This window comes from Thamnophis elegans, chromosome 6 (genome assembly GCF_009769535.1).
Source record: "Thamnophis elegans isolate rThaEle1 chromosome 6, rThaEle1.pri, whole genome shotgun sequence".
NCBI lineage: Eukaryota > Metazoa > Chordata > Lepidosauria > Squamata > Colubridae > Thamnophis > Thamnophis elegans.
Genome location: NC_045546.1, coordinates 2,629,304 through 2,700,516, shown reverse-complemented (window position 1 = coordinate 2,700,516; position 71,213 = coordinate 2,629,304). Strand labels below are relative to the sequence as shown.

The 71,213-nt window shown below is 45.5% G+C and overlaps 2 protein-coding genes across 3 annotated transcripts; both read left to right on the top strand.

Annotated features, from left to right (window-relative positions):
- Positions 1-882: 882 nt before the first annotated feature.
- TSKU (tsukushi, small leucine rich proteoglycan) lies at positions 883-2,243 on the top strand. The gene has a single exon (XM_032219863.1). The coding sequence runs from the start codon at positions 923-925 to the stop codon at positions 2,099-2,101; it is 1,179 nt and encodes a 392-aa protein (XP_032075754.1). The 5' UTR covers positions 883-922; the 3' UTR covers positions 2,102-2,243.
- An 11,641-nt stretch (positions 2,244-13,884) lies between these two features.
- On the top strand, positions 13,885-54,779 carry ACER3 (alkaline ceramidase 3). 2 transcript variants are annotated; one of them, XM_032220347.1, is made up of 11 exons: positions 13,885-14,117; positions 27,044-27,154; positions 28,089-28,141; positions 30,486-30,538; positions 32,649-32,730; positions 34,928-34,963; positions 39,938-39,996; positions 41,753-41,854; positions 44,713-44,817; positions 46,602-46,647; positions 46,775-46,965. In XM_032220347.1, the coding sequence occupies exons 1-11, from the start codon at positions 14,015-14,017 to the stop codon at positions 46,820-46,822; spliced, it is 798 nt and encodes a 265-aa protein (XP_032076238.1). In that variant the 5' UTR covers positions 13,885-14,014; the 3' UTR covers positions 46,823-46,965. The 2 variants fall into 2 exon arrangements, with proteins under 2 accessions (XP_032076238.1, XP_032076237.1); XM_032220346.1 differs by lacking the exon at positions 46,775-46,965 and adding an exon at positions 54,082-54,779 and having other exon boundaries at positions 13,887-14,117.
- Positions 54,780-71,213: the final 16,434 nt, after the last annotated feature.

Genomic DNA, 71,213 nt, shown 5'->3' with positions numbered 1-71,213 from the left:
AGTTTACTAGTTTTAGTTTATTAGTTTACTTATTAGTTTATTAGTTTAGTTTATTGTTTATTTGTTCATTAGTTTAGTTCATTAGTTTAGATTATTAATTTAGTTTATTAGTATTAGTTTATTAGTTTATTAATTTAGTTTATTAGTTTAATTTATTAGTTTATTAGTTTTAGTTTATCAGTTATTAGTTTAGTTTATTATTTGTTTATTAATTTAGTTTGTTAGTTATTAGTTTACTAGTTATTGTTTGTTCATTAGTTTACTTTATTAGTTTAGTTTAGATTATTAATTTAGTTTATTAGTTTAGTTTATTAGTTTAGTTTATTAGTTATTAGTTTAGTTTATTAGTTATTAGTTTATTAATTTAGTTTATTAGTTATTAGTTTACTAGTTTTAGTTTATTATTTTTAGTTATTAGTTTATTAGTTTAGTTTATTGTTTATTTGTTCATTAGTTTAGTTCATTAGTTTATTAGTATTAGTTTATTAGTTTAGTTTATTAGTTTAGTAATTTACTTTATTTTAGGAAATGTATATTGCTGCCTATTCTCACATGGTGATTCAAGGCAGCTCACAAGAATATAAAAACCCCATATAAAAAACAATAAAACAATAAAACTAAAACTATTACAATAAGATAATCAAATAATACATTAATAAAATAATATAATAGCCCCCTGCCCTGGCAAAAACACATCATATGAGCCATTTAATGGACTCCACCCTGCTCTGCGTTCCCCAGGCCCTCTGGCAGAATCAGGTCTTCAGCCCCTTCCTGAAGAGTGTTAGAGTGGGGAGTCTAATCTCCGGGGGGGGGTGATGTTCCAGAGGGAGGGAGCCACCACAGAGAAGGCCCTTCTTCTGGGTCCCACCAGGTGTATCTCCCTAGGGCAGGGGTGTCAAACTCCAGGCCTGCGGGCTGGATGTGGTCAGAGACGTTCTGGATCGACATTGTTCAGAGATCCCAGAATCTGTGTAGAATTTTGGGGACCTATCTTCACCACCTGCGTCTTCCATTCTTGTTTCCGTTCTGCAGGTGTGTTTCTGAGATGTCTTCCTTGGTTTGGTTCCACCTGCTGCTAGTTTTGCCCTGTTTCGGCACCTCCTCAAGGACTTGCTTCCCGAGATGCCACTGCGAAGTGGAGACCTTCGGCCTCTTCGACAGCTTCAGCCTGACCAAAGTGGACTGCAGCGGGATCGGGCCCCACCTCGTGCCTGTCCCCATTCCCTTGGACACCACCTACCTGGACTTATCTTCCAACCGCCTGGAAGCCGTCAACCAGTCCATGTTAACTGGGCCTGGTTACACCACTCTCGTAGGCCTCGACTTGAGCGACAATAAAATCTCCACGGTGGACCCCACCACTTTCTCGAGACTCCGGTATCTGGAGTCTTTGGACCTGAGCCATAACTCTTTGGGGGACATCCCCGAGGATTGTTTCTCCCAGTCCCCTCTGGGAGAAGTGGACCTCAGCAACAACGTTCTCTTGGAGGTCACCTTGAACGTCTTCGCCTTCAAAGGTCACGGGAAACCCATCAACGTTGACCTTTCCAACAACTTGATCGGCCGGGTGTCTAGAGTCTCGGATAAACCCGTCCCTAACATTCAAAGCTTAAATCTTTCGGGGAACCGATTAACCAGCATTCCGGATCTTCAAGGAATCCCCCTTCGTTACTTGAACCTGGACGGAAACCCGGTGTCCACCGTTGAGAAGGACGCCTTCCTGGGCCTGAAAGGGTTAACCCACTTGTCCTTGAGCGGGATTCAACATCTCTTGGACATTTCGCCTTTTGGCTTCAAGGACTTGTCTGCTCTCCAAGTGCTGGACCTATCCAACAATCCCAATATGAAGTTCTTGAACCCCAAGGTGTTCTACAGCCTGAGCTCTTTGCAAGAACTCAACCTGACGGGGACGGGGACCACGTTCTCCAAACCCATGTTGAGATACTTGCCTTCCATCAAGAGTGTGGCCTTGGCCAAGGACATCCAGTGTCTCAAGACGGTCCAGGAAGGCCACTATCACCGAGAAGCCGGACCAAGCAAGAAAGAGGTCTTACGATGTCACAGTGGCCACGGATCCGTGGCACCGTACGTGTTGTGACCAAGGACCGAGCCTCCGCACGATGAGACTTTCTTTTTAAAAACAAAAACAGCCACGAATGTGCCTTCCGTACAAACATTTAATTTATACCTCCTATTTTTTGTATATCTCAACTCTGCGTTACAATAATGGATGGGTCAGAGCGCTTGTGAGTCTCGTTTATTTCAGCGGTCCCCCAATTTTCCAGTTCTGTGGACTGCTGGCTGCACACGGCGGTGAGGGAGAGGAGGAAAGGGATGGTTTCACGTGCAGGCCTGCCACTTGTGCAAGTAGTTTCGTGTGCTTGCACGCTCGCCCGCAGTGTGCACAGCCAGGTTTCCAATGAGCCATGGACCACTACTGGTCCGCAGAACAAGGGTTTGGGGGGGGGGCTTGGTTTATTTACAGTAGCAGAGTTGGAAGGGACCTTGGAGGTCTTCTAGTCCAACCCCCTGCCTAGGCAGGAAACCATATACCGTTCCAGACAAATGGCTATCCAACATCTTCTTAGAGACTTCCAGTGTTGGGGCATTCACATTTCTGGAGGCAATTTCTGTCCCACTGATTCATTGTTCTCACTGTCAGGAAATTTCTCCTCAGTTCTAAGTTGCTTCTCTCCTTGATTAGTTTCCACCCATTGCTTCTTGTTCTGCCGTCAGGTGCTTTGGAGAATAGTTTGACTCCCTCTTCTTTGTGGCAACCCCTGAGATATTGGAAGGCTGCTATCATGTCTCCCCTGGTCCTTCTTTTCATTAAACTAGACATACCTAGTTCCTGGAACCGTTCTTCATATGTTTTAGCCTCCAGTCCCCTAATCCTCTTTGTTGCTCTTCTCTGCACTCTTTCCAGAGTCTCAACAAACTTTTCTACATCATAGGGACCAAAACAGAATGGCTGGCAGGGGAATTCTGGTCGTTGAAGTCCACGCCTCTGAAAGTTGCTAAGGTGTAACACTGTTGTAACACACACATCCACAATCCATTTATCCCATGAGCTGGTAATAATAGGCCAGAGTATATACCTTGTTTGGCCACAAGAGGAAAGCAGTTTGCCACAACCTTCCGGTGAAATTGTCCTTGTTTCTCCATAAATTTCTTCAGTTTTTCTCCAGTTCTGTGATTTCCTGGTGGTCTTCCATCTCACACTGAGTCTCTTCCTATATTACTCAGAAAACTCATGGGCTGTCTATAAGATGGATTTCTGTTCCTCAACTGAAGGTTTTACACAAAGGCCTGAGGTGAGAGGCAGAGTACCCATACCTTAAATGTGCAAATCTCCTCTTCCTCTTCTTTAAAAGCAGCTCTGTGTGCGTGTTCCAGCGTAACTCTGGAACGCCTCAAGCAATTTCAACCAAACTTGGTACACAGATGACTTACCCTCTGGAAACAAATATTGTGGAGGCAAGACACCCCTAACACCCTTCGGGGGGTGGTGGTGTTCTGTTAAGATAAAGCCTGTTGTGCCTTAAAATGTTTTCTACTGTACTACTGTAAAATGGCTTCTAGTGTACAGCGCTGTGGAATTGCCATGGTAACAGCTTCACAGTACTCCACAAGGGGGCTCCCTCTAGCAAGGGAGAAAATCCAACATTAGAAATTGCGGAAATTGTTCACGGAAGGAGGGTTGGGTTGGGTCAGGGGTCAGCAAGCTTAAAAGAGCCACAAAGGTCCTAATCGGAAGAAACCCCCCCCCCCCATTTAATTCTGGAGCCGACCGGAAGTCTGGTTCCCCCACCATAGAGTCTTCTCCTAGCATAGCGCCCTCTACCTGTCCTAATTGAAATCAATTGTGAAGCCGGCCGACAAAAGGGAGCCACAGCAGGCGGATGAAAGAGCCACATGCGGCTCCCAGAGCTACAGATTGCTGACCTCTGGGTTGGGCTAAATAAATAAACTGGGCAGCGCGGGGTTATCAGCTAGTTCATTTATAAATGCAAAGTAAAAAGCTTCCGTTGCGTTGAGTTTGATCCTTGGAGATCTCCCAGGAAGCGTTTTTGTAAAGGATAGGGAGGAATTCCCACTGCTTTTTTTCTAGGTTTTTTTAAACATTTCCTGGTGGTCTCTTTTCCAGTAGTACCAACTGATCTTCTTAGCGTCTGAACCAAGACCCGTTAGCCAGGTGCCGTCACCGGATACTAATGCAAAAAGATGGCATTTGAATGTTACGTTTCCAAGTACGGTAGTCCTCGACTTACGAGCACAACTGAGCCCAGCGTTGGCATGGCTAAACCAGGTAGTTACGAAGTGAGTTTTGCTCCATTTTTACGACCGTTCTTGCCATAGTTGTGAAGCGAATCCTGCAGTCATTTAAGTTAGCAACACAACTATTAGGTGATTCTGGCTTCCCCGGTCGCAAAAGGGGATCACGAGACACTGCGAATATGAAGCAGTTGCCAAGTATGCGAATTTTGATCGTGTGATCATGGGGATGCTGCAACGGTCATACGTGTGAAAAAACGGTCATAAGTTTTTCCCCCATGTCATAACTTTGAACCATCACTAAACAAGCGGTTGTAAACCAAGGACTACCCACATTTCCTTATAAATACCTCTGGCTTTTAAAGTTTTTAATCCTCAAATCTATTCCGACCCTCTTCCCGCCAATTGTGCAAGCAAAGCTTTTCGCTCACACGCAAACATGCAATTTTTGGCAACGTGAAACTTGGAATCCTGGTGATTACTCGAACCCTAGCGAGTCCACGACTTACAACGGTTCATTTAGCAGCTGTCTGAAGTTACGACGGCACTGAAAAAACATAACGCGCGGCCTTTTTTCACAGTTGTAACCTTTGCCGCATTCCCCACAATCGTGCGATCACAATTCAGAGGCTTGGCAACTGGCATGTACTTGTGCCTGTCGCAGTCTTCCGGGGGTGATCATTTGACACCCCCCCCGTTTCCCGCGAGCAAAGTCAAGGGGGAAGCCCGATTCACTTAACTAATTTTGATCAAACACAGTGATTCACTTAACAACGGTAGCAAGGAAGGTCGTTTAAATGGGGCAAAACTCACTGAACAGGTCAGGGGTGAAATGATACCGGTTCGCCCGACCCAGTAGTAAAAATGCTTACCCGTTCGTCCGACCGGTAGTAAAAGAAATGTTTTTCCAACGATCCGCTGTGACGCGCGGTTTATATTCGATAGAAAGCGAGGTTTCCTGCTTTCTAGCTAATCTAAATTGCGTGGCACAGCGGATTCCCCCCCCCCACTTCGCTGTTAGTTTACCTTCGCAGGCGCTCCCTGTGCATGAGCAGAAGGTCATGTGAATGCACGGAAGTGGCGTGCGCGAATGCACGCGCCCCGCTCACATTGCTACCGAACCGGTTGCAAAGGTAAGTGGATTTAGCAATAGCAATAGCAGTTAGACTTATATACTGCTTCATAGGGCTTTCAGCCCTCTCTAAGCGGTTTACAGAGTCAACATATCGCCCCCAATAACAATCCGGGTCCTCATTTTACCCACCTCGGAAGGATGGAAGGCTGAGACAACCTTGAGCCGGTGAGATTTGAACCGCAGAACTGCAGAACTGCAGTCAGCTGAAGTAGCCTGCAGTGCTGCACTCTAACCACTGCGCCACCTCGGCTCTTAGATAGATAGATAGATAGATGATAGATAGATAGATAGATAGATAGATAGATAGATAGATAGATAGATAGATAATAGATAGATAAATAGATAGATAGATAGATAATAGATAGATAGATAGATAATAGATAGATAGATAGATAGCAATAGCAGTTAGACTTATACCACTTCATAGGGCTTTCAGCCCTCTCTAAGCGGTTTACAGAGTCAGCATATCGCCCCCAACAACAATCCGGGTCCTCATTTCACCCACCTCGGAAGGATGGAAGGCTGAGTCAACCTTGAGCCGGTGAGATTTGAATCGCTGAACTGCAGATAACAGTCAGCTGAAGTGGCCTGCAGTACTGCACTCTAACCACTGCACCACCTCGGCTCTCTATTTCACCCCTGGAGCAGATGTTTCACTTTTAACTGCAGAAATTCGGGTCTCCATTGTGGTCGAGGACTTGCCTGTATTGTATTTTACTACCAAGTGGGAAAGGAAACCCACTTTCTCTAAAACATCTTTAACCTTTCTTCTCTCTCGCCTGCGTCACGGTTAAAGCCGAGTTAAGTTTTAGACAAACATTACACAGGTTGGCCCTCAGTGCTTCCCCCAAGACTTCACAAAGGCCTCTTCATTTTTCCAACTTGACTTTTTGGCTGAAACAACTTTTTTTTCTTCTTTTTTTTCTTTTTTCCTCTTGGCAAGAAGGGCCGTCTTGATCATGGAAGGCAGATTAAGACTGTAGTTCTCCGGATCCAGCTGGATAGGATGGGGAACTTCCCTGCCAGGTTAGATGTCAAAATTTGCAAGCTACATAGGGGGGAGAAGCAAAATAATATTATTATTTTTTAAAGTGATCTAAGCAAAATAAAAGCCTCCAAATTAGGAGCCTGCAATTTAATAGATGATAGATAGATAGATAGATGATAGATAGATAGATAGATAGATGATAGATAGATAGATGATAGATAGATAGATAGATAGATAGATAGATAGATAGATAGATAGATGATAGATAGATAGATGATAGATGGATGGATGGATGGATAGATGATAGATAGATAGATAGATAGATAGATAGATGATAGATAGATAGATAGAAATACCATAGATGATACATGATAGACAGATAGCTATAAATACCATAGATAAATGATAGATAGCTATAAATACCATAGATAGATGATAGATAGCTATAAATACCATAGATAGATAAATGATAGATAGCTATAAATACCATAGATAGATAGATAGATAGATAGATAGCTATAAATACCATAGATAGATAGATGATTGATAGATAGCTATAAATAGCATAGATAGATAGATGATAGATAGATAGATAGATAGATAGATAGCTATAAATACCATAGATAGATAAATGATAGATAGCTATAAATACCATAGATAGATAGATGATAGATAGATGATAGATAGATCTATAGATAGGTAACAAAACGGGACAAGAAGAGTCATAAAATTGGGACAAAGCTCTCTTCACAAATGTCTCCATTAGCAATGTATGTAAATGTCCGTAAGTCGAGGACTGCCTGTTTTCTGCCCTGATTCGATTGGATCCTGCCGGTTGGATTCGCTCTAGGTTCCTTCGATTAAACCACGGGGGTTGCTTTTGTGACCTCACAAAAAGATCCCCCCCCCCTCTTTTTTTTGGACCAATTAGGTCTCTGCGTCCTACACAGTCTCCCCATTCTTCCCGTTTTCTCTAATGAGGAACAAGGAAAACGCAATTAAAAAGAAAAAAAGCCCCCAAATCCTTCTGCAGAAGAAAAAAACCCTTCCAGGGAAACTCCCTACGGCGTGACCCTTGTTGACCTCGTTCGACTTTTGAGCTGGACAAAAATGCAATTGAAGAGCTCGACAAAAAAATGCAAAAATGGAGCCTTGTGCAACAGAGCTAAATCGCACGCACACAAACACACACATCCGAAAGAAAGCATTTAAACTAAGCTTGGCGTGATATTTAAAATATTGTCTCTACTTTTTTCCAACCAAGTTGAGTGAACTCTCTGCTTCGGGGAAGCAACTTTGCAAAGTTTGTTTATTATTTATCCTCTTCGTTTTTCCCTTAAAAGAAAGAAAAAATGTTGTCACTGGTGCTTTTAGCCCACTTTCCAGGGAAGGGAAAAATGCCAAAGATTGCCTAACCCTGGACAGGAAATAGGAAGAATTGGGACAATCCTGGGCTTTCTTCCCAGCTCTTCTCTTTCTTGTAACATCCTGGCTTATTCAGAGCCGATGTGGCGCAGTGGTTAGAGTGCAACACTGCAGGCTACTTCAGCTGACTGCAGTTCTGCAGTTCGGCTGTTCAAATCTCACCGGCTCAAGGTTGACTCAGCCTTCCATCCTTCCGAGGTGGGTGAAATGAGGACCCAGACTGTGGGGGCAAGTTGCTGACTCTGTAAAGCGCTTAGAGAGGGCTGAAAGCCCTATGAAGCGGTATATAAGTCTAACTGCTATTGCTATTAGGGTGGGGGTAAATAATCCATAATGAACTTCCATAATGAAAAGAAAGACATGATAGCAGTTTTCCAATATTTGAAGGGTTGCCACAGAGAAGACGGCGGGTCAAATTATTTTCCAAAACACCTGGAGGCAGGACAAGAAGCAATGGATGGAAACTCATCAAGGAGAGAAGCAACTTGGGATTAAGGAGAAATTTCCTGACAGAATAATCAGTGGAACTACTTGCCACCAGAAATTGTGGGTGTTCCATCACTGGGGGCGGGGGGAGGTGTTAAGAAAAGACTGGACAACCATTGGTCTGAAGTGGTATAGGGCAGTGTTTCTCAACCTTGGCAACTTGAAGATGTCTGGACTTCAACTCCCAGAATTCTCCAGCCAGCATTTGCTGGCTGGGGAATTCTGGGAGTTGAAGTCCAGACATCTTCAAGTTGCCAAGGTTGAGAAACACTGGTATAGCGTCTCCTGCTTGAGCAGGGGGTTGGACTAGAAGACCTCTTAAGATCCTTTCCACATCTTGTTCTTCTAATAATTCTGAAATCCTCGACTTAACGATGACAATTAGGACCAGAATTTCTGTTTCTAAGTGACGTGATGCTAAAGCATGACCCCATCGCTTAGCGATGGTAACCCCTGTTGCCATCATTAAAGAAATACCATGGTTGATAGGTGAGGCAACTTCCTGCTGGCTTTCCCAAGCAGTCAATGGGGAAGCCGGCAGGAAGTTGAAAATCCCAGATTGGCAGGCAGGTAAGTATTGCTGGGTGGGAAGCAGTGGTGGGTTTCAGCCGGTACAGCCTGGTATGGGTGTACCAGTAGTAGCTGGGCGCAGCTGACAGCGTACCAGTACGGTGGCTCGTTTGCCCCCCCCCCCCGGCGCTCCTCCCGTGTTCTATACTGGTTTTTAAAGCAACTGGCCAATTGCGCACATGTTCACAGCATGCGGCGCCTGCGCGAGCTCAGACAAGCAGCCGAATGTCACAGGGGCGGTGGAGTGCGCATGGGTGCACAGCGTGTGTGCACGAAAGGACGTGCGGCCCTGTGACTACAGTACCGGTTGCGACGGGGAGAGGAACCCACCACTGGTGGGAAGGACATGAAATGGTACGCAGAGGTGCAGGGCTCAGGGAAGGTGCATGAGGGGGTGGGCGAGAGTACAGGAGGGTGCAAAGAAATGTGGGAAGGGATGGGGACCGCGTGCCACTATGTGCAAGGGTGCTAAGGAGCAGGGACGTGCAGGCAGGGGAGGCAGGGGAGGCAGAGCCTCACCACTGTCATCATGAAAAGAAAAAAAATGTAAAAGGAAAAAGGCAAGAGCTGAGGTCAGGCTGAGCTAGTTGCTCCCAGAGTCACCGTGGATGACTCTGCTTAGTGCTTAACTGTTTAAAAAAGCCTCTTAAAAAGCGCCCTCTACAGGAGGAGGCAGGAGAACCACGTGCCTCATCTAGTCTGACTTTTTATGATCACTTGAGCGGAGTTAAGCAAGGGTTAAAAGCCGAAAAATTCCTGACGTAGGTGAGGCACGCCGTTCTCCTGCCTCCTCCTGTAGAGGGCACTTTTTTAGAGGCTTTTTTAAACAGTTAAGCAGAGTCATCCACGGTGACTCTGGCAGCAACTAGCTCAGCCTGACCTCAGCTCTTGCCTTTTTCCTTTTACATTTTTTTTTTTTTCTTTTCATGATGACAAGCAAGAGCAGAGTTGAAATCCTCTCTGAAACAGCTGGAAAAGGTACGTGTGGGTCGGAGGGAGGGGGAGGAATTCAAACTTCATCCTCTTGGTGCAACTTTGTGTGTGTGTGTGTGTGTGTGTGTGTGTGTGTGTGTTTGAGAGAGGGGGGAGGGAGGGAGAGAGGGAGGAAGGAGTGGAAGGGAGAAGAAAAAGAAAGAAGGAAACTTATTTAGCAAAGGAGAAAAACAAATGCTGTCGCTTTAAATCGGAACTGAGCATGCCTGGCTGTGGAATTCTGGGAGCTGAAGTCCACAAGTCTAAAAAAATTGCTGCCTCACCAGCCATAAACCTCACTGCACGTCACTGCTAAGGAGATACGACGAGGGTAGGGAAGGGCGCAAAGGTGGGTGCGAAGGAGGTGCAACAAGGAAAGTGGGGGTTCAATTTTTCAACTCCTCCAGGAAAACCACGTGTACGATTCTACAAAAATCAGCAGGAGTTCAGCTCGACTGAAAGAATTCCCATATTATGGGCAATCCAGGAAATATAAAACTTATATATTAAAATATAAATTCTAAAATATAGAAATAATGCAGTTTCCTTAACGCCACTGTAAAATCACTGCAGATCGCTGATAAAACAAAATATTTTGTAGCTCAGGATCTAACTACAGAATCCTCAGCTCTCTCTGAGCTTGATTGTTTTCTTGGAGACGTTTCATTACCAAACTAGATAACAGTTTCAGCAGTGCCCGAGGGAAGTGGGCGATGCTTCCAATTTATAGACGTAATATGCTAAGATTGCCAACCTTAACTGAACCAGAAAAGGTTTGAGAGGAATAATGTTTGGATTGGAGACCACCCAAAGTTCCAAGACGCATAAGCACCCGCGTGACAGCCAGGTAGTCCTTGACATACAACCACAATTGAGTGCAACATTTCTGTTATTAAGCAAGACAGTGGTTGCATCAGTTTGGCCTCCATTTAAACAACCTTTCTTGCCCCGATTGTTAAGTGAATTATTACTGCAGGTGTTCAGTTAGTAAATCTGGTTTCCCCATTTGGTCAGAAGGTCACAAAAAGGGATCCCATGACGTCAGGACACAGCAACGGTCGTAAGTATGAACCAGTTGCAAAGCATCTGAATTTTTGGTCATAAGTCTCTTTTTAAAGTGCTGTTGTGGGTCACTAAATTTTATGGCCATTTGCTGATCTTCAAGACTTCAAGAAAGGAAAGTATTCTGAATTTCTCAGCGGGAATTTGTTTTTCTTGGGGCTTCTGCAAAACATTTGAATTCAATAATTGTTTGGTGGCTCCATTTATTTCTTTTCTGCCTAAAATGATGCTTTTTCTGTCCCGGAGGAATCTTGGCAGTCCCTCATTGGAAGACAAATAGGATTTCCTGATCCTGAAAAAAAATTGTGTAGATCCACTGCCCTCTTCTGGATTGGTCTTGAACGTTCAGCCTTGCATTTTCCACATCTGAAAAAAAAGGTGCATAATTAATCAAACACCATGATTTAAATCAGTGTTTCTCAACCTTGGCAACTTGAAGATGTCCGGACTTCAACTCCCAGAATTCCCCAGCCAGCATTCGCTAATGCTGGCTGGGGAATTCTGGGAGTTGAAGTCCGGACATCTTCAAGTTGCCAAGGTTGAGAAACACTGATTTAAAGTATTTCTCAGCCTGGGGCACATTAAGAAGTGTGGACTTCAACTCCCAGAATTCCCTGGGGCCAACATGACTGACTGTGGGATTCTGGGAGTTGAAGTCCAGATACCAGAAAAGTTGTTGGAAGATGAGAAACGCTACTCTGGAGCATTTCTAAGTAGTCCTCTACTTACAACAGTTCATTTAGTGAACCGTTCACAGTTACAGCGGCACTGAGGAAGTGACTTAACGACCGTTTTTCACACTTTACGACCGTTGCAGCATCCCCAATTATCACGTGATTCAAAATTCAGATGCTTGGCAACTGACTCATATTTATGACGGTTGCAATGTTCCCGGGGTGACGTGATCCCCTTTTTGTGATCTACTGACAAGCAAAGTGGAGGGAAAAGGCCCTCTTCACTTCACAATCATGACACTCCCTGAACGACTGCAGTGATTCACTTAACAATGGTGGCAAGAAAGGTCATAAAATGGGGCAAAATTCACTTAACCAATGTCTCACTTAGCAACAGAAATTTTGGGTTCCATTGAATCGCTTCCCATGCGTCTGAATTTGATGGTGACTATGGGGATGCGGCAACAGTCATAAGTATGGGGGGGGGGAATGGTCCTGTCACTTTTTCAAAGCCGTCGTAACTTCAAATGGTCACTAAATGAATGGTTGTAAATTGAGGACTACCTGCATGCATTTGTCCTTAAGGCTTAATCTCGTCCAGCCAGAATCAGCCCCTCTATCCTTCTGCAACTTTTCTATTCGTTTCCTGCTTTGCTTGTTACATTTTCATGTAATGACATATATTTTAGCTTTGTCCAAATAACCAAACTTTATATCCCTTCTTTTTGCTTTGAACAATTTTGTCTATGGAGTTTAAACAAGTTTGTTCATTAATCCCTTTAAACAGTGTCTCGGAACTTGATACAATTTCATTTTCTGTCTTCTATTCCTCCCCTTTATAAATCCCAAAGAATACCATTATCCAAGTTGCTATTCTGGTTTCTCGTTTTTAATTATGAAGGCATGACTTGGTTTCCTTTGAGTATCCATCTCCTCCCCCCCCATGTCATTCATCATTTTTAAATCCACTTTCAAATCCACACGTGTTTCAGCCTTCTCCAGTAAAATTTGTTCCTCTTCCATAACACCATTTAAATCCAGTTTTATGACAGCAGATCATCTTAAAAGTAGCTTCTCAGCGCATTGTTCCCAACGATCCTTGAATTCTATCGCATTTTGCTCCGTTCTGTATTTGTTGAGTTTCTTCTTTAAGCCTCATCTTTCATTCTTTCTGGTTCCCTCTAGTGTGCAAACTTTCCAAATCTCATCATGGGTTTTTTCCCCTAATCAACATCATTTTTTTTCCTCACAGGAAGCTTTCCAACATTGTACTAGAATAAGGTCAGTCCTCATCTTATGACCACAATGGAGTCCAAAATTTTTGTGGTTAGGCGAGACATTCGTTAAGCGGGCTTTTGTTCCATTTTTACGACCTTTCTTGCCACCGCTGTTAAAAGAATCCCTGCAGCTGATCAGTTAGCAGTTGTTAAGTGAATCTGGCTTCCCCATTGATTTCGTTCCATCGGCAAAGTCGCGAAAGGGGATTATTACACGACGCCAGGACACTGCAACCGTCGTAAATGTGAGCCAAGCATCTGAATTTGGATCGCGTGGCCGTGGGGATGCTGCAAAGATTGTAACTGTGAAAAACGGTCGCAAGTCACTTGTTTTCAGTGCCGTTGTAAGTTCGAAAAAATCCCTAGATGAACGTTGTAAATCGAGGACTACCTATATATATATATTCATTTATGGCTACTTCAGATGTGAGGTTTATCCTTCCATATTTCCACAACTGCTCCTGAATCTTCAAAATTTATCACCAATTTCTTTATTTTTCCTTAAAAAAAAATGATCCTAAAATTAAATTTTATTCACCTGTGCATCTTATTGGTACTCTAGATTAGTGTTTGGCAGCCTAGCTAACTTTAAGTTAGCTTGACTTTCAGCTAATATTCGGGACCCTTTCCCTGGCCTCCATGAGGACTAGCATCTTGGGATGCCTGTGAGGCCCAACAGTTGGTCGAAAGAGACCGGCCCCCTTACGGACCCAGGGGGATGGAGGTCGCTATAGCAACGCCGAGACCCGGCCCTTGGAACCTCGCGAGCGGTTCCCTCCCCCACACGGGTCGTCGCCGTGGCAACATAGAACCCTCGGCCCGGCGAGCCTTGATTCGTCGCCCGGTCGCCATGGCAACGTAGAACCCTCCAGCCCGGCAAGCCTCGGAGACGATTCGTCGCCGGTCGCTATGGCAACGTAGAGCCCCCCCCCTCACACCGTCCCGGCAAACCTTGCGAGCCGTTCGCCTTGGTCGCCATAGCGACGTAGAGGCCTTGCCCGCCAGGCCCTAGCAGGCGGGCTTCCCGCCGCCGCTGCCCCGCCTCAAGCCGCCGGGAAGGCGGGGTCAGCTCGCCCGAGGGCCCCGAAAAAGAGCGGATGCGGCGGCAGGCGCTTCCTTTCCTCCGCGCTCGGCCCTCCGACCGGCCATGGCTCCCGCCGGCGACCGCGCCGGCTACTGGGGCCCGCCGACGTCCACCTTGGACTGGTGTGAGGAGAACTACGTCGTGTCCTCCTACATCGCCGAGTTCTGTGAGTATGACGGCGGGAGGGATGCGGGGGGCAGGTGCGCCTCCCTTGGACCCCCCTCCTCCTCCTCAAGGCTGTGAGGGGATGGAGAGGGGTCATTAAATTATTGGGGGGGGAGAGCAGCCTTGTCCCCCTCAGCCTTGAAGCGTTGCGACTTTGCAAAGGGGTGGGTGGGTCATCAATGGCAGAAGCCCCCCCTGTTATTTCTGGGGGGGGGGGTATATGTTCCCCATAGGAATTGCTTAAGGGGGTCTTTTCCCCCCATTCCAGATCTTTCCTTCCTTCCCACAACCCACCCCATTGTGGAAGAATGGAATTTGGGAGGGGGGGGGAGATACTTGGAAGAGGCTGGGGCAATAATTTAAATTTTTTATTTTATTTATTTTGTCAAGCATGTATTAGATAACATATGTGAGTATATTGATGATATAATAATGAGAAGGAGCAATCTTTGGTGGTCAGAATAACAAGAGTTGGGATAGGATAGGAGAGGATAGGATAGGATAGAAATAAGAGTAGAGTAGAATTAGGAGTATAATAGAATGGAAATTAGAATACAATACAATACAATAGCAGAGTTGGAAGGGACCTTGGAGGTCTTCTAGTCCAACCCCCTGCCTAGGCAGGAAACCCAATACCATTTCATACAAATAATTGTCCAATATCTTCTTTAAAACTTCCAGTGTTGGGGCATCTACAACTTCTGGAGGCAACTTCTGTTCCACTGATACAATACAATACAACACAATAGCAGAGTTGGAAGGGACCTTGGAGGTCTTCTAGTCCAACCCTCTGCCTAGGCAGGAAACCCTATCCCGTTCCAGACAAATGGCTCTCCAACATCTTCTTAAAGACTTCCAGTGTTGGGGCATTCACAACTTCTGGAGGCAAGTTGTTCCATTGATTGATTGTTCTAACTGTCAGGAAATTTCTCCTCAGTTCTAAGTTGCTTCTCTCCTTGATTAGTTTTGGAAGGGACCTTAGAGGTCATCTAGTCCAACCCCTCCCCCTGCTCAAGCAGGGGACCCTACATCATTTCAGACAACAAAATGGTTGTCCAATCTCTTCTTAAAAACCTCCAGTGTTGGAGCACCCACAACTTCTGGTGGCAAGCTGTTCCACTGGTTAATTGTTCTCTCTTTCAGGGGGGAAATTCCTCCTTAGTTTTAGATTGCTTCTCTCCTTGATTAGTTTCCACCTGTTGCTTCTCGTCCAGCCTTCAGGGGTTTTGTAAAATAGGTTGAGCCTCTTTTGCTAGGGGATTATCTGGGGGGGGAGGGTGTAGCTTCCCCTCCCCCTAATAATCATAGAAAGGATTTCCAGAAAGGAAGGGTTTGTCTGGGTTTCCTTTTCCCTGATTTTGTGACTTTGGAGGGCCATCCTCTAGAGGGCCATCCTCTAGAAAGGTTGACCCTAGACCCATTTGGGGGAAGAGGCTTGGGGACTGAAAGCTGACATAGGTACCCAAAACCTCTACAGACTGAAAGAACCCATTGCCCTGTTTATTTAAAAAAAAAAAACCCACCAATGAGGACTTCCTCCGGTTGAATTTAGCTCCTGGCATGTCTGCATCTATGCCGTTTTCCTGGCATCTGGGCTGCTTTCTTCCCAGATCCTTGCCCTCCCAGTGTTTCCTGGTGGTCTCCCATCCATTGTTTTGGCATCAGTCAAGTTGCGATAGTGCTGCTCCTTAAAGTCTTTCGATGCTCCGAAAAATGAATAAAAAAAGTTGAAAACTTTTAATCCTTTCACTCTACGGGCTGGGCGGGGGTGGGTGGGTTATGGATTTCGTACAGTTACAGCGTTAAAAAAAATAGTGATGCCATTATTACATGTCTTTCCTGCAATCGGACTATTAACTTATATACAGAGAATTAATTTTTTAATTAAAATTTATATATGGGGAAGATGACGCCTGCAGTCAAAAGCTGAAGTTTTGTCTCCATCAATGCATGCAGACTTTCATAGCGACTTCTGGAATTATAGAATGCTTTTTTTCTATAGGTCAGACGTGGGTAGAAGAAAGACTTTCTAATTTCTAATGCAATTTGGGAGCTGAGATTTTTGCAAAAGAATACTTGATTAAGCAAAGCTTGGGCAAATCCTGCCATTAAAACTAAGCTCGGCATGATATGTAAATGTTGCCCCTGCTTTTTCCCAACCAGGTTTTATGAATTCCAGATCTACAGTTGTGCATTAAGAAATTCTGCTGATGTGTCTTTACTTTTAAACCTTGCTGATCTGTCTCGGTGGTTTTTAAAAACAAATGAGCAAACTCGTCAAACATATTAAAAGCAACTCACCCTTATAAATATCAGAAGGAGCCTGATAGCATCTTTTCTGACGGGCGTGAATTTTACTAACCGGAGTAAGGTTTCATGAGGGCATACTTCACGGAAACATGGCTTTTAATACATTACCAGTAGTACTCTTTTCTGACGGGTGTGAATTTTATTAACCGGAGTAAGGTTTCGTGAGGGCATACTTCACGGAAACATGGCTTTTAATACAATACCAGTAGTACTCTTTTCTGACGGGCGTGAATTTTACTAACCGGAGTAAGGTTTCGTGAGGGCATACTTCACGGAAACATGGCTTTTAATACAATATCAGTAGTCCTCGACTTATGACCACAATGGAGCCCAAAATTTCTGTTCCAAGTGAAACAGTTGTCAAGTGACTTTTGTCCCATTTTACGACCATTTTACGACCTGGCCAGAGATGTGAATCTGAATCACTGCAGTTGTTAAATTAGTTGAATGAATTGAATCTGGCTTCCCTATTAACTGGGCTTGTCAAAAACTCGTAACATGATCCCGGGACACTGCACCCTTCATAAATATGAACCAGGCATCTGAATTTTGTTTATGTGCCCATGGGGATGCTGCAGTGGTCATAAGTGTGAAAAATATTCCTAATCACTGTTTTTATTGCTGTTGCTACTTCGAATGGTCATAAGTTGAGGACTACCTGTATGTTCATTGGAAAAGATGTTACCAGAATCCTGTTTATTACTACCATGCCAGGCCATACAGTAAACAGTAACAGAGTGGGAAGGGACCTCGGAGGTCATCTAGTCCAACCCCCCAAGTCACCTATTTCTGCATTGGCTGCCCTTATCATGTGAGATGTTTATCACAGCCATTCTTTTAGCCCCCTACCCCTTAAGAAGAAGAAGATGGTGATGGACAAGGAAAAGGTGAAGCCAGCTACTCCAAACATTATTTCATTTTCCCTCCCCAAAAATTCTATCTTGACAAAGGATCAAACATTTATACAGATTCCGATGTCAGTATGAGATACCCCAGGGGCGGGTTTCAAATTTTTTTACTACTGGTTTGGTGGGCGTGGCTACGTGGGGGGGGATGTGACTGAGTGGTTGACATCACTCACACACACTCAGTCACATGACATCCTCACCAAGCCATGCCCACTGAAACGGTGGTGAAAGGTTTTGATGGGGGGGGGGGAGGCTCTAGCTTTGCTGGAAATAAGGGAGCACCTATAAAACTACTCAGTAAGGAAAAAAAAGTTTTTGTCCATCCCGGCCCCCAGAAACACTCTGCAGGCTTCAGCAGGGCTGGGGGAAGGGAAAAACGCCCCCGTTTTTGTGAAAAACGGGCTGTTTTTCACAAAAACGGAGGTATTTTTCTCTTCCCCCCCCAGTCCTGTTGAAGCCTGCAGAGGGCTTTTGGGGGCTGGGAGAAGGCCAAAACGCCTCCGTTTTTCAAAAAAACTGCCCATCTCTGGGACTGGCATGCACACACCATTAAAAAAAAGGGGGGGGAATACATTTTTTCAATGGAGATTGTTCTGCCCATGGGCAGAACAGAAAATAAAGATGGCGGCGCCCAGGATAGAATCGGTACGATCATGTGTCCGGCCGAGTTTCTACCTATTCGTCCGAACCGGTCCGAACCGGTAGAAGCCCACCTCTGAGATGCCCCAAGTAAGCTAGGAAACTATCTTGTGGGATAACACAAGCTGTGTATCTTAAAATTTGTTGAAGATAATGTTTGATAGTTTACAGTGAGCGAATCACATTCCAGATAGCCGTATCTTATTGCTTACAAAAAAAACCCATGTTATTATGGTTATATCTTTTTCTATTATTGTCCTTGTTCTATTGCTGCCCTTAATATCACAAAGAAAATTCTGGGGTAAGATCCAGCTTGTTTGGAGAATGCCACCTTTTACGGACATCATGAGAGGGAAATTTCATATACTTTATGGACACATATACCAAGCTCCAGTTTCACATCTCTAGTCTTCCAACTGATGGACAGGTTGCGTGTCACGTCCTTAGCACAGAGGCTACAGAAGCGAGGTGTTCAAATTGTTTTTCATAGACGGCCCTTCAGATTTTTGCAGTCCTTACGTCTCTTCCTCCCATTTCTGCTCTGTGCAGATTACAACTTTGTTGTTGTGCTCAGATGAGGCCAGCGTTGGTGGAGCACCAATTTTAGGCATTCCCCTCCAGGCGCAGAGGCAAAACGTGGGATGGCTGAGACGATTTTTCTAGCGATCGCTGATTGCTTTGCAGTTAAAAAAAAAAAAAGCACAAATTCTACCTACTGGTCTTTTTTCTGTAATCTCGATGAAGATCTCAAGTATTTATTGGGCAACCAGCATTGTACACATGCGACCTTGTGCTGTCCCAAAGTCAGGTCACCAAACGAATATGCGCACGGTTGAGGCAAGGAACAATTTGTGAGAATCCCGAGTCAGCAAGGAGAAACCACGCAACCTCCCTATTTTAATAAAGATGCATAATTGTCAGTACTATTCTTAATACCGGGAGAGCCAGTTTGGTCCGGGGGGTTAATGTGCTGAATTAGATTAAACCTGGGAGATTTAATCCTGCTTTAGGCATGTGGGAAGCCAGCTGGATGACTTTTTAGGCTGGCCCTTTTCTCTTAAGTCTAAGGAAGAAACCAGCGGCAACCTCCGTCTGGAAAAAAAAAATGTTGCCAAGAAAACCGCATGGGCTTGTCAGCGCTGCCTGGGTTTTTGCACCTGTGCAAAAGTTGCTTCAGGCCCTGCGATTTTTGGACTGCCTTGCAGAAGTAAGAAATTAGATGAGCAGTGAATATATGGAGAAGGAGACCTAATCGATAGCGGAGGACGGAGGAAGTTTGGAATGCAGTGTCTCAGACGCTTTTTTCCAGCACTTTCTTGCTTGTGGTTATTACTGTTTTTAAGGCCAGGTAAAGTGGGAGTGGGCAGGCTCCCTCAAAAACGTGGCACGTGCCAGACAAGTACGGAGTACCGTCTGGAATTTGATTATCTCACTTTATTGCTAGGTTAGGCTCTTGACAGAGCTAGACTCACTCTGGAATTGCAGGCAGAGACAAGGGCTTATGTGCCAGCCTTCCTCACTTTGGAGACAGAAAAGGACTTCTGGTATTTTTTTTGCCACAGAGGGAGCTGAGGTCAAATGCCAGGAAGCCATGAGTTCTACTCCCACCTTAGGCCTGGAAAACTGCCAGGTTGACTTTGGCCCAACCACCAGGAGACTGTGGGTTCTAGTGCCCCCTTAGGTATAAAACACAGCTGGGTGACTTTGGCCCAACCACCAGGAGACTGTGAGTTCTAGTGCCCCCTTAGGTATAAAAGACAGCTGGGTGACTTTGGCCCAACCACCAGGAGACTGTGAGTTCTAGTTCCACCTCAAGCATGAAAGCAGCTGGGTGGCTTTGGGCCAATTACCAGGAGATGATGAGTTCAAATCCCATTTTAGACAATAGCCTGCTGGGTGCTTTTAGGCTAATCACCTGGAGCTGGAGAGTTCTAGTCCTACCTTAGCCATGAAAGCCTGCTGGGTGATTTTGTGCCAGTCACTTTTTCTCAGTCCAACTCACCGTACAGGGTAGTAGTTGGTGAGCATTTCTCCATGGAGGAAGGAGTATTGCCTACGTCCACTGTCGATGGTTACTTATAAAGGAGTAAAGGCAGGAGATAAATACAATATAAAGAAATAAATAGCTTTAATACTTGTGGTTCAGCTACACTAGATTGTACTTTAGCGAGTAGCCACAACTGTAGTACAACAGTTGGGCATGTCCTGGTGTGACCTTGAGTTGAAAAACCAGAATATGAGCAATGTTGATGCTTCTACTTTTGTTTTAACTCCTTTTTTTTAAGTCTACACCCACTTGCCTGAGAGTGATATCACTGGCCTTAACCACACGTCCTATGTATCTTCTGCTCCACAACCGGCAGTAACCCTTGGAAAGGGAAGTTCCCATATAGCTGGTGGTTCATGAATCATAAAATATTTTGCATCTCTGGAAGTAAAGACATGAAGTCTTCACGTACTCTTAATCTGCATATGAACAGCCAGCACAGTTCATGCATAAGAAATCCAGGTTTGAGAAGATGGAATTAGCAACCAGCTTTTGAGAAAAGCCAAGACATTTTTCGCCTTTGTTTATTCCCCCCCCCCCCCCAAAGAAATGGTTTTGTTTTGTTGTGGTCCACCAGCAGAGCTGGCAGCGGATTCAGACAGTGAGGAGGTTGGGGAGGAAGATGGGCCAGTCCTGGAGTCTGGGGAAGGCTCTGATGAGGGCTCTGTGTCGGAGGCAGAGAGGGGCCCAGAGCCGTCCAACAGTTATCAGCTGCCTTCGGAGTCAGACATCAATGAGGCAGAAGAACAGCTGGAGCCTGTTTCCAGTGTGCGCATGTGCAGAGTTGCCAGACGAAGGGAACAGCTAAAGAACAGGGGTCGACTTGGGAGTTAAGGCCACAGGTGGACGATGAAAGGCCCCTTCCAGAGGAAATAAAAGAGGAGCGAAAGGGGAGTGGAGCTTGCAGGAGACAATCAGTTTGCTTCATTGGTTCGTGACTCTCCAAGACTCCTTGCCAAGGTCTGCAGAGATCGGCCTGGCAGCTCTCCAAGCCAGAGAAGGTCTGTGACTGTAAATCCTCCCTCGAAAGACTTTGCTGGATGTGAATGAGGAGAATTCACAGCAAATTAATAAAAGGGTTTTTTGTTGGGACAAGGAGTTTGCTTCAGGCTCTCGGGAAGCCTCGGTCAGAAACAGGTTTGCAGTTTTGCTACTCTCACGATTCAGTTCCTTTTTATGTGTGACCTCTACCGAATATCTAGACTGAGCATTCTGAGAAAGGATTGCAGCCTTGAGTTTTCACTCTTTCGTAATCCCACCTTCAGTTTTCTTTTTCTCGCCTTGAATTCATTTAAGATCATTAAGGATGTTAAGGTCAGCTAGAATGAGCGCAATACATTTGAATGCTAAATCTATGGTTGAACAATCTCCTTAAGAACTTCCAGTGTTGGAGTACCCACAGCTTCCGGAGGCAAATAGTTCCACTGGTTAATTGTCCTCACGGTCAGGAAATTTCTTACTTCCAGGTTCGTTCTCTCCTTCGTTAGTTTCTCATCCTGCCTTCGGGTGCTTTGGGTAATAGGGAGACACCCCCCCCTCTTCTTGGTGGCAGCCCCTCGAATATTGCAACACTGCTATGTCACCCCTAATTCTTTTCACTAAACTAGACCTACCCAATTCCAGCAACCCTTCTTTGTAGGTTTCAGCCTCTACTCCCCTAATCGTCTTTGTTGCTCTTCTCTTTGGTAATACCTTCGTTGCTGTTGTGTTATCATCACATTTCCTTCCTCTGATCCTCTCTCCTTATCTCAGGCAGCCATGAGTTGTCCCTCCCTCCCCCCCCCCCCTGTTCACTTCTGACCGATTCTGGGAAGCTGCCTGGAAAAGCTTCTGCAGTTTTCTTGGCCAGGGTTTCCCAATGGTTTGACATTGCCTGCTTCCTAGGGCTGAGAGAAAGCCCCAAGCCATCCAGTTGGCTTCTTGCCCAAAGTGGGGCTAGAACTCCCAGTCACCCGGTTCCTGGTCTGATACCTTAACAACCCCATCAAATGGATTCTATTTCCCCTCTGTGCGAGGGGAACCTTTACCTTTAAGAGCCTGCGCAGCTGCTCGCCCACCCTTTCCATCTGGTTGCTTGCGGTGCCATGACCGCGAGGAGGGGTAGTGGTGGAGCTGCCCCATGGGCCCCGCAACAGCTTACCTCAAGGCTCCCGCAACCAGGCCATCCATGCCCCGGCAACCGCCTTGTGGCAGCAGCACCCGTAACCGTGTGCAGCAGGAGCCCACGTGGCCGCCAGCCCACTTCTGCTTGCTCGTGGCCGCAACGGAGCAGGAGGCCGAGCGGCGTGCCGATGCCACAACCATGAGGCAAGTCAGGTGTCCGGGGGCGCGGGTGGCCCGGCTGCAGGGACTTTGAGGTAAGCCGGTGCAGGGTGCGTATGGGGCAGCTTCATTGCTCCCCACCTCACGGCAGTGGTGGCACTAGCATGGCGTGCGGCTTCCTGCCCCACCGCAAACAAGTGGGCCTCCCGTACATGGGGGGGGGGGAATAAGACACCGCCAGTGCTCATTTTGATGCCCAAAAGAAAACAAGACCCAGACTTAGGTGGAGAAGGTTCCTGAGACCAGGAAGTTAATGCAGAATGTGAATTGCTGGTTGGGGGCAAGCTCACTTAACAACTGTCTGGCTTAGCAACAGAAATGGCTGGCCTCGATGGTTTCATTTCTCCAGGGAGATCAGCAAACTCACTCGAGTGCGCCCTTCAGGTGCCACAGGGGGAAATCCCTGCCAGCATATTTGAAGGAGCCGATGGGTATCTCTGGAATGGAGCCCTTCCCTCACCTCTCTTCATTCCTCCCTCTCATTGCTCTGGTGAAGAGGCATAACTTTACCAATATATGGGGTGATCCATCAAAGCAGCAAAAGTACAACAACAACAACAAATCTCAGGATTAATTTGTGAAGAACAGTAACACCATTTTCTGGGATTACTTTGCAATTTTCGTGTGAAGTGTGGCAACACGCCGTTCTCATGAGTTGTAAATACCGTTTGGGTGTTTGAAGGCACAAAACCCAAAGCTAATAATTATCTGTTTCAGTGCTTCCTCCATTTATTTCTCCCTCTTTGAACCCGTCTCCCTTTCATCCCAAATCCCAAATATATTGATTTGGTGCATTTGTGTGGGTTGTGCATGGATACAGGTCATCCTTGTTTAGTGACCGATTGCTCAGCAATCGCACTTAGACTTATATACACCTTCATAGTGCTTTACTGCCCACTTTAAGCAGAATAACAGAGTTGGAAGGGGCCTTCTAGTCCAGCTCCCTGCTCAGGAAACTTGCTGTCTCACTGCTCAAGAGACCCTATCCCATTGCAGACAAATGGTTGCCCAATCTCTTCTTAAAAACTTCCAGTGTTGGAGCAACCACAACTTCTGGAGGCCAGTTGTTCCACTGGTTAATTGTTCTCACTCTCGGGAAATTTCTCCTCTTAAGTTCTAGGTTGCTTCTCTGCTTGATTCGTTTCCATCCGTTGCGTCTTCTCCTGCCTTCGGGTGCTTTGGAGAATAGCTTGAAACCCCCCTCCCCTTTCTTTGGGGCAACCCCTGAGATTCTGTAGAGATTCTCCATCATCCAGGTCATGGTTGTCCCAAAGGTGCTTTTTCAAGAGATAACTGGACGCTTCTTTCTTTCTTATCTAGCTGCACTAGATAACTCCACTTACAAGAAGCCAGCCTGTGTGCTTTCTCGGTTTTATGAATATTTATGACTTTTGAGATAAGACCCCAAAACTGGATTTCACCTTGCAGTATAGTTGAAAGCCCATGTATTTTGAAATAAGAGCACTATATTGCAGCCAGACGGATTATGATTACTATATTTTGCTCAAGCTGTAGGTTGTGAATTCGTGAGCAATTCCATGCAGAACACTCGGTGATGATACTATTTATACATGAATGTGAATTTTGTTTCGTTTTGTTTTGTTCTGATGCTAGATCGCCTGTTTATCTTGTGTAGTTATACACAATATTTGTTTAATTTTATGTGGGGAATCATTAGTTGGTTCATTGTTTTGCTTTTTGGCTGCAGGCTGCCCAGAGTCACAATGCATGAGCCGGGCAGCCTTATAAGCCTTAAAACCATTTTTTCTTTTCTAAATTTAATTTTAAACCGCTTCAAAAGATGAGTAACCAGTTCTGTCAGCCAAACAGAAAAAGATCTACGCATTCACTTCCTAAAAGCATAATTGTTCAATCCTTATCTCTCAATGGGCTGGACAGCTCACCGTGGTCTTGTGCCCTTTTTCGATTGCACTTGTGGCTTTTTTTGCGTTGTTGCGGTTGTGTCCTCTGAGCTTGGCTGTTTTCCCGCAGAGTTGCATTTTCTCTCTTATCACCCCGTGACACCTTTTCTGTTTGAACAAGCTAGCATAGAAGTGGGTGCCGCCGAGCTGGAAAACGAAAAGTTTGTTGGCAGAGCAACCCAGTACAGGTAGTCCTTGTCTTGTGACCACCATCGAGGCCAACCATTTCTCTTGCTAAGCCAGACAGTTGTTAAGTGAGCTTGCCCCCAATTTTTACAACTTTCCTTGCCACAGCTGTTCAGCGACTTCGTTCAGTTAGTAGCAACAGGTATAGCAGTCAGGACTTGTATACCGCTTCATGGTGCTTTCCAGCCCCTCTCTAAGCGGTTTTGCAGAGTCAGCCTCTTGCCCTCAACAATCCAGGTCCTCGTTTTACTGACCTCGGAAGGATGGGAGGCTGAGTCAACATTGAGCCTGGTGAGATTCAAGCCACTGCAGTGAGTAGTGAAATTAGCCTGCAATACTGAATTCTAACCACTGTGCCAACATGGAAGGAAGGAAGGAAAGAGAGAGAGAGAGAGATAACACTTAGACTTATATACCACTTCACAGTGCTTTCCAGCTCTTTCTAAACAGTTTACAGAGTCAGCCCCTTGCCCCCAACAATCCAGGTCCTCGTTTTACTGACCGCAGAAGGATGGGAGGCTGAATCAACATTGAGCCTGGTGAGATTCAAACTACTGGCACTTGGCAGAATTAGTCTGCAGTACTGCAATCTCACCACTGTGCCTCCACGGTTCTTAGTAACATGGTCGTTAAGTGAACCTGTCTTCCCCATTGACTTTGCTTGTCGGACCCTAAAAACAGACCCCAGGACACTGCAACCGTCATAACTATGAATGAATTGCCGGGCGTTTCGATTTTGATCACATGACCACAGTGGGATAGTGTAACGGTGGCAAGTGTGAAAAAAACGGCGAGGCAAACTTTTTTCCAGTGCCGTGTCTGAACGGTCATTAAGCGAACTCCCGCCAGAAGGACAACCTGCTAATCGTTCAGTCAGTCCCGAGCTCCAACTATTCTCTCCCGTCGCCCATTTGAGAAGGAAGGAAGGAAACTTGCATCAGTGGGAGTTTGAAAGACAATGGAGTTTCTTGCTCAACCCAGTAAATAATTTGTTCCTGTGGCATTTTCCTCCCGGGGTTTTTATCCGTGTAGAGCTTGTTGATCAGGTCAACAGGGCTAATTCACATTGGAATTAATTACACCATCCCAGGTAGCTTTCTCCATCACCGACCACAAATATAATATCACAAGGAGTTGGGATTGCAGTAGCAAAGAGTTGAGTAGCTACTTGAAAAGTGTTTTGTCATCAAAACGCAACAAGGGGGGGGGGGAGAGAAGCACCGAGGGCTACATTGGAAGTGCATGATCTTTTGATACCTAGGATTGGATAGCATTGTGGTTAAATAGGGTAGGATAGGTGATAAATATGGACACAAATATGATTGGATGGACGAACGGACAGACAGAAAACATGGACACAAACGTGGACGTGGAAAGAGATACTATGAATGTATTAGAAAGTAGGTATTAAAATGATAGGTTGACATTCTCTAGAATATGATTGTTGTGGCCCACCAGCAGAGCTGGCGGCAGATTCGGACAGCGAGGAGGTTGGGGAAGAAGATGGCCCAATCCTGGAGTCTGGGGAAGGCTCAGATGAGGGCTCTGTGTCGGAGGCAGAGAGGAAGCCAGGGCCGTCTGACAGTTATCAGCTGCCTTCAGAGTCAGACATCAGTGAGGCAGAAGAACAGCTGGAGCCTGTTCCCAGTGTGCGCATGCGCAAAGGGAACAGCTAAAGAACAGGGCTGGACTTGGGAGTAAGGCCACAGGTGGACGATGAACGGCCCCTCCCAGAGGGAATAAAAGAGGAGCGAAAGGGGAGTGGAGTTTGCAAGAGACGATCAGTTCACTTCATTAGTTCGTGACTCTCCGAGACTCCTTGCCAAGTTTTGCAGATCTCGGCCTGGCAGCTCTCCAAGCCAGATAAGGTCTGTGACTGTAAATCCTCCCAAGCCAGATGAGGTCTGTGACTGTAAATCCTCCCTCGAAAGACTTCACTGGATGTGAAGGAGCAGAATTCACAGTCAATTAATAAAAGGGGTTTTTGTTGGGACAAGGAGTTTGCTTCAGGCTCTTGTGAACCCTCCGCCAGAACAATTGTGGTCGAAAACAACTGTATAACAATAGCACTGTTTAAAATAGTGTATCTATTTGTTTTCACTTTTGTTTTTATGGCGCGTGAAATGCCAGGACAATTAACACTGCATTCAATATATTTATAGGTAAACGATAAAAACGATAAAAATATATTTTTAAAAAAATGACTGCACCAGTTTCTGTTAATACTGGGAATGGGGAAGAAGAACCATTCATTTCCCTTTCTGTAAAGGAAATGGTTTTGTTGTCAAAGATAACTGACAACAATATATATATTATATATATATATATATATATATAACTGACAATATATATATTGTCTACCGCTGTGCCTGCTGAGTTCATTCCAAGCTGCTCTGCTCTCCCTGTCATTCATTTATGTATTTATAACCGAGAATACATAGTCTTAATTGTAGGGGAAGAGAGTTGAGCGCCTTGGAATATCCACCCTCATTTTCCTCTCAGAAAGGTCCTTATTCTTTTTCAATGAATAATAGGTTGCAAAATCATCAGAAATTTTGCTTATGCCTTGTTCCTTTTGGTTTCGTTTCTGCAGGGAACACCGTCAGCAACTTGATTTTCATTCTCCCTCCCATCTACGGCGCAATTCAGAGTTACAAAGATGGCCTTGAGAAACGCTACATAATAGCTTACTTGTGTGTCACAGGTTCGTGAGCGCCTCCTCCATTCTATGACGGGGTCCAATCGAATGTTTTTTTTTTTCTCTGACTTCAGTGCGATCTCTAGTTTGAATGTCCAGCCTGGAGGCCCACACGAATATCGCTGGAATAGTGTGGCATTGTTAAAACTTTTAGCCTGGAGAAATAATGTGAGCTCTCCTAAGAATTTTTTTTTATCCGACAGCTTTTTTCCCCAAATCTGCTTTAGAATTTCATGACATTTTTATCTATCTGTCTGTCATCCGTCTGTCTGTCTGTCTAACATCTATATCTCTACCTACATCTGTCCATCCATCTATCTCCATCCATCAATTTATCTATTGTCTGTCTGTCTGTCTGTCTGTCTGTCTGTCTGTCTATCTATCTATCTATCTATCTATCTATCTATCTATCTATCTATGTCCACCCACTCATCCATTCATCTATTGTCTGTCCGTCCATCCATCTCCATCCACCCATCCGTCCATTCATCTATTGTCTGTCCATCCATCTATCTATCTCTGTCCACCCATCCATCCATCCATATATTGTCTATCCTTCCATCCATCTATTTATCTCCGTCCACCCATCCATCCATTCATCTATTGTCTGTCCATCCACCCACCCACCCACCCACCCACCCACCCACCTACCTACCTACCAAATGTATTGGCCATAAAAAAAAACATTTTAAAACGTTTTTACCTGTACCGTAAAACAGTACAGGTAGTCCTCGACTTAACAACAGTTTGTTTAGTGACTATTCTACGCGCCTTTGGACATCCCAAGACGCCTTATTGGTGAGCGTGGCGACATATAAATTTCATGATACATAAATTAAGAAAGAAAAAGGGATGGGGAAATGTGTCAACGTATCAAAAGCATTAAATCTGTCTCCTAGTTGGAATTCCACCTCATCATCCTTTCTCATTTGGATTTCAGCTGTGGGCCTGGGATCCTGGTGTTTCCACATGACTCTGAAGTATGAAATGCAGGTTAGTAGCCGTTGGAAAAAGTGTGCACATTTTGTGTCCATGGCCAAGTGACATTCCTGGATCTGTTTTGCTTTCTTGGTTGACTGGTAGGGGTGCATTCATAGTGTGTTTTGCTGGGGATTATGTGCTCTCATTTTCAACTCCTAGCGACCAAATACGCCAGTAACAACCGTGCTATGGATGGTTAAAATACTTTATCCAAGAGTCCAGAAAACGATACAGAAGGATTGACTAATCTAGAATAAAATACATGTTTGGAGTCTAGTGGACATTCACTTAAATAGGAGCCAGCCGTGTGTTGCAGCCGTCAAAAAATGCCAACACAGTTCTAGGCTACATTAACAGAGGGACAGACTCAAGATCATGCGAAGTGTTAATACCACTTTACAATGCCTTGGTAAGATCACACCTGGAGTACTGCCTCCAGTTTTGGTCACCACGATGTAAAAAAGATGTTGAGACCCTGGAAACCGTGTAGAGAAGAGCAACAAAGATGAATAGGGGAGTGGAGGTTAAAACATGAAGAACGGTTGCTGGAACTGGGTATGTCTTTTAATGAAAAGAAGGACTAGAGGAGACATGATGGGAACCTTCCAATATCTCAGGGGATGCCACAAAGAAGAGGGGGTCAGACTATTCTCCAAAGCACTGAAATGCAGGACAAGAAGCAATGGGTGGAAACTAATCAAGGAGAGAAGCAACCTGGAATTAAGGAGAGATTTCCTGATATTTAGAACAATTAACCAGTGGCACAGCTTGCCTCCAGAAGTTGTAGGTGCTTCATCACTGGAGGTTTTCAAGAAGAGATTGGAGAGTCACCTGGCTGAAATTGGATAGGGTCTCCTGTTTGAGCAGGGGGTTGGACTAGAAGACCTCCAAGGTCCCTTCCAACTCTCTTATTCTGTTGTTCTAATTGTGCAAAACAGCAGTTTTATTGAAAGCTAGGATTAGCCACAAATAGGTCTCCCTTGAAGAACCTGAAGGAGATGAGCTGTGAGAAAATTTCCAGTTTGATTCACTGCTTTGCCAAAAACCTATGCGGTCACTGTTTCAACCTCTGTGTGAATACCTGCAGTTATTAAGTGAATCATGTGGTCGTTAAGTAAATCCTCCTTGCCCTCTTGACTCTGCTGTCAGAAGCCGACTGGGAAAGTCACAAATGGCAATCACATGACCTTGGCATGCCGCAACCCTCATCATTACATGCCAAGGGCCTAAATTTTGATCGCATGACCATGGAGATGGTGCGGAACGGTCATAAGTGTGAGGAACGGTCATTAAGTCACTTTTTTTCAGGGTCATAACTTCGAATGGTTGCAAGTTGAAGCTGCACCAGAGAAGGGCAAGAGTATATATCCCAATTGGTTGTGATGTTGTTGCCCCTACAGTGGTTACACACCATTGTCCCAACACTGCAGAGGTGGGTTCCTACCAGTTCGCACCAATTCGGTAGAACCGGTTCGTCAAATCTCCCGAACCGGTTAGAAGAGGTTCCACCAGTGGACCCAGAAAGCAGGCCACACCTACAGAAGAGGTTCCAAAAATTTTGAAACCCACCACTGGAGGAGAGAGATACACAGAGAGAGACAGACAGACAGACAGACAGACAGACACAGAGAGAGAATCACATAGAGAGACACAGAGGGAGGCAGGGGGAGAGAGGCAAAGAGACACACACACAAACACGCACACACACAGACTCACACAGAGAAAGAGAAAGAAAGGAAGAAAGAAAGAAAGAAAAAGAGATGAAAGAAAAAAAAGAAAAAAGGGACAGAGAGACAAAAGGAAGGAAAGAGAGAGAGAGAAAACACATGGCCAGCAAGCCACTCCCACCAGGTCACATGGCAGGCAAGCCACTCCCACAAAGGAGGCCACACCCACAGAGTAGGTTCGAAAAATTTTTGAAACCCACCACTGCAACACTGCATGCAATCCGAACTGTTTACACAAATACACACACACACACACACATACAGCCAAGTGCTAAATCTTAGTGACACAATTGCCAAAACCCAGTCGCAGAGCTGCTCGCAATTCTAAGGGAGGACACACAACAGTTGCGGTAAAACAGCTTAACTGAATTTAAAAAACAACAACATTAATGCTCTTTCACAACCACCTGCCAATTTAAAGTATGAAAACGTTGGGTCCAACTGCTTCGCGTTTTCTTCTCCGTTGAGTTCTTAGCTCCCCTCCTCAAAAAGAAAAAAAAATGCTGACCCTTTTCACTGAAAGTTGCCCTACCAAATAGTTTGTGCAGTTTTGCCATCTTTGGGAGCCGTTATCTTCCTTCGAGTCTTTTCTGTAAGTGTCGATAATCTTTTTGTTCTGCTTTTTGCAGCTATTGGACGAGTTGCCCATGATCTACAGTTGTTGCGTTTTTGTCTACTGCTTGTAAGTATCTGTCATCAGTTTCTCTTTCATAAATGAGTAAGGCTTAACGTTTCTCTCACTCACATAGACATGGGTGCTGAAATAGCTGTTGGAGATACAGTACCGAATCTTCAGGGAGGGACTAGAATTCTCCCATCTCCTGGTACTCGGCCCAGTCACCCAACTGACTTTCATGGCTAAGGCAAAACTAGAACTCGCCATCTCACCATCTCCTGGTGGTTGGCTCAAAATCAGTCAGCCGGCTTTCATGGCAGGATTTTCACTGAACTACAACTCACCATCTCCTAGTGATTGACTCAAAGTCATTCAACCGGCTTTTATAGCTATGGTAGGACTAGAAATCACTATCTCCTGGTGATTGATTCAAAGACATCCAGCTTGTTTTCCTGCCTAAATTGGCACTAGAACATGCCAACTCCTGGGCCTTGGCCCAAAGTCACCCAGCCATCTTTCATGCCTATGGTGGCACTAGAATTCACCCTCTCCTGGTTTCTAGCCTGGGACCTAGTTCTAGGCAAGGCGGTGGGGATTCTTGGAAACTACCGAAAATGTCGGTAACTTGTATGTCAATAAAGGAATTGACAATATTTTTCACTTTGTTATTTTTTTATAATTTTTAGCCTTTACATTTTTAAAGATTGAATTTTCCTGCAAATGGAAGTGGCTAGAGCGGATTGAATGCTGATGCGAGACAGTAGTGGGACATGGTGGCTCAGTGGCTAACACGCTGAGCTTGTCGATCAGAAAGGTTGGCAGTTCGGCGGTTCGAATCCCTAGCGCTGCGTAACGGAGTGAGCTCCCGTTACTTGTCCCAGCTTCTGCCAACCTAGCAGTTCAAAAGCATGCAGAAATGCAAGTAGAAAAATAGAAACCCCCTTTGGTGGGAAGGGAATGGTGTTCCGTGCACCTTTGGCATTGAGTCATGCCAGCCACATGACCACGGAGACGTCTTTGGACAGCGTTGGCTCTTCGGCTTTGAAACAGAGATGAGCACCACCCCCTAGAGTCGGGAATGACTAGCACAGATGTGCAAGGGGAACTTAGACAGTAGTAATTCTGAGAGAAAAATAAGCATCCATGTTTGACATCATATATTTTTTCCCCAGTACCTCTCAAACAAATTCAATCCTTTTTCTTTAAATCTGTTGAAATAACTTTTCCCCCAAATAAGTTTCTTTGGTACTAAATTTATCAAAACATTATTAACATCTGTGCTTTTGTGACAATTGGATGGAGCTGCAAAATCCATAATGTGCTTTGAACATTTGATTTTTCTGTTTTTTTCCTCTAATCTTAGCTGTACTAAAACGTATAGCAACTATCATGGTCTCCTTTTATAATACTGATTAACACGCAGGAGAGAGAATTTCCTCATAAGGTAGCACTTTTGCTAATGTGAAACAGTTTTGTTCTTGGTATATTCCACGCCTCTTGCTTTATTATACGTGGATCTAATTTTAGAGAAGGGGGAAAAACACACACACAAAACATTCTTTTGTGATGAGTAGAAAGCGTATTCTTTGAAGAATGACTAAAATAGGGTATGCCTCCGATCGAAACAAGTTTGACAAGTTTGCAATTCAGGTTTGCTAAAGCTGAAAAACAAAACAGAAACACGGGAATAAATTCAGATCCCCTTCGTTTGGAAGAGGAATAACCTGGTGGGTTTTTTCCCCCCTCCCCTCCCATGTTACCCTGGCTTTTCAAGTTATCAGCTTTTCTGCAGAACCATAGAATGAAGTGGGATCTCGGCTTCTTCCCACAAGCTTGAGTCTCCCTTTTCATCTTTCGTAATTTTAAATCGGTTTTTATATACCTATGTTTTATGATAATAGAAGCCTCCCACAGCCACTTCACACCACTGGATGGGCGGCCTATAAATTTAATGAATAATAATAATTCCGCATTGGCAGGAACTTGCAAATGAGATCCCTTTAATCATTCGGATTTTGCACTCCAAGGGGAATTTAAAACTGCGCAAACGGGTTTCGTTGCTCTTGGTTCCCCCCAAAAAAACTCCTGTTCGAAAACCCGAGGACAAATAGTGCGCTAAGGATTTATTTGGCCTTCCTTTTGCATCCTTAAACCTTCTCGTTGGTGTTTGTTTCAGGTATGAATGCTTCAAGTACAAGAAAACAATCAACTACCCTCTTCTCTTTCTACTACTAGCCTACAGCATTGGCGTCAGCATAGTAAGCAAGATTTGTCTTATCAAAACTTTTTATAAGGAGGGGTGGGGCGCTTGCAAACCGAGGACCCACCCACTGCGTTCCTTTCCCACCTGCATTTCAGACAGTCCTCGGCTTCACGACCACCACTGAGCCCAAAATACCCGGTGCTAAGTTAGTTGAGTTGTTAAGTGAGTCAGGCCCCGTTTCGCGAGCTCTCTTCCCGCGGTTCTTAAGCGAATCACTGCAGCCGTTAAGTTAGGAACGCGGCTGTTAAGTGAATTTGGCTCCCCCGTTGACTTTGCTTGTCAGAAACTCACAAAAAGTGAGATCACATAACTGCAGACCCGCAGGGACACTGCAGCCATCATAAATATGAACGTTTTGCCAAGCTGTCAGAGTTTGTTGCATAACTTCAAACCCAGAAGCACAAACAGATAACTGATGCAGCAGGATTCATTAACTTCCTTATCTACATAAGAATAGATGAATAAATGTACAATACCAACAGGTGGTTCTTCCAAGTAAACACAAGGCAGGAGAGATACAGGCAGACACAAGCAGTTTGTTTCATTTTCTGCAGACAAGCCCAGACAGACTGATAGTTTACTTCTCAGAGCAGCAGACTGCTTAAGTTTCTGTTTCAATTCTTTGCACTGACTCAGATCTCTTTAAGCTCCCATTGGCTGACTTAGTTAATATTGCCTATTCATTGGCAATTCATTGTTCCCTTGTCTCTCCCAGGCATGAATATTTCATATTCATGCCTGGGAGAGACATGGGAGAGATATATATAGCAGTAGACTTATATACCGCTTCATAGGCCTTTCAGGCCTCTCTAAGCGGTTTACAGAGAGTCAGCATATTGCCCCCAACAATCTGGGTCCTCATTTTACCCACCTCGGAAGGATGGAAGGCTGAGTCAACCCTGAGCCGGTGAGATTTGAACCGCTGACCTGCTGATCTAGCAGTAGCCTGCAGTGCTGCATTTAACCACTGCGCCACCTTGGCATTTAACCACTGCGCCACCTTGTGTTGATATTTCAACACAATTGTCCAAATTTTGATCAGGTGACCATGGGGATTCTGCAGTGGCCATGTGAAAAATGGTCATAGCTCCCTTTTTTCAGTGCTGTCGTAACTTCAAATGGTCACTTAAACGAATGATTGTTCCACGCCACTGTACTGTAGCATGGAAAAGCATTTTTTTGTGTGTGGCAGCAATGGTGAATTTTCCCAAACAAGAAGCATCAGTAGCTTTGTTTCTTGACCTCTTCCAACTTTTAAGCTGGGTGGACTTCAACTCCCAGAATTCCCTAGCCAGCCACAGCTGGATGTAGAATTCTGGGAGTTGAAGTCCACCCAGCTTAAAAGTGGAAGAGGTTGAAAAATAAATGATCTGTAGTCTGGTGGAAGGGAATCATAACTCACAAAGGCTGGGCTTGCCGATCGCTTCCATCCCATTTCTGATAAGCACTATTAACTAAATTGAAGATTTAACCGCTGCTTTCACCGAGCTTGTTTAATTTGAACGGTGATTAATTTGGTGTGTCTGTCTGTCTGTCTGTCTGGACATGTCAGGCTAACTCAAGCCTGTTTAGTTAATGACTAATTTGTTCAACTTTTGGTTCAGGCCAGAAAATGAATGACTCAGTAAAATAGTGTAAGGCGTCAACCTGGCCAGTGAATTTCTAGGTATCATCCTAGCAAATTGGGGAGGGGAAGGAAGGAAGGAGAAGAAGAAAGAAGAAGCAAGGAAGGCGGAAGAAGAAGGGAGTAAAATGTGGCCTAGGCAATGCAGAAGGACACAGTTGAACTTCCCTGTAGCTTGGTGCCCTCCGAAGCAACATTTCTCGACCTTGAAGAGCCGAGGTGGCACAGTGGTTAGAGTGCAGCACTGCAGGCTACTTCAGCTGACTGCAGTTCCGCAGTTCAGCTGTTCAAATCTCACCGGCTCAAGGTTGACTCAGCCTTCCATCCTTCCGAGGTGGGTAAAATGAGGACCTGGATTGTTGTTGGGGGCGATATGCTGACTCTGTAAACCGCTTAGAGAGGGCTGAAAGCCCTATGAAGCGGTATATAAGTCTAACTGCTATTGCTATTGTGCGCAAAATAATATTGCTGCAGTTTGTCATATATGAAAACCATCCTGACTTTTCCCCCATTGTCTTATCCGTCAGCCCCAAGCGGATGATCATGTCTTGTGTCTGCTTTTCTGCAGGTGTACCTAAACTGGAAACAGCCTGTGTTCCATCAGGTAATTTGTTTGTTTATTTCTGCTTCACCTTAGGAAATGTTACTGACTTGTCCATTTGTAAAAAAAATTTTTAAAAAAATCTCCCAGTCTAGTGACGGCGAACCTTTTCGGCACTGAGCATCCGTGCGCTTGTCTGGGACGCAACCTGGAAGGGGAGCTGCCCAGGGAGCATGCACATGCCAGAAAATGTACTTCCAGTTTCTGGCATGTATGCGCGTGCAACAATCAGCTGGCCGATGCGCAAATTCAGGCCGGGAAACGGAAGAACAGCTTTTCCCGCTCCTGGCACCGCCGCACACATGAAGGCAGCTGATCGTTGCCCGTGCATGCAAGCCGGAAACCCGGAAGAGGAACGGGCGATGTGACGCATGGCAGACGACATGGCTCGGCGTGCCACAAGCCCGCCACCACTGTCCTAGTCTGTTGAATGTGGATATGTCAGGTGTCCGGCGTTCACGTTGAATGCAAACAGAGAGTCACTTTGTTTGGTGAAAAACTTTTATCTCTATTTAATATTCCGTGATAACCAGCACTAAATGACAATGATACAAAGGTAATCAAATCCAAGTCGGTTCTAACCAAGTTAACACCATCATTCATATACATACCATTACCCAACCCGGCTCCACCCACAACTCCACCCAGATGACACCCACCATCACCATGAGCCACACCCCCACTCTGTCATCATAGCCTCCTTCCTGGTTAGCTGCATCCAAGCAGAAGATTTACGTCAGAGTAGGCAGTTGCACCTAAGTAGAAGAGTTACATCAGAGTAGGCAGTTACACCCTAGAAGAAGAGTTAAGTCAAAGTAGGCAGTTGCACCCAAGTAGAAGAGTTACTCTGCAGAGCGGTGAGGGAAGCTTTATAGAGCCACATGCAGCTACAGGCTCCGCCAACATCAGAGAGTCCACATCAACGTGGCCGCGTTGGTGGCATGTAAGCATGGCCGAGCGGGCGTGGCGATGAACGGGCTTCCCCCCTGAATGGCAGCCCAAGGGCTGACATGCCGCCCCCCCTACCACTGGAGAGGACTCTGGAAGACCAAAAGCGCTATTAGCGGTATCTTCCATAGGTTTATCAGGGTATCGAGGGTGGAACCGGGCGATCAGGCGTGGTGTGCGCACCTCTGATGACCTCACCCACGATGCGTCAACATCCCTTGATGTTGACTCTCTGATCTTGGCGGAGCCTGTAGCTGCATGTGGCTCTGTAAGGCTTCCCTCCTGAATGGCAGCCCGAGGGCTGACCCCAGGCATGAAAGGCAAGAGCCACACGTAAACTGGATTTATTGCTAAAAAAACCCTGTGCATAAGAATCTTATCAACCAACAGTCAGCACCTGCTAAGACTTAAATTAAGGTCAACTGAAGTCAAAAGAAGTTGGACTTCGTTCTCTTGTCACACACACACACACACACACACAAAGCTACTTGCGACCCGGTGCCAGAGTTATGGCCCTGCGGTTGTTCACCCTTATGACTGATCGCAGGGGAAGCCCGCAGTGCCTCCCCAGCTATCTTCTCCCCATTCCCCTTCCCTGCAGGCCCCATCCTGCTTTCCTAATGCAGGAAATGGCTCAGTGGCTAAGAGGCTGAGCTTGCTGATCAGAAAAGGTCGGCAGTTCGGCGGTTCGAATCCCTGGGGCCGCCTAACGGAGGGAGCTCCAGTGACTTGTCCCAGCTTCTGCCAACCTAGCAGTTCGAAAGCAGGTAAAAAATGCCAGTAGACAAATAGGAGCCACCTTTGGTGGGAAGAGAAAAGCGTTCTGTGCGCCTTCGGCGTTTAGTCATGCTGGCGGCATGACCACAGAGACGTCTTTGGACAGCGCTGGCTCTTCGGCTTTGAAACGGAGATGAGCACCGCCCCCTAGAGTCGGGAACGACTAGCACATAAGTGCGAGGGGAACCTTTACCTTATCAGATATTGGAAGACTGCTATCATGTCACCCCTAGTCCTCCTTCTCACTAGACTAGACATACCCAATTCCTGCAACTGTTCTTCATATGTTCTAGCCTCCAGTACCCCAAGTAATAGGAGAAAAAAAATAATAATAGGAGAAAAATACGCAGTGCCCATTTTTTTTAAAAAGGTCTTGAGATGGAGAAATCTGAAACCCGAATAGCCAGCTCATTTTTCTAATAGCAGACATGGTGATACCATTTTAAACGCAATAAACTTTATGCTTATTTTTTTCAATCTTCCAGTTGCATTGAATTTCATGTCCCAGAGGATGTGGATTGTGCCTTGGGGAAGGGGGGGGGGATAAAATTTCCATATATGTATATAAAATATATTTCGCCTTGGATTTCTTAAAACACCCAAGACATCCGAGTGCTTAGAATTCTCCTTGGCCTTGCATTATTTTGCTTTCCCACCTATTTGCCTGTCACTCAACCGCCTTATACTTTTCTCCATTTCTGAATAAATCACTTTGCATGGGTGGGGAGAAGGGACGGGAACTTGTCTTTCAGCGGAATTAAAATTGGATCGGGGTTCCACGGTGCCATGCCCATATTAGTAAGTGACTGGCAGTCTGGAATCCCACTTTGCCAAACAAAGCAGAGCGCTGTAAGGCTGGCACTGTGGAGTTCGTTTGCATGATACAGCAGCCGTTGCCCTTTGCCCTCCCCACGTTCGTTATTCTAGATATTCTGTTTGTAGGAAGCACACTATGTAAATAACCCCCCCACCCCCCAGGAAGTCTTGGGCCAAAATAACCCTTTTAATTATTAGCGCCTCTTTTGCAAAGATTGCTTTTTAACTTTGCTGTCCTCTGTCATTATGCTACTGAGCCTTTGTTGGCTCATGATGGCGGTTGTAACCCAGCAGGTTTGAGGAGAGCATTTTGCCATGTAAACAGAGGGAGGCGGTATATTTCTCCGACAGCCATACTCCTTACCTTACAGGAGTTGCGACGACAACGGAGCCCGAAATCTATGTATCTTTTCATGTCTTTTTATGTACATGGAGAGCATCTTCTGCACCAAAGACAAATTCCTTGTGTGTCCAATCACACTTGGTCAATAAAGAATTCTATTCTGTTCTGTTCTCTACTCTATTCTATTCCTTTCTTCCCTCCCTCATGCCTCTATTCCTTCCTTTCTTCCTTTTTCCCTTCCTCATGTATCTTGTCTTTTTATGCACACTGGGAGCATCTTCTGCACCAAAGGCAAATTCCTTGTGTACCCAATCACACTTGGCAAATAAAGAATTCTGTTCTGTTCTCTATTCTATTCTATTCCTTCCTTCCTTCCTTTTTCCCTTCCTCATGTATCTTGTCTTTTTATTATGCACACTGGGAGCATCTTCTGCACCAAAGACAAATTTCTTGTGTGTCCAATTACACTTGGCCAATAAAGAATTCTATTCTGTTCTGTTCTCTATTCTATTCCTTTCTTCCCTCCCTCATGCTCTATTCCTTCCTTCCTTCCTTCCTTCCTTCCTTCCTTCCTTTTTCCCTTCCTCGTGTATGTTGTCTTTTTATGTACACTGAGGAGTACCAAAGACAAATTCCTTGTGTGCCCAATCACACTTGGCCAATAAAGAATTCTAACCTTTTAATCAAACGTCGGTTTGGCCCCATTTTACGAATTTGCTTGCCACAGCTGTTAAGCGAATCACTGCAGTTGTTAAGTGAGTAACACAGTTGTTAAGTGAATCTGGCTTCCTCCCTGCTTGTCAGAAGGTCGCAAAAGTGCTTTGTGTGGGATGCTGCAACCATCATAAATACGAGCCAGTTGCCAAGCCCCTGAATTTTGATCGCGTGACCCCAGGGATGCTGAAACGGTCATAAGTGTGAGAAAACGGTCATGTCACTTTTTTTAGGTTGTTGTAACTTTGAACGGTCACTAAATGAACGGTTGTAAGTTAAGAACTCCCTGTATTAGATTTCATTTACCATATTTTTCAGACGATAAGACGCACTGGAGTATAAGACACACCAGGATTTTGAAGAGGTAATTTTTTTTTTTAAAAAAAATTGCACTCTGCATGCCTCCCAAACCCTCTGCATGCCTTGTTTTTTTTTGCAAAACGAGCAAAAAACAGGCCATTTTTTGCATACACACAAAAAAAGGGGCATGCAGAGCTTTGGGAGGCTTGTAGAGTGCTCCTGGGGGCTGGGGGGGGGAATGCAAAAATGGCCCATTTTTGCTGATTTTTTGCCCTCCCCAGCCCCCAGGAGCTCTCTGAAAGCCTCCTAAAGGCTATGCAGGGCCATTTTGGTGAAGGGGGCGGGGTTTCAGAAGGCCAAAAATGCTGTATTCAGTGTATAAGATGCACCCAGATTTTCATCCTCTTTTCTGAGGGAAAAAGGTGCGACTTGTACTCCGAAAAATACAGTATGTCCTTTTGTCCACTTAAGGAGATGACAACAAGCTGCTGAAGGATTCAGGCCACCAGAATAGAGCCATACAGATAGTCCTCGACTTACAAACATTCACTTAGCGACCATTTGAAGTTACAACAGCACTGAAAAAAACCCGACATACTGACCATTTCTTCCCCAGTGATCACCCTTACACCGTCCCCGCGATTCACGTGATCAAAATTCAGACGTTTAAGCAGCTGGCGCACCTATTTACGACGGTTGCTGTGCCCTGAGGGTGGTCACGTGATCTCCTTTTGCGACCTTCTGACGAGCCAAAAACAGCTTCCACGCCCACTCGCTTTATCTCGGTTTGATTTGCTTTTTAGACTTTGCATTTCCAACCTAAACCCATCGGGGATCGTTTCTGTTTCAGCCTCATTCAGGAATCTCAAAATTCAAAATTGAAAATGGATGAAACTTTCATTCAAAAAGCGGAGGAGAAGTATGGATAAAAAAAATAACCCAGGAAGTGTAACCTTGTCTGGTTTTGCTGGAAAAACAAGCACTGCGTTTCGGATATTGAATACTAACATATTCACAAAATCTCTCTCTCTTTTTTTGTTTTTTCTCTCTCTCTCTCTCTCCCCCCCCCCCCCCCCCAGGTTATGTATGGGACATTGGTGGCTGTTATAGTCTTACGCTCCGTGTATATAGTGTTATGGTAAGTAAGGTGTTAACTACTTATAATAGTCGTGTCCCGAAAAAACCGCGCTCGACTAAAGCGCGCCCGATTAAAGCGCGTCGCTGACATCATCAACAGGGCGACAACAGCGAGCGCGGAGAAAGAAGGGCACTAAATAGCGCTTTGAAAGCAAGCCGATTCAAGTTAAGGTAATGGTTAGGTTTAGGGTTAGCTTTAGGGTTAGGTTTAGGGTTAGGTTAAGGGTTAGGTTAAGGGTTAGGGTTAGGGTTAGGTTAAGGGTTAGGGTTAGGTTAAGGGTTAGGGTTAGGTTTAGGATTAGGTTTAGGGGGGTTAGGTTTAGGTTTAGGGGTTAATTTTAAGTTTAGCGTTTACAGTGTGCTTCTGTCTCCGCTCTGTTGCCACCCTGTGATGACGTCAGCTACAGGGTTTCGTCGAGCGTGCTTTAGTCGAACGTGGTTTTGTGGTGGAACCATAATAGTAACACCAATAATGTGGAAAGAGGGGAGAAGAGAGGGAGAGAGCAAGGGGAAGTAGAGAAGAGAGAGATGGCAAAGGGAAGAAAAGAGATAAGGAGGAGGAGAGAGGGAGAAGAGAAAGGTGGAAAATGAAACAGACTATCATACGGTGTATGGACAGCAGAAGAGCAAATGAAAGTTGATGTGACTTAATGGTAAGAGGACTTGATATAATATTGAATATTTTAAAAAAAAGTTTGTTAAGATGTAATGGTATACTTTGGATTATATGTATGTTAAAAAATAAAAATAAAAACTTTAAAGCACAAAAAAATAATAGCACCAATAGTGTTAGCTAGTAAGTAAGGAGAGGGCTGCCGCTTGAGCAAGAGGTATGAGCTGCGGAGGGAGAAATTTGAATTGCTGATTTTCTGATAACACTCAGCCTTCTGTTGCTCCACTGCCTGGGAATTGGCTCTGTGGGTTGAGTAACTAGGGGGAAAAAATAGCCTACAGCTGTGATGGCAAACCTATGCCACACGTGCCAAAGGTGACACGCAGAGCCCTTTCTGTGGGCAAGTGTGCCATCGCCAGCTGCTGGATTCTGGCACAACAGCCAGCTGGTCTTCACAGGCACTGGAGCGCTGGAAAATGGCTTGAGAAAATGGCATTTTGAGGCTGTTTTGGGGGCGTTTTGGGGCAATTATTCAGGCCAAAAACACCCTGAAAACACTAGGAAAACGCCCATAAAATAGGCATGTGCACGCCGGCCAAGTGGTCAGGTTTCCAGCGCTCCAGCATGTGCGTTCCGGTTTGGGCATTCGGTGCCGAAAAGGCTCGCCATCACTGACCTACAATTCACTGTTTGTGTATCGACAACCTTATCACCGCGACTTGCAAACTATTGTGATCCCAGCTGCAGAATTAAAAAGGGAGCACAACAAGGGTGAAATGCTACCGGTTCGACGACAATGGAGCCCGAAATCACATGATCCCCTTTTGCGACCTCCTGACAAGCAAAGCCAGTGGGGAAACTTAACAACCATGCTGCTAATATAACAGCCGTAGTGATTCACTTAGCAACTGCGGCAAGAAGAAAAGTAGTAAAATATGGGCGAAACTCACTTAACAAATTTTTCACTGAACATCAATTTGGGACTCAAATTGTGGTCATAAGTCAAGGACCACCTGTGCCCCAGCCCTCCCGATCTGCCATGCAGAATACAAATAAATCTTCTTAAGGAAGACACCGAAACAGGAGAATAAGACGAAGTCCGAGTTGCTTTGAGAGACTAAATCCGGTTCTTCCTTCCTTCCAGGGTTTATCCGTGGCTCCGAGGGTTGGGATATACCTCCCTGGCTGTTTTTTTGCTAGGCTTCCTCCTTTGGAACGTAGACAACATCTTCTGCGAGAAATTGCGGTAAGTGAATTTTGGGGGGCCGGATGCTAGTCCGTCCTCTTCTGGCTGTCCGGTAGAGGTCAGTCCGTTTCTTTCCATCCGTTTGTGTCAAGGCGTGAAAAACCGAGGCCATCCCGCGAAGTTCCAGTGAAGCTGATTTATTGCGCCTGCCTACCCACCAGAGAGGGGCACAGTGGCTCAGTGGCTAAGACGTCGATCAGCCATCGCTAGTGGTTCGCTGAACCGGGCAAAATTTCTGCCACCAGTGCGAACTGGCTGAATACCACTTCGGGTCCATACCAGCGGGAGCCGGCCGGCCTCTCATCTTCTCTATAATTGGTGCCACACCAAAATGCTGTCGAATGGTGTCATTTGTGATATGGTGAAGAAGGGAGGTGACCGATATTCCATTCGCATTTCCAAGGCACAGAAAGAGCTTTCGTTCCTCGTTGCCCAGCATTCAGGGCCATACAGTGCAACAGGGTGGATGGTTGTCTTGTAAATCTGTTGTGGCCCAGCAGGAGCCGTTGGAGCTGCCACCAGACTCCGACAGCGAGAGGCCCTATGAGTCGGCTCTGGAGAATGTGGAGGACCCTGGACAGGGTTCCGACTCCGAGCAGGGCGCAGAGAGGCTGGTTGGCCACCAGGAGGCGCCTGAGCCTTGGAGCAGTGGGGAGGAGACAAGGGAGTGTGATCCTGACATCATGCATTGGAGCAGTGGGGAGGAGACAAGGGAGTTGGTCCTGAATGCCCGGCAGCGGAGGGCTAATAGGCATAAAGAACAGTTATGCAGTTACAGGAGATAATTGTTTGAATGAATGTTGAATGTTGAATGTTTATTTCATTTGTATGCCGCCCTTTTCCCCCGAGGGGGACTCAGGGCGGCTCACAACTCAAACAAGGGAAGGGGGATGTTTGTTAATGTTTGATGTTTTAATGTTTATTAACATTTGTAGGCCGCCCTTTTCCCTGAGGGGACTCAGGGCGGCTCACATAAAATCAGGAAGGGGAATACAAACAATGACGTAGACACATATAGTAAAAATAATAAGCAACATTCATTCATCATTCGGGAGGGGCGGCTATCTTTGTCCCCAGGCCTGACGGGCTAGCCAGTTCTTAAGGGCTGTGCGGAAGGCCTGGACAGTGGTGAGGGTACGAATCTCCATGGGGAGCTCGTTCCAAAGGGTCGGGGCTACTACTGAGAAGGCCCTCCTCCTTGTAGTTGCCAGCCGGCACTGGCTGGCCGATGGAATTCGGAGGAGGCCCAATCTATGAGATCTAATTGGTCGCAGGGAGGTAATTGGCAGAAGGCGGTCTCTCAAGTTACAGATACAGACAATTTGACAACAACACAAAACAATACATAATTTAAAAAGCGCAACAATCATACCATTCAAGATAGGGGCACGGTTCTTTAGCCCCAGGCCTGTCGGAACAGCCAGGTTTTAAGGGCTTTGCGGAAGGTCTGGAGGGTGGTGAGGGTGCGAATCTCCACGGAGTGTTCATTCCAGAGGGTCGGAGCAGCCACAGAGAAGGCTCTCCTCCGGGTAGTCGCCAGTCGACACTGGCCAGCGGATGGAATTCGGAGGAGGCCTAATCTGTGGGATCTAATCGGTCTGGTGGAGGTAATTGGCAGCAGGCGGTCTCTCAAGACTATAAAAGGAATGGCTTTCCACACGCTCGTCGCAGGAATCAATGTATTTTACTAGAGCTGGAGAAGCTATCGTGGCTAGCTTGGCAGGCTGGATTGCTGCCAAGGTCAGTCTGTGCTGGATTGCTGCCAAGGTCAGTCTATGTGTTAATAAATCCTTGAAGTATCTTTGTCTCGGCGTGCTTTGGTGTATAAAGAGGGAGGGGAGTCAGAACAAAATCTTAGATTGAAGATGGGTTGGCTTTGTATATCCCAACCCGCGTAGCCCAACATTGTTAGGTTGGCAGGATCTTCATCAGGTCCATCCTGCGGTATCTGGTTGGATGGGTAGAGACGCTTGGAAGAAGTCATCCCTCAGGAATGAGAATGAGGAGCCTCCTCTTATTCTCTGGAAGCCTCTTGTCCTTAGAGAGATTACATTATGCCTGGGCAGCTTTACCCAGTTCTCATCTTGAAGACCTTGTTGTGGCCCGCCAGCAGCCAGATTCGGACAGTGAGGAGGTTGGGGAGGAACATGGGCCAGTCCTGGAGTCTGAGGGGGGGCAGAGAGGGGGTTGAGGCCGTCTAACAGTATCAGCTGCCTTCACAGAAGAACAGCAGGAGCCTGTTCCCAGTGTGCACATACACAGAGCTGCCAGAAGGCAAGAACAATTAAGAAAACAGGGTCAACTCAGGAGTAAGGCTTGGAGATGATTGGCCCCTCTCATAAGATAAAAGAGGAGCGAACGGGACGTGATCCTTTGCAGGAAGCAATTAGTTTGTCGGTCCAAGCTTTGAAAAGTTCTGTTTGACTCTGTGCTAAGTCTGGCCTTGCTCTGCATTTGGCAATGAGGTCTCTGGCAGTGTTTCAAGGGAGATAAAGGTGGGTATTTAACAAGATTCCCCTGAAAGACCGTGGCAACTCGAGCAGACATCTGTCGGACTCTTCACAGGCTGTTTGTGAATCATTACGGGCTGTGAATGGCCATAACTTACAGCCGTATAAATAAAATAAGGTTTTTGGGACTAAGATTGTGATTTATGCTTACTCAGGAAGCCGGGGTCAGAACGGACGTCTTTATTGTCTCCCTAGCCAGGGGATGCAGCTTCTTAAAAGTGATTCTTTTACAGATTCTCAAAGAAACCAGGGTTTGCTGCGAGGTTCCTTGGTCTTTGTAGGAGGCCGGGATCTGGAAGATGGCTTGGGAAACCAGTGGGTGACCTTTGCGATTGTGTCTCTCCACAGGGGGTTACGTGAGAGGCTGCCTCCGCTCGTGGGCGTGGTCACGCAGTTTCATGCTTGGTGGCACATCTTCACGGGACTCGGTTCCTACCTTCACATCCTGTTCAGGTATGTCCCCTTTCCTTTTCTGGCAGTTTACACAACAGCATGGATGGATGGACGGACGGACGGATGGACGAACATTGGAGAGGGAAGGAAAGAAGAGTGGATGGATGGGTGGATGGATGGACGGACGGACGGATGGATGGACGAACGGACGGACATTGGAGAGGGAAGGAAAGAAGAGTGGATGGATGGATGGATGGATGGATGGATGGACAGACATTGGAGAGGGAAGGAAAGAAGAGTGGGTGGATGGATGGATAGACATTAGGGAAGGAAGGAAAAGTGGATGGATGGACGGACATTGGAGAGGGAAGGAAAGAAGAGTGGATGGATGGATGGATGGATGGATGGATGGATGGATGGACGGATGGACGGACGGACGAACATTGGAGAGGGAAGGAAAGAAGAGTGGATGGATGGATGGATGAATGGATGGACAGACATTGGAGAGGGAAGGAAAGAAGAGTGGGTGGATGGATGGATAGACATTAGGGAAGGAAGGAAAAGTGGATGGATGGACGGACATTGGAGAGGGAAGGAAAGAAGAGTGGATGGATGGATGGATGGATGGATGGATGGATGGATGGATGGATGGACGGACGGATGGACGGACGGACGAACATTGGAGAGGGAAGGAAAGAAGAGTGGATGGATGGATGGATGAATGGATGGACAGACATTGGAGAGGGAAGGAAAGAAGAGTGGGTGGATGGATGGATAGACATTAGGGAAGGAAGGAAAAGTGGATGGATGGACGGACATTGGAGAGGGAAGGAAAGAAGAGTGGATGGATGGATGGATGGATGGATGGATGGATGGATGGATGGATAGACATTGGAGAGGGAAGGAAAGAAGACTGGATGGATGGATGGATGGATGGATGGATGGATGGACGGACATTGGAGAGGGAGGGAAGGAGGGGTGGATGGATAGATGGATAGACATTGGAGAGGGAAGGAAAGAAGTGGATGAATGGATGGATGGACCGATGGATGGACATTGGAGAGGGAAGGAAGGAAAGGTCGATGGATGGGTGGATGGATGGATTCACATTGGATAGGAAAGGAAGGAAGTATGGATGGATAGACATTGGAGAGGGAAGGAAGGAAAGGTCGATGGATGGGTGGATAGACATTGGATAGGGAAGGAAGGAAGAGTGGATGGATGGATGGATGGATCGATGGACGGACATTGGAGAGGGAAGGAAGGAAAGGTTGATGGATGGGTGGATGGATGGATTCACATTGGATAGGAAAGGAAGGAAGTATGGATGGATAGACATTGGAGAGGGAAGGAAGGAAAGGTCGATGGATGGGTGGATAGACATTGGATAGGGAAGGAAGGAAGAGTGGATGGATGGATCGATGGACGGACATTGGAGAGGGAAGGAAGGAAAGGTCGATGGATGGATGGATGGATGGATTCACATTGGATAGGAAAGGAAGGAAGTATGGATGGATAGACATTGGAGAGGGAAGGAAGGAAGAATGGATGGATGGATGGATGGATGGATAGACATTGCAGAGGGAAGGAAGATGGACAGATGGACATTGGATAGGGAAGGATGGAAGGAAGATGAAAGGACATGGATAGACATTAGGGAGGGTGGACGGACGGGCAGATATTGCAGAGGGAAGGAAGGTAGAAGGATCAATCACAGCCTCCTAGCTGGTCCCAGAGGTAGAGCTGAGTTCAAGAGAGGACCAGGCAGTGATGTTGACTTAAACTGATTGATCCAAACTGTTTCTTTTAATCTCCTTTTTCCCCGTTTCTTCTTCTGATTCTAGTTTATATTCCCGGACACTTTACCTGAAATACAGGCCAAAGGTCAAGGTAAGGTGCTAAAGACATTCTCCAGTGGGCTTTCCACCCCTTCCCCCCAATAGCTAAACAGCTTCTTAGGGCAAACTTGAAGTAGTGGATAAGTGATTTTTTATTTTTATTTTTTTGTTTATTGTAGAGAAAAACAAAAGTTACGGCATACATAAAAGCTGCAGAGTCAATATAACAATTGAGAAGAGGATATAAGGGCTTCCTGCATCCAGAAATCTATTTATTTTCTTTTATTGCGTTGAAAGATTTATCCCATTTAATGCTTGCATTTGCTCTTCCAAAATTTGCAGAATAAACAAATGTCTGTTTTCCCCTTAAGGATTTGTTGAGTTGTAATTTTATCACAAAGCTCCTCAGCTTAAAAGACGTCCGAGAAAGTGGACAAGCCAACAGCGTGATCCCAGCTATGGAGTTTGATTTATCAGTACAGACAGTCCTCGGCTTACGACCACAATGGAGCCCAAAATGTCTGCGAAACATTTGTTAAGTGAATTTTTGTAACCTTTCTTGCCACGGTTGTTAAGTGAATCAGTCACACAGATGTTAAGTGAATTGGGTCTCCCCATTGACTATGCATGTCAGAAGGTCACAAAAAGGGAGCAGTTGACCTCCAGGACGCTGCAGCCGTCATAAATATGAATCAGTTTGCCAAGTGCCCAAATTGGTCATAAGTGTGAAAAACGGTCATAAGTCCCTTTTTTTCAGTGCCATTGTAACTTCCAACCGTCACTAAATGAACTGTTGTAAGTCAAGAACTACCTGTAACTCCAAATCAGATTCTAGTTTTGCCTATCAAAATGTCTTTGACACCTTGAGGCTCTAAGTAACGAATTGATTAACTGACGAACATTTGAATTAAAGGTAATCCTCGGTTTACAACCATTCATTCTGTGACCATTCGAAGTTACAGCGGCCCTGAAAAAGAGACTTATGTCCGTTGTCCCCACTTACGACTGTGGCAGCATCCCCATGGTCATGTGATCAAAATCCAGACTCATATTTACGACGGTTGCAGTGTCCCTGGGTCACATCATTCCCTTTTGACAAGGAAAGTCAATGACGAAGGCGGATTCACTAAACAACCATGTTACTACTTTGGAGATCGGCTTAACACGTGTGGCAAGAAAGGGAGGGGCAAAAACTCTCTGAACCACTGTCTCCCTTAGCAGCAGAGATTCGGGGCTCAATTGTGGTCATAAGTCCAGGACTACCTCTGAACCTATACTATATTTTATATAAATGTCAGGATGCAATTCACCAAAGATCTTAAATTTGATCTGCATTGGTGCGTTTTACATCGGGGGTCTCCAACCTTGGCAACTTTAAGCCTGGCGGACTTCAAACTCCCAGAATAGCAATAGTTAGACTTATATACCGCTTTATAGGGCTTTCAGCCCTCTCTAAGCGGTTTACAGAGTCAGCATATCGCCCCCAACAATCCGGGTCCTCATTTTACCCACCTCGGAAGGATGGAAGGCTGAGTCAACCTTGAGCCTGGTGGGATTTGAACAGCCGAACTGCTGAACTGCAGTCAGCTGAAGTAGCCTGCAGTGCTGCATTTAACCACTGCGCCACCTCGGCTCAGAATTCCCCAGTCAGCTTTGATCATCATCATCATCATCATCATCATCATCATCATCATCATCATCTCCTTTTAATGACCCCATCATCCAAGGGTCTCCAAACTTGGCAACTTTAAGACTTGTGGACTTCAACTCCCAGAATTCTCCAGCCAGTTGGCTGGAGAATTCTGGGAGTTGAAGTCCACAAGTCTTAAAGCTGCCAAGTTTGAAGACCTCTGCCATAATTCCTTGCAAGGTGGAGTCGGGGCAATGGGATGGAGCCGAGTGTTTCCTGGCCAGATGCCCTTCCTGTCGCCAATGCGGAGTTTTGTTCAGCAGAGATATATTCTCATTGTGCCCAGAGAGAGAAATATCTATGGGGGGAAAAAATGGGAATTCTGGGAGTTGACGTCCGCCAGGGTTAAAGTTGCCAAGGTCGGAGACCCCTGCTATTATGACGCCAACATCACTGTCGCTTTCAATGGACATAGATATTTGATGAGTGAATGACAGGTCTCCTTGCGACGTGAAGCTCTCCGAATATCTGCTGTGCATATTTCTCTTGTCTCGTTGGATGGATTTATATCCCTGGCCTCTTTTGAATCCTGTATTATCAAGGGGAGCTCTTATTCAGTATGTAAGACACAGAGCTTGCGTTGTTCGATGGAAGCAAAGCGCTGCTTTATGATTTCAAAACAGGCCGGGAATAAAAATAAATCCATGAAGATAAATGCCTGCAGCCGGTGTTTTATTCCCTAGCCGCTCTTCCAGGAGCAAAAGGCAGCATCTCGATTTACAGTTGAGAGTTATAATGGCACTGGAAAAAAAACTATAATCTAATCGGGATAGAGCTGGTGGAAGGGACTCTCGGAGGTCTTCTAGTCCAACCCCCTGCTCAAGCAGGAGACCCTAGACCATTTCAGACCAAGTGGCTGCCCAGTGTCTCCTGGGAGTTGAAGTCCACAGGTCTTAAACTTGTCAAGATTGGACACCTCTGACATTGATGCAAACAGAAATACAAGATACAACCTTTTTGGTTTTCCCAAAGCTGCCAGTGTTTCCCTGAAATTATTATTTTAATTTTATTACTTTATTATGTTATTGTTTTGTTTTATTACTTTACTTTGGCCCTTTGGAACGAGCTCCCCGTGGAGATTCGGACCCCCTCCACCCTTCGGGCCTTTCGGGCCTTCCGGCCGTGAAGACCTGGCTGTCCCAGCAAGCCTGGGGTTGAGTCCCCCCCCCCCACTCGAATTTGCTGTGTCTGTTGTGCTTTTAAATTGTTCATATTGTCTGATTGATTTTGTCTTACTTTTTGTAATTTCCCCTCCCTTGGCTTTTGTTCAGCCGCCCTGAGTCCCTTCGGGGAATAGGGCGGCCTACAAATTGAATAAACTCCAAACTCCAAACTCCAAACTTTACCTTACTTTACCATGAATGAATGTATGAGCAAGCTGGAAAGGACCTTGGAGGTCTTCTAGTCCAGCCCCTTGCTCAAGCAGGAGAGCCTATACTCTTTCAGATAAGTAGCTGTCCAGTCTCTTCTTAAAAACTTCCAGTAATGGAATATCCACAACTTCTTTTTTAAGATTTTTATTAACAAACATGTAAAATATACACAGACAAAATTAAGACATACACCATATTTACACAATACAATACGAACAGGAACTTCCTGTTCTTTCTAATAGCAATCATCAGTCGATACCGCTCACCTTATATTATTTCCCCTTCTATTGTATTTCATTTGGATTTCACCATTCTTAACCCTCTTATTTTACTCATAACTATTATTTTTTGAGTTTTGTTATATTCCTTCATCGATTCTTGTTTCTTTCCTCCATCCACCTATACCATTTATCCCATATCTGGTAGAATTCTGATTCTTCTTTTCCCTGGATTTCTTTAGTTAGTTTGTCCATTTCGGCACAGTCCATAACCTTTCTTATTATTTCATCTTCGCTTGGAATTAATTTGTTTTTCCATTTCTGGGCAAAGACAATCCTTGCGTGACCCGTCAAAAGCGCGGAGGACAAAATCTCGCTCGACGAAAGCGTGCATGTGACGTCATCACAGCGCGACGAAAAAAATTAAAAATTGAAATAAAATTAAAATTAAAGCAAGCCGATTCACATAAAGGTAAGGGTTAGGGTTAGGGTTAGGTTAAGGGTTAGGGTTAGGTTTAGAGCGTTAGCGTTAGGTTTAGCGTTAGGTTAAGGGTTAGCGTTAGGTTTAGCGTTACGTTAACGGTTAGGTTTAGGGTTAGATTTAGGGTTAGGGTTAGGTTTGGGGGGGTTAGGGTAAGGTTTTAGCTTTATTTTTACATTTTTCGATCACAGCGCGATGTTTTCGTCGCGCTGTGATGATGTCAAATGCGCGCTTTCGTCGAGCGTGATTTTGTCCTCCGTGATTTTGTGGTGGAACCAATCCTTGCCGCCGTAATTGTATGTAGTATTAAATACTGGATTTCTTTTTTGTGTTTCGCAGACATTATTCCTAATAAAAAAAAACTTCAGCTTTCCATTCTATTTTAACCCCTGTTCTTGCCTCCAGCCCCATATTCCAAGCGCGGCCTTCCCAAGGCCTTCCCTGTTCATAGTTGTCCCAGAGGTGTTTTTTTCAAAAGACAACTGGACTTCCTTGGTTTTTTTCCCTTGAAGACATTTCTCTTCTCATCCAAAAAGGTTCTTTGGGTCTTCAGTCAGAAGTGAAGAAGCTTCTCGGATGAAAAGCGAAACTTCTTCAAGGGAATAAAAACCCAAGAAAGTCCAGTTGCCTTTTGAAAAAAACACCTCTGGGACCATCAGCATCTGGCTAAATCTCATTTAGTTTTGGGAACGTTTTACTGCATTCTACGTAACTGAATTGTGATACAGGCCGTCTTCGACTTAACAACATTCTGCTTAGGGACCGTTCGAAGTTGCGACGGCACAGAAGAATGTGACTTACGACCGGTTTTCACACTTAACGACCGTTTCAGCATCCCTCTGGTCATGTGATCCAAATTCAGGCACTTGGCGAATGGCTTATATTTATGACGGCTGCAGTGTCCCGGGATTACGTGATCATCTTTTGCGACGACCTGACAAGCAGAGTCAATGGGGAAGCTGGATTCACTTAACAACTGTGGCAAGAAAGGTCATAAAATGAGGCAAAACTCACTTAAGAAATGCCTGGCATAGAAACGGGAAATTTGGGGCTCACTGAGCCCTGGTGGCGTAGCGGTGAGAATGTGGTATTGCAGGCTAATTCTGTCCACTGCCAGCAGTTGGTTCCTGACTGGCTGAAGGTTAATTTAGCATTTTGTCCTTCCAAGGTCAGTAAAATGAAAGACCCAGATTATTAGGGGCAAGAGGCTGACGTTGTAAACCACTTGGGGAGGAAGGGAGGAAAGGGAAAGAAGGAAGGAAGGAAGGACTACAAGGAAGGAAGGGAAAAGAACTACAATGAAGGAAGGAAGGAGAAAGGACTACAAGGAAGGAAGGAAGGAAAAAGGACTACAAGGAAGGAAGGGAAAAGAACTACAAGGAAGGAAGGAAGGAGAAAGGACTACAAGGAAGGAAGGGAAAAAACTACAAGGAAGGAAGGAAGGAAGGAAGGAAGGAAGGAAGGAAGGAAGGAAGGAAGGAAGGGAAAAAGAACTACAAGGAAGGAAGGAAAAAACTACAAGGAAGGAAGGAAGGGAAAAAGGACTACAAGGAAGAAAGGAGAAAGGACTACAATGAAGGAAGGAAGGGAAAAAGGAGTACAAGGAAGGAAGGAAGGAAAAAGAATTACAAGGAAGGAAGGAAAAACCTACAAGGAAGGAAGGAAAAAGGACTACAAGGAAGGAAGGAAGAAAGGAAAAAGAATACAAGGGAAGAAAGAAAGGGAGGAAAAAGGACTACAGGGAAGGAAGGAAAAGGAATACAAGGAAAGAAAGAAGGAAGGAAAAAGGACTACAAGGAAGAAAGGAAGGGAAAAGAACTACAATGAAGAAAGGAAGGAGAAAGGACTACAAGGAAGGAAGGAAGGAAGGAAGGAAGGAGAAAGGACTACAAGGAAGGAAGGAAGGAAGGGAAAAAGGACTACAAGGAAGGAAGGAAAAAGAACTGGAAGGAAGGAGAAAGGACTACAAGGAAGGGAAGAAGGAAGGAAGGGCCATGATGGCACAGTGGTTAGAATACAATATTGCAGGCTAACTCTATTCAGGGCCAGAAGTTCAATCCTGACCGCCTGAAGGTTGATTCAGCCTTTTGTCCTGAGGTCGGTAAAAGGAGGACCCCGATGGTTGGGGGGAAAGGGGCCGACTCTAAACCAAAGCAGCATCTGAGTCTCTGTGCGATGGCTATTGTGGGCGTAAGTCAACCTGTACTACTTTCTCCTCCCTCGGGGAAAAACCTAACATGCCTAAGGCATTCGAGATAAGCCCAGGTAGTCCTCTACTTATGGCCACAATTGACTTCAACATTTCTGTTGCTAAGCGAGACAGTTGTTGAGTGAATTTTGCCCCATTTCACCTTCCTCGCCTCAGTTGTTAAGTTCGTAACCTGGTTGTTAAATGAATCTGACTTTGTTCGTCAGAAGGTCGCAAAAGGGAATCACGTGACCCCGGGACACTGCGACCGTCATAAATATGAATCAGTTGCCAAACATTTGAATTTTGATCATGTCACCAGAGGGATGATGCAATGGTCTTAAGTGTGAAAACCGGACACTTTTTTCGGTGCCGTAGTAACTTTGAATGGTCACTAAATGAACTGTTGTAAGTTGAGGACTACCTGTAATTAACTGCAGATGACTAATAACCAGATGAGCTTCTTCAGGGAGGTAAGCTTCCTTCCTTCCCTTCCCTTCCCTTCCTTCCCTCCTTCCTTTCCTTCCTTCCTTCCTTTCCTTCCCTCCTTCCTTTCCTTCCTTCCTTTCCTTCCCTTCCTTCCTTCCTTTCTTCCTTCCCGTCCTTCCTTCCTTCCTTCCCTTCCTTCCCTCCTTCCTTACTTTCCTTCCATCCTTCCTTCCTTCCTTCCTTCCTTCCTTCCTTCCTTCCTTTCTTCCTCCTTCCTTTCCTCCCTTCCTAAGTGGTTTACAGTGTCAGCATATTACCCCAAACAATCTGGATCCTTGTTTTAGCGACCTCAGAAGGCTGGAAGGCTGAGTCAACCAGAATCAAACGCCTGACTGTGGGCAGAGTTAGCCTGCAATATGCATTCTAACCACTGCGCCACCAGGTCTCCTTCCCATAGGTTAAGTTTTTCCCTGGATTGCGAATTCGAAACGGTTCCATCCTTAATGGCTTCCCTGCAAAGCATTCTGGGATTGAAAGTTATTCATGAAATCTGCCCTTTTGAACTTTTATGAGTTTTTTTTTAATTATTTTGCTTTCTTTTCTAGGTGAATTTAAGGCCATTGAAAACATGAGAATAATTAAAATACCTTCCTTTCTCACTCACTCTCTTCTTTCTCTCTCCCCTTTCCCCTTAGTTCCTCTCCTTCTTTCATCCCTTCCTTCCCCTTTCCCTTTCCCTCCCTTTCCCTTTTCCTCCCTCTCTTTCTTTCTTCCTCCCCCTTTCCCTCCCTTCATTTTCCTTTCCCTTTTCCTTTCCCTCTCTTCCTCTCTCCCTCCCTTTCTTTCTTTCCCTCCCTCCCTTCCTTCCTTCCCCTTTCCCTTTTTCTTTCCCTCTCTCCCTTCCTCCCTCCCTTCCTTCCCCTTTCCTTTCCTTCCTTTTCCTATCCCTTTCCCTCTCTTCCTCTCTCCCACGCTTTCTTTCCCTCCCTCCCTTCCTTCCCCTTTCCCTCCCTTCCTTTCCCTTTCCCTCCCTCCCTCCATTCATTCATTCTTGCTTTCCTTCCTTGACCCAACAGCCTAACCATTTTTCTTCTTTCTTTTCAATAGTTCCTCTTCGGGATTTGGCCCGTTCTCTTAGTAGAATCACCGAAGAAGCCCTAAGAAGCGACCGGTCGAAGAAGTCCCAGGCAGCGTCTTCGGAGCCCTTCGACTGCCCCGTGGGAAGCTCTTGGCGCTACAAAAATTTTTTTCCTTCTTTCCTTTCTCGGCTCCTGGAACGACGAAGCCATCCCAACAGTTCAAGCATCCTCACATCTACCAACCCCTCGATGGGAGTTTTTCCTCGTCCTCCTTGCATTGTTAAAGCCATACCACCATATTTGGGTTTCTGAAGGCCTTCTCTAGGGTGGCAATGCCTGGGCCCAAGCAGTGGCTGCGCTGTTTTCCCCACTCCTGAGGTTTTTATTTGACTGCTGGGATGTCCACTCCGTGGTCGGAACCCAAGGTTTATGTCTGGATCACCAAACAATCTCCAATCTGTCTATGTTCCAAGTCAGAGATCTGCCAACCTTGGCAACTTTAAGACGATGGGGACTTCAACTCCCAGAGTCCCTCATTCCTGACGGAATTCTGGGAGTTGAAGTCCTCAAGTTGCCCAAGATGGAGATCCTTGTTCTAAGAGACTGGGTATTCGTTTCCTCCTTACTGTCATCTTGTAATAAGTAGAGGGAGGGTCCTTGGTGCTCTTCGAACTCGGTGGTTTTCTTGCAGGCGTTTCCTGACCCAACTAGGTAACCTCATGAGTGCTAGAAGAGAGGATTGTGGAGAGATGGAGGAGGAGGAGCTGAGGGGTTGGTCTCTGAGCTTGGCTGTTTTCTTGCAGATGTTTCATGACCCAACTAGGGAACATCTTCAGTGCTATAAGGAAGAGGAGGAGAACGGTGGGGTGCTTGTTGCTCTCTGAGCTTGGCTGTTTTCTTGCAGACGTTTCATGGCCCAACTAGGTAACGTCATCAGTGGACAGGGAGTAGGGGGAACTATATATATATATATATCCCATCAGTTTTCCCATTTCTTTTGTAAATCCTTGCTTTTAACGAAGCCCGTGGATTAAGGCAGCCTCCTCAAAGGGAGGCTCTGCAGGTGATCTGGTCTTCTAGCCCAACCCCCTGCTCAGGCAGGAGACCCTGCATGTATGATGGGCAACCTATGGCACATGTGCCAGAGATGACACGCACAGCCCTCTCTCTGGGCATGTGCACCATCGCCAGCTGCTCTTCTGGTTTCCCAGCTGGTGTTCACAGGCGCCGGAGTGCCGGAAAACGGGCCAAAAACAGCCAAAAAAAACAGGCTGTTTTCTGCGCCTTTTGGGGCCATTTTCCAGGTCATTTTCAGGCCTTTTTTGGGCCATTTTTGGGCCAGTTCGACTAGTTCCAAGTAGGAAGAAAGACACTGGAAACATTCAAACACTGAAAAGACCTGCCCCCCAAAAAACGGCCTGAAAAAGGCTTGAAAAACAGCCAAAAAACCAGTCTGTTCTCTGGACCTTTTGGGGCCATTTTCAAGCCGTTTTCCGGGTCATTTTCAGGCCTTTTTTGGGCCAGTTCCAAATGGGAAGAAAAACACTGGAAACATTGAAACACTGAAACACCAAAACACGGCCTGAAAAAGGCCTGGAAAACAACCAGAACCACCCCAAAAACAGACATGCACGTACCCGCCAGCCAGTCTTCGGGTTTCCGGTACTCTGGCGTGCGTGAAGACCAGCTGACCGCCAGGCATTCGCGTGCCGGAAACCCCAAAGACCAGCTGGGCAGTGCGTGCGTGCACAGATGCATGCGCCTTGCAAGCGCCTTCCGGTTTGTGCACCGGGTGCCGAAAAGGTTGGCCAACTCTGGCCTCAACCCTTCCGGTCCAGTCTCTTCTTAAAAGCCTCCAGTGACAGGAGCACCCACAACTACTATTGGGAAAAAGGCGGGGCCTTTTTTCCAATAGACACGCTCCAAATTCCTCCCACGTGGATTTTTTTTCTTGAAGGGGGACAGTTCTCCAGGAAGAGGCGCCTTATTTAAGGGTCTCAAGCAGGGGTCTCCAGCCTTGGCAACTTGGAAGGCTTCTGGACTTCAACGCACCTGCTGAGGAATTCTGGAAGTCCCCAAGTTTTTAAAAGTTGCCAAGGTTGGGTGAAATCTAAATCTTTTTTTGCCACCGGTTCTGCAGGCGTGGCTTGGTGGTGGTGGGGGTCATGTGACCGGGTGGGCGTGGCCAACTTCCCACTTTTTAAAGCATTTTTTTCTCCTACCTATTTGCCCAAAACCAGCATGGGGGGGGGGGGAAACCACTTGAAAAAGTGGGGGGGGAAATGGTTCCGACGAGCGATCGCGTTAAAAAGTGAAATAAAAAATTGTCCGATGATCATTTAGCTCACAGTTGATCCGTGCCATTGTTGGAAACATTTTTCCCCCCACTTTTTAAAGCGTTTTTTAACTAGTGATTCCAGCAAATAGATAGTAAAAAAAAAATGCTTTAAAAAGTGGAGGGGAAAGGTTCCGACGATCGCGTGGCACAGCCGAGTGTCAGGGAACCCTCTCCTCCTCCCCCCAACACCACCCACTTTTAAAAGTTTTTTTTTTACTACCGGTTCTGGCGAGCCTTAGCAATTTTTTGCTACCGGTTCTAGCGAAGCGGTCAAACCCAGTAGCATTTCACCCCCGGGTGTAAAGGATGTTTGCGGCTCTTTAAATCTCTACCACCTGGGGCTGCTTCAATTCCAACTTTTCTTCCTGGGAATTTTCCTAGCCGTGTCCTGTGGGATGTTGAAAGCAAGCAGGCCTCTTACTCACCCAATCTTGGTTTTTTTGGGTTTTTTTTGCTCAAATTTTGCCAGGTCTGCCTTCCAGGGACAATTAGCTACAATTAGACAAACTTTGACACGCTGCCTAACTCTTTGCTTTCGTGGCCAAAGAGCCATCAATCTTCTCTAGAGCTGCTCTACTATTATTATTATTATTCTTTAAGCTGTGGTTGTACAATATTCAGCGGTTAAGGCTCTGGTTCAGAATTGTGCAATGTTACACCTGGCCTCAGAGTTTTTTCCTAAAATCCAGGCCCTTAAACGTGGTGGGGGAGAATTTAAATGGAATGAATGTATGCTGAAACAGCGCCAAGTATAGACCCCCGATGGCAAACCTATGGCACGCATGCCAGAGACGGCGCGCAGTGGCGCTTCTGGGCACGCGAGCCGTCACTCCAGTTCAACTCTGCTGCACATAGGCGCGTGCCTCCTGCTGGTCTATTCGTGCATGCGCGGGGGGCAGGGCGCATACATGGGGGCCGCACGTGCATTGCATTTTGGGGTTTGGTCACACGGAGGCGGGGCATGTGCAGGGGGCATGCATTGGATTTTGGGGGGTGGGGTCATGCATTCATGTGGGCACTTTGGGCCCTCGGTCCAGAAAAGGTTATCCCCCCGCTAAGGTATAATACAGTATGATTCGATGACGGGAAAAATCCAATCGATTGTGGCTGGTTCAATAAACCATGGTTAATCTAACCACGATTTAGCTTCTCTTCCTCCCCTGCCCTTGTTAACACGGCTCCTTCCTTCCAAATCCTTTTAAGAATCCATTCTGTACCTAGCATTGCTTCCCTGGATTCCTAACAGTGGGTCTTTATTCAAATAATGTCGGCAGAAACAACCTCTGTGTAACGATTGAGGATCGGAAAAAAGTATCTTGCAATGCTTAAACCAAGATGGAACATCTCGGCTTACAAATACTGCAGAGATTGTTTCCCTGAATTGCTTGCAAAAACCCTTCTGTCGCTCTGTGCGCCCTTCGTACTTACCTCCAAATGTTTGGGATTCTGCTCCAAGGAATACCAAGCTACAGTTGGAAATGAAGAACATTTGACTATTTTATATCCTGGTTTTGGTGGAAACCTGACTTGGTTTCCTAAGTGGCCATCAGACCATAAAAAAAAAAATGCCAAGGAGCTCCTAGACGGACCTAAATTCAGTATTTCTCAACCTCGGCAACTTGAAGCTGGATGGACTTCAACTCCCAGAATTCCCATGTTTCTCATAGAGGCAGATATTTCTCTCTCTCTCTTTGGGCACAATGAGAATATCTCTCTGTTTGAACAAAACTCCGTACTGGCAACAGGAAGAGCGTCTGGCCAGTAACCACTCCGACTCCACCCTGCAAGGGATTATGGGGCAGTTAAAGGGAAACGATGATGATGATGATGTGTTTTAGACGAAGTAGAAGGATCTTCCCCGGTGCTCCACTTTCGTTCTGCCTGATGTTTTCCAAGGCCCCAGCCAGATGTTCCGAGAAATATTTCCACCTCTGCAGCTTTGGCTCTTGCGACAAGGCAGACCACCCCCCCACCCCAATCCGGTGGAATATATCCTCCTTTCTGTTTTTAATTCGGATTTCATTTCTAAACTTCTAAATTGCAACCTGTCTCGGAGGACGCTTAACAACCTTCTAACTGGGATTGTTGGTTTGTTTTTTTTGTGTTTTGACAAACTTTGTTTTTGGACAAACTTCAATGCACTGATTCTGAAATGCTTTACTTTGAAACGCGAGCCTTGGACTCCGCCTGCCAAAAGGAATAAGTGATATCTTTTTATTATTATTAATATTATGGAAAGCAACCGAACCACTATGGTTTTTTATTATGGTTTTTATTTAATCTGGATCTGGGTTGGGTTTTTTTTCCCCCTCCTCTCTCCTATTTTACAGGTAAATTTTCCGTGGCTGAATTATGGAAACAGCAGCTCACTGTGTAAAAAGACCAATGTCATAAACAACGTCGAAGCATTTTGATATATTGAAATACGTCTAATGGGTTTTTTGTCTTGCCCGTATCTCAGATGCATAAAAGACAAATCTATAATGGCTTTTTGAGAACAATGTATTTAATCAGTTTATTCTTAAAGCACTAATTATGAATTTATAGCTAATCAATACCATTAAAGGACATTTGTTTTTTAATTAAAATTTCACTGTGGTCTCCTTTTTTTTCTCTTTTTTTTTCCCCCTCCAGCCACAAAGGTCCCGAAACCTCACCAACTTTTAAGACTTCTGGATTTCAATTCCCAGAATTCATCCATGCTGGCTGGGGAATTCTGGAAGCTGAAGTCCGCAAATCTTCAAAGTTGACAAGTAAAGTTGTCTAACTCAGTGTTTCTCAACCTTGGCAACTTGAAGATGTCCGGACTTCAACTCCCAGAATTCCCCAGCCAGCATTCGCTGGCTGGGGAATTCTGGGAGTTGAAGTCCGGACATCTTCAAGTTGCCAAAGTTGAGAAACACTGGTCTAACTCACACACACACACCCCCGTGGTGTGTTTCAAAAAAATTTGCAACCTACTCTGGGTGTGGCCTCCTTTGTGGGAGTGGCTTGCTGGCCATGTGACCTGGTGGGAGTGGCTTGCCGGCCATGTGTTTTCTTTCTTTCTCTCTCTCTCTCCCTCTCTCTCCCTCTCTGCTGGGAAGAAAGTTTGAATGTTGTCATCCTAAAGGCATGGCAGTGCGAAGCTTTGATCTGCTCACACCAATGCAGCTAGTCCTCAACGTGCATCCATAATTAACAGATGTAAAGGATTAGTACGGCTTAATAAAACCCTAGCAAGGCCACACCTGAAATACTGCAAACAATTTTGGTCACCCCACTGCAAAAAAGGGTGTTGAGACTTTGGAAAAAGTTGAGAGCAGAGCAACTCAGAGGCTCAAAGGCCTGGAGGCCAAAACATGGGAAGAACGGCCGCAGGATTTGGGTTTGGTTTTGTCTGGAGAAAAGAAGGACCAGGGGTGTCACGAGAGCTGGATTCCAATATCTTAGGGGTTACCCCAAAGAAGAGGGAGTCAAGCTCCTCTCCAAAGCACCTGAAGGCCAGACAAGGAAAGTGGAGGGAAACTGATCAAGGAGAGATCCTTCCTTCTCTCCACCCTCCCTCCCTTCCCTCTTTCCTTCCCTTCTTCCTTCTCGCCTTCCTTCCCACCTCCTTTCCTTCTTCCTTCCCTCCTCTCCTTGCTTCCTTCCTTCTCCCTCCCCCTTCTCTCCTTCCCACCTCCTCTCCTTGCTTCCTATCTTCTCCCTTGCTCCCTTCTCTCCCACCTCCTCCTTCCTTCTCTCCTTCCTTCCCTCCTTCTCTCCTTGCTTCCTTCCTTCTCCCTCCCTCCCTTCTTCCTTCCCAACTCCTTTCCTTCTTCCTTCCTTCTCTCTTTCCTTCCTCCTTCCTTCTCTCTTTCCTTCCCTCCTCTCCTTGCTTGCTTCCTTCTCCCTCCCTCCCTTCTATCCTTCCTTCCCACCCTTCTTCCACCCTTCTTTCCCTCTCTCTTTCCTTCCAATATCTTAGGGGTTGCTACAAAGAAGAAGGAGTCAAACTATTCTCCAAAGCATCTGAAGGCCAGACGAAGAATAATGGATGGAAACTGATCGAGGAGAGATCCTTCCTTCCCTCCTTTCCTTCCTTCTCTCCTCCTTCCCTCCCTTCTCTCCTTCCTTCCCACCTGTTTTCTTTCTTCCATCCTTCCTTCTCTTCTTGCTTCCCTCCTCTCCTTGCTTCCTTCCTTCTCCCTCTCTTCTCTCCTTCCTTCCCACCTCCGTTCCTTCTCCCTTCCTTCTCTCTTTCCTTCCGTCCTTCTCTCCTTGCTTCTTTCTCCCTCCCTCCCTTCTATCCCTCCTTCCCACCCTCCTACCTTCTCCCTCCCTTCCTTCTCTCCTCCCTTCCTTCCCTCTCTCCTTCCTTCCAATATCTTAGGGGTTGCTACAAAGAAGAAGGACTCAAACTATTCTCCAAAGCATCTGAAGGCCAGACGAAGAATAATGGATGGAAACTGATCGAGGAGAGATCCTTCCTTCCTTCATTCATTCATTCATTCCTTCCTTCCTTCCTTCTCTCCTCTCCTTCCTCTGTTCTGATTCATATTTATGACAGTCACAATGTCCCGGCATCATGTGACCTCCTTTTGCGACTTTCTGACAAGCGAAGTCAATGGGATTCACTTAACAACCGTGTCACAAACTTAACTGCAGTGGTTCATTTGCGGATAAGAAAGGTTGTAAAATGGGACCAAAATCCTTTAACAACCGCTTCAGCAGCCAACAGACATGTGGGGCTAAAATTGTCGTCTTTTGCAGCCTCTTGCTGGCTTCCTCTCAGCTTCGGTAGGCAGAATCCTGGTTTTAAGCCATCCCCACTTTGCTGATTGGCACAGGATTACCATCCAGGAAACTTCATTTCCCCAGCGGAATTTGGCACCCAACCATTTCCATCCTGCTGGGGAAAGAAAGCAGCCTGGAGCTCGGGTTGTTTTGGCGTCCGTGACCTGAACGTTGGAAATGGCCTTCCCCCCCCCCCCCCCCCCCCCCCGAGAAATGGCTTCGGTTACCTTCCAGAAACTTCTAAGGATAAAGAAGTTTGGGAGATTGAATCTTAAAAGTTGGAGAATCTCAAGGTTGCAATTGTTCATCCTGATCAGAATTTCCAGTGGCCAGGAGGGGGCAGTAGAAGAGCCTCCATTGGTCTTTATGGTATCTTGCCGCTTTTCTTTCTTCTTTTTTTCTTTCTTTCCTCTTTTTTCTTTCTTTCTTTCTTTCCTTTTTCTTTTTTCTTTCTTTCTTTCCTTCTTTCTTTTTCTTTCTCTTTCCTTTTTTCCCCTTTTTCTTTCTCTTCCTTTTTTCTCTTTCTTTTTCTTTCCTTTTTTCCTTTCCTCTTCTTTCTTTCTTCCTTTCTTTCCTTTTTTCCTCTTTTCTTTTTCTTTTTTCCTTTTTTCTTTCTTTTCTTTCTTCCCTTTTTTCTTTTTCTTTCTTTCTCTTTCCTTTTTTCCTTTTTTCTCTTTTTCTTTCTTTCCTTTTTTCTTTTTCTTTCTTTCTTCCTTTCTTTCATTTTTTCCTCTTTTTTCTTTTTCCTTTTTTCTCTTTCTTTTCTTTCTTCCTTTTTTCTTTTTCTTTCTTTCTCTTTCCTTTTTTCCTCTTTCTTTTTCTTTCTCGTTTTTCTCTTTTTTCCTCTTTTTTCTCTTTCCTTTTTTCTTTTTATTTCTCTCTTTACTTTTTTCCTTTCTTTTTCTCTTTTTTCCTCTTTTTCTTTCTTTCCTTTTTTCTTTTTCTTTCTTTCCTTTTTTATCTTCTTTTTTCTTCTTTCTCTTAATTTTCCTCCCTTTTTCTTTTTCCTTCCACCCAACCACATTTACTTACTTCCTCTCACTTTCTCTCTTCTTCCCCCTCCCTCCTTTCTCCCTCCCTCCCTCCCTTTATCTCTCTTTCCTTCCATCCATCTCCTTTCTTCCTCTTTTTTCTTCTTCCTCCCACTCCCTTTCTCCCTCCCTCCTATTTATCTCTTTCCTTCCATCAATCTTCCTTCATCTCTTATTTTTTCTTTCTTCTTTCCTTCCTCCCTCCTTCCCTCTTTCTCTTTCCTTCCACCGATCTTCCTTTGTCTCTCTTACTTTTTTCTCTTTCCTTATGCTCCCTTCTTTCCTTCCTTTCTCTCTCCCTCCCTTTTTATTGCTTTCCTTCCACCCATATTGCTTCCTACATTTTTCTTTTCTTCCTTCCACCAATCTTCCCCCGTTTCCCTTTTTCTCTTTCCTTCCATGTCTTCCCTCCTTTAATCCCCATTTCCCTGCCCTCTATCTTTCCTTCCTTCCTTCCCCTTTTTCTCTTTCCTTCCACTTCCTTCCTTCCTTCGATCCCCTTTCCCCTGCCCTCTATCTTTCCTCCCTTCCCCTTTTTCTCTTCCCTTTCACTCTTCCTTCCTTTCTTCCTCCCTCTCTCCCTCCCTTTTTATTGCTTTCCATCCACCCATATTGCTTCCTACATTTCTTTTTCTCTTTTCTTCCTTCCACCAATCTTCCCCCCTTTCCCTTTTTCCTTCCACGTCTTCCTTCCTTCGATCCCCTTTCCCCTGCCCTCCTCTCTCTTTCCTTCCTTCTCCTCTTTTTCTCTTTCCTTCCACTCCCTTCCTTCCCTCTGCCTTTTTGCTTGCCTCTGATTATTCTATTTCTTTGTTCAGGTGAGGAAATATCTTTGTAACAATGACCCAAGGGCTGGGTAACTTTCAGCCAAACCCCCCCTCGCTCCTCGGTGGTCGTTGTGGAGTAAATATCAGGAGGAAGGAATATTAGGTAGGTTTGCCGCCTTGAGTTATTTATAAAAATAATTATAAAAATGAATAAACCATGCTCACTGATTCACCAGTTATAACTTCTCTGTCCCCCCCATGTGTATACTTGGGAGAGTGTCTCATCCTGGAATTGTGGAGTTTCCTTCCATGTAAACGCACACAAACAGGGCTGAGGCGAAACTCACTTAAAATTGTGTTTTTGCATTGCCAGCTTCCTTTTTTGCTGTTGTCGGTTGATTTCCTGCAAGACAAGGATAGTTTTTATGCCTCGAAAAGCAAGCTTCCTTCCAGGCTGTATCTCTTCAAAACTATCTGGGAACGAGTGGGATTATTTTCTCCCATTTAATTAGCAAATGCTGGGAGTAGAAGTCCACAAGTTGTGAAGGTGCCAAGATCGAGAACCCCTGATGCCGAACGACGTTTTTCAAGCTATGTGACTGTCAAGATGCCTAGATTGCAGTGATTCATTTAATAACCATCTGGCTTAGCCGCAGAAGTTTTGGCCCTAATCGTGGCCGAAAATCGAGAATCTGTGTACTGTGAATTTTTATTGTACCGTATATTTACCAATCCGGGGAAGTTCTGTAGGATATTTTAAGAGAAAGCGATCAATTATTAAAATTTGTTTATGCTTTTGATGAAGCGAACAATCATTTCTTGATATATTGTTCTGGTTTTCCCCCCATATTGTTTCCTTCTTTTCTAGGTTTTCCACTATTTTTTCTTGGTATTCTTTCCCTTTCGTTTCTTTTGTATGAATGTCTGTCTTTTTCTTTGTAATGTACAGTACACACACACACACACACACACACACACATATATATATATATATGTTATATTTGTGCTGATAAATAAATAAAGGGAGACTAGTATAGATCTATTTCAAGCTATTTAGCTCTCATCAGCTAGCCATACCCTTACTGGGATTTAGTGACACTAAATACATACATACATACACACACACACACACACACACATATCTATACTAGTCTCCCTTTATTTATCAGCACAAATACAATATATATAAATACATACATACATACATACATATTTAAAGTCACAACCCCTGGTAAGCCCCAATTATGGGAGGAAGCTAACTGCTTCCATTATCTGTCAATTGGCTCGTCACAAGAGTCCATCACAACAGAAACCCAATATTTTTATTGTTGCCAAATATACAAATATTTGCCAAATATACAAAGTTGCCAAATATACAAAGCACAAATATAACACACACACACACACACGTATGTATGTATGTATGTATGTATGTATGTATGTATATACAGGTCTGTGTGTATGTGTGTTTTTTCCAGCATAACTCTGGAATGGCTCGAGCAATTTCAACGAAACTTGGTACACAGATGACTTACATCCTGGAAACAAATATTGTGGAGGTAAGAAAATATTGTGTTCTGTTGAGATACAGCCTGTTGTGCCATACAATGGCTTCTAGTGTACTGCCGTAATACTGTACAGCGCAGTGGAGTTGCCATGGCTTCACAGTACTCCACAATCCACACACACCCCCACTCTGGTAAGGGAGAAAATCCAACGTTTGAAATTATGTTTGGTCCGGACATTTCCCCCCCACTATAAATAAATATCCGGGCAATGCTAGTTTTCCATTAAACTACTATTTAAAAAAAAAAAAGACACGACCTCCACCGTTAATGGATGTGTTTCTCTCAGTCCTCGGGGCAACCAAGAAATATGAAACGGCAGTTCAAACCACGATAAAGTTTACTTCCCGGTGTGCAAAGGTCAAAGGAAAGTAAATCTACGAAAATATATACTGTATACACACACACACACACACACACACACACACACGTCATGTAATTGGATTCCGCCTTGATTTCTCACAGCAATAGATATAAACAACCTCTTACGCAATGAATATTTGAATATTTAAAACAAAAGTGTTTTCAACAGCATCGCTTTAGATTGGGAAACTAAAGTTGCCGTTAGGCCTAAGGTTAACTTAATTTCTAGGCTCCACGCAAGTCCTGGGGATTCCCTGTTCGTTTAACTCTTTATCTGTGCACCACAGCTCTCTTTGCAAACACATGATGCACAATTGTGTATTTGCACAGAGAGTTGCAAAAGCATCCGATGTGGAGCTGCCGGCCGAAAACGCTTGCGTCGAAAAGGCTCTCAAGGCAGTTTCCCAGGCCGCTCGGTGTAACGCCACGATCGCCTCCCCGCTCCCAAAAACGGCTGGCTGTTACTGCATCGCGTTTTCAGGCAGTTCCAGGCAGCGGAGATCGGGGCAACAGCCTTTTCGGGTGGCAGCGCCTCGCCTTACGCCTCCTGCGCGGAGCCCGCTTGGCCAACTGAGTCCCGACTCCCACACTTCCCACAGGCCACTTTGGGAATCAGGCTCCGACTGATGGCGCGGGGGGCTTGCTGGGAAGCCCGACGATGTGTTTATGAGACGTTTATGAGGTCCAGGAGGATTGAAGTGTTGTGTATCTATCGGGTCTTGCTGTGAGAAAGCCAAGCTTTCAATGCGCTTCCCTCTGTGAAGCTTGCTGTGTTGTTCCCTGCTTCCCCACTAGGCTAGTGTCTCCCGAAGCCTCCAGCGTTGCAGCCATGGCGGGAGGAGGGGTGGCTGCAATACCGGCAGCTTCGGAAGACGCTAGCCCGGCGGGCTTCCAGCAGGAGCGGGAAGACTTTCCAGGATGCCCCACCGCCCCCGAGGCCGCTCAGATAGACTGCGCCCAGAGTAGGAGGCTCTCCGTCCCAGCTGCCTCCTCGGCAGTAGCCCCAGTGCTCAGCGCTCCCCGAGACCCAATGGGAGTCGTAGTCAACCTGGCAGCCATGCTCCCTGCCGCCCCTCCCCAGGGGGCGCTGCTCACCTGGGCCAGCTCCTCTCGGCAGACGGCGGAGAGCGGACCCCGCAGAGCACCCGGAACACTGGTAGCAGATGGGCTGCTCGCGGTAGCTCAAGGCCGCCACCTTCAGCTCGCTGTAGCACAGGAGGTAGCTACCGGGGCCCTCTACACCGGGTGGGGTGAGCGAGTGGTATAACTGGCTGGGCAGGGTGAGCAACCAGCAATAGGGGGACTGGTCCGGGGGCGTGGCCAGCCAGCTATTGCTACCGGTTCGCTGAACTGGGCAAAATTTCTGCCACCGGTTTGGGCGAACCGATGCGAACCGGCTGAATATCACCTCTGAAGTGGTTCCTATGTAAACAGAGAGCAAACCCCACACCCTTCTAGCACTGATGATGGTACCTAGTCAGGTCACGAAACATCTGCAAAACAACTCAATTCAGAGAGCACCTAGGATCCCATTGTCGTCCTCCTTCTTTGCAAACCCACCTCCCTTCTAGCACTGATGGTGTTCCCTTGTTGGGTCATGAAATGCCTGCAAGAAAACAACCAAGCTCAGAGAGCACCAAGGAACTCACAATAGTAATATTAGTACCAATAATATTAGTCTCCTTCCTTCCTTTCTTTTCTTTCTTCCTTCCCTACTCCCTCCCTTCTTCCCTCCTTTCTCCTCTTCTCCTGTCTTCTGGCACTGATGATGTTCCCTAGTTGGGTCATGTCTGCAAGAAAAAAGCTCAGAAGGCACCAAGGAACCCACAGTAGTACTATTAGTATTCTTATTCCTCTCCTCCTCCTTCCTTCCCCTTTACTCCTTCCCTTTCTTTCCTTCCTTTCCCTCTCCTTCCTTCCTTCCATCTTCCTTCCTCCCCCTCCCTTTTTATTGCTTTCCTTCCGTCCATCTTCCTTCCTTCATTTCTTTTTCTCTTTTCTCCCTTCCACCAATCTTCCTTCCTGTCCCTTTTTCTCTTTCCTTCCATTTCCTTCCTTCCTTATTTCAATCCTCTTTCCCCTGCCCACTATCTATCTTCCTTCCTTCCTTCCTTCTTTCCTTCCTTCCTTCCTTCCTTTCCTTCCCATAAAGTGTGACCATAAAGTTATTCTATTCCTATTCTATTCTAATTACTATTCTATTCTATATTCCTATTCTATATTCCTATTATATTCTATTTTATATTCCTATTCTATTTTATTCTATTCTATATTCCTATTCTATTCTATTCTATTCTAATTACTATTCTATTCTATATTCTAATTCTATTCTATTTTATATTCTTATTCTATTCTATTCCTTTCTATTATTCTATTCTATTCTGTTCTATTCTAATTCTAGTCTATACTCCATACTCTAGTCTATAGAATATATTCTATATATTCTATATTCTATCTCTCCCACCCACCCTGGAAAGGGACGCGCAAGCGCGGGCTCTCGCCCCTCCCTCTGAGCCAAGCCCCTCCCCCTTAAAAATTCACAGCTGGCGGTGGGAACTGGAGGTGGATCGGAGCCGGAGAGCGGCGGCTGCTGGCGAGCGAGGTGAGGCTGGGGGGGACCAAGGATCCCTGGAGCAGCGTCGGCCGGGCATAGGTGGCTTGGGGGGCGGGGGGGGGGGTCTGCGGCGACCGCGGGCGCCTTGTTGCAAAGCCAGAGCGCTCCCTCCGCCGTTCCCTGGTGCAGGAGACGCGGGTTTCAAGCTGGCTTAAAGCGGGAGGCTGCCGTGTGCTTGGCTGGGTTGGAGAGAGGTGGTGGCGGCTTGGGGGGGGGGGGACACCGACTGGCTCTTGCAGACAGATCGGGGGTGCAGGGATCCCCGGAGATCTCCTCGTTCCCCCCCTCCCCGCTCTCCTCCTCCTCCTCCTCCTCCCCCCTTTTTTTCCTGGGGGTCTCAATCTTGCAATAGTGAGTTAACGTTCCTTCTTTTGGGGTTTCTGTGCTCCGGGCTGGTGCAATTGTGCAATCGTGGCTTGCAAAAAAAGCACGGGCAATCCTGGCTTGCAAAGAAGCCTCTTTGCAGGTGTAGCGGATCGAAGCTAAAAGAAAGGAAACGGGATGTTAGAGGAGATCTTGGCTTCTTTGTCTTTAAAGGAATATATATATCCCCTTTCTTTAGCTTGCCGGCTTCTCTTCTCTTTGCCCCTTACTTTTTTCATTCAAGTTTCTAGTCCCTAGGGCAAAAAGGGGTGGTGGTGTTGCTATTTAGCCAGGAAGGAACTATGGTAGAAACCTGTTGGGACTAGCCTTTGACCTCTTTCTAAAGCAGCCTAAAGAAGTTCCGACTTTCTTTTGGCCAAACGCATCCCTCCTTTGCCCCAGGGACTAGAAACTTGAATGAAAAAGCCAGGCAAAGTCTTTCAGGCCGGTCCCTGGATTGGAGAAGATTTTTTTATTTTATTTTTAAAGACCCCCCTTCCTAAGCTTTACTAATCCTTTGCGCCAATGATAAACCATGGTTTATAACCTCTGGTAACCAGCCTTAGCCCTCACGCACTATCATAGCTTAGTGTGTCAATTGTGGAGTTTTGCTGTGATGTTAAAAAAAAAACAACGAGTTGAGTAGAATCCCTTAACTTCCCATTCAACTATTTTTGTAACTTTGTTCCTTTTTTTTTTCAGCTTTCTTGTTTCATTTCTCTGTCCCTTCCCTAAAATCTCGCCAAGTTTCCCCAGAACTCATGAGATAAAATCTCACGGATGTAGATAGCAGGTTGCACTAGAAAACCTCCAAGGTCTCTTGCAAATTTATTGTTTTGTGTTTTCAGCCTTGGAAACTTCTGGGATGAGTGGAATTCCCCGAATTCACCACCACCACCACCACCAACAAAGATGAGTGGACTTCAACTCCCAGAATTCCCCAGCCAGCTGGCTGGGGAATTCTGGGAGTTGAAGTCCACTCATCTTCAAATGGCCAAGGTTGAGAAACACTGACATAGATAGATTAAGATAATTGAGGAAGACCTTGTAAAAGACCTGTCAATCAAAGAAATGGGAGGTTTTCACGCAAAGGTTGGCTAGTCACCTGTCAGGAATGCTGTACGCAAGAGGCTGGACTGGATGACCTTTGAGGTCCCTCCCAACTCTGGATTTCCAGGAGAAATATACTCCTAGATAGAAGTAATAACTCCTTATATAAGTAATTTCCTAAGGACTGCTTTCCACATTATTTATTTATTTAATTATAATTAATAGGATTATTATTCATGGTGTCTTGTGTTTTCGGGTATGGATTGCACCACTAGAGGCTAAACCAATTTCCTTGTATACATGATGTACAATGACAATAAAGGCTATTTTTTTTTAAAAGGAAAAAGCTTGTCAAAAGAGTAGTGATGAAAAAATATATAGGATAAATCACTCCAGGTGTTCTGGAGCAGGTGAGAGAGAGAGAGAGAAAGAAAGGTCAAAAGTTAATATAAATATGAAATATAAATAATTTTTCTTTTCTTTCTGGCTATTCTGCTTTGAAGATGAAAGAAAGGCAGGTTTCAATAATGCTCTTTTTAAAAAGAAAACGCCAGCCAATGGGCGTGGCGGGCTGCCCAATCTTTTATAGATGTCTCCGTTGCAGAAGCTGGGCAGGGTTTTAATGGGCAGCCGTTCAGTTTGATTCCTCTTGAGCAGGAGGGTGGATTAAATGGCCTCTCGGAACCCATTCGTCCCTAAGAGCCTGTTTTGCAGGCATGAAATCTCTTCTGCAGGAAACATCACTTCGTGCGCTGTTGAATGTGTTCTCGGAGGCAGAACGCTGGTGGCGTGAATAAATAGGCACACAATATATATATATATATTTGTGTGTGTGTGTGTGTGCTTGTTAAGCGAATCCGCTTCCCCCCATTGACTTCGTTTGAATAAACAAATCATGCGGCCATTAAGTAGATTCAACATTCCCCATTGATTTCGCTTGTTAGAAGCCGCTTGGGAAGGTCGTAAAAAGGGACCCCAGGTTGCTCTAACTCAGTGTTTCTCAACCTTGTCAACTTGAAGATGGGGAAGTGTCTAGGACAGTGTTTCTCAACCTTGTCAACTTGAAGATGTCCGGACTTCAACTCCCAGAATTCCCCAGCCAGCATCCGCTGGCTGGGGAATTCTGGGAGTTGAAGTCCAGACATCTTCAAGTTGCCAAGGTTGAGAAACACTGCTCTAACTGTTGGGAATACATGTTGGTTTCTAAATGCCTAAATTTTGATCCCGTGGCTGTGAGGATGCTGAGTTGGTCATAATTGCAAGGATTGATGATAAGTCCTTTTTTTCCCCAGTGCTGTTGTAACTTTGGTCACGAAACAAATGATTGTAAGTTAAGGACTTACCTGTACATAGTATGGGGGGCTAAAACCTAATTTTTCAAAAATTTTTGAAACTAGAAGTGTCAGCTAAACATATTTCTCTTGGTACCTCAAACTCTGTTGATGGTACATGTAAGATATTTATTTATTTATTATTAATTATTAATTAGACTTATATACCGCTTCATAGGGCTTTCAGCCCTCTCTAAGCGGTTTACAGAGTCAGCAACTTGCCCCCACAGTCTGGGTCCTCATTTCACCCACCTCGGAAGGATGGAAGGCTGAGTCAACCCTGAGCCGGTGAGATTTGAACCGCTGAACTGCAGATCACAGTCAGCTAAAGTGGCCTGCAGTACTGCACCCTAACCACTGCGCCACCTCGGCTCCTAACCACTGCGCCACCTCTACCCGTGAAACACAGGTTGTCTTCAACTTACAACCGCAGTTGAGCCCAAAAGTTCTATTCTTAAAGTGAGACTTTTGTTAAGTGAATTTTGCCGCATTTTACGACCTTTCTTGCCACAGTCGGTAAGTGAATCACTGCAGTTTGATAAGTCAGCAACCTGGTTGTTAAGTGAATCCAATATTCCCGTTTGACTTTGCCGGTCAAACACTCGTGGGGGTTTCGATCACACAATCAATGGGTATGGTACAAAGGTTGTAACTGCGGGAAAACCACCCCAAGTCACTTCTTTTCAGTCCCGTTGTAACTTCGAATGGTCGCTAAATGAACCGTCGTAAGTCGAGGACTACTTGCAGTCCTTGGTTTTGCTGAAAACTTGACTTTTGTTCGGCTGGGTGAGTTTTCTGATTTCCCCTGGGCAGGGCCGGATTTTCCTATAGGCTAACTAGGCTTCAGCCTAGGGCCTCAAGATCAAGAGGGGCCGACATTCAACTTGTTAGCAAAATTAAAATTACACTATTCTAAAAACAGTGAACACTAAAACACTGAACCGAAAATAAGGAGAAATTCTACGCATATGACTAATAAA

Coding starts and splice junctions, on each gene's coding strand:
- TSKU (XM_032219863.1), top strand. CDS start 923: ATGTGGTCAGAGACGTTCTGGATCGACATTGTTCAGAGATCCCAGAAT.
- ACER3 (XM_032220346.1), top strand. CDS start 14,015: ATGGCTCCCGCCGGCGACCGCGCCGGCTACTGGGGCCCGCCGACGTCC. Junction 28,142..30,485: donor CTCTGAAGTATGAAATGCAG/GTTAGTAGCCGT, acceptor TGCTTTTTGCAG/CTATTGGACGAGTTGCCCAT. Junction 44,818..46,601: donor TACCTTCACATCCTGTTCAG/GTATGTCCCCTT, acceptor TTCTGATTCTAG/TTTATATTCCCGGACACTTT.